This window comes from Pangasianodon hypophthalmus, chromosome 4, assembly GCF_027358585.1.
Source record: "Pangasianodon hypophthalmus isolate fPanHyp1 chromosome 4, fPanHyp1.pri, whole genome shotgun sequence".
In the NCBI taxonomy this organism is placed as follows: Eukaryota; Metazoa; Chordata; class Actinopteri; order Siluriformes; family Pangasiidae; genus Pangasianodon; species Pangasianodon hypophthalmus.
This window is the reverse complement of record NC_069713.1, coordinates 7206065-7278153: the sequence shown is the minus strand read 5'-3', so window position 1 is coordinate 7278153 and position 72089 is coordinate 7206065. Positions and strand designations below refer to the sequence as shown.

At 38.6% G+C, this 72089-nt stretch overlaps 3 protein-coding genes across 3 annotated transcripts; all 3 read right to left on the bottom strand.

The window, feature by feature from the left end:
• Positions 1–30074: 30074 nt before the first annotated feature.
• Positions 30075–41427, bottom strand: sharpin (SHANK-associated RH domain interacting protein). The gene is made up of 8 exons (XM_026947458.3): positions 41009–41427; positions 39701–39875; positions 37902–37991; positions 37529–37670; positions 36706–36796; positions 36271–36562; positions 33210–33307; positions 30075–32409 (listed from the first exon to the last, which is right to left on the bottom strand). Exons 1-8 carry the CDS (start codon positions 41267–41269, stop codon positions 32281–32283), a joined length of 1278 nt encoding a protein of 425 aa, XP_026803259.3. The 5' UTR covers positions 41270–41427; the 3' UTR covers positions 30075–32280.
• A 3605-nt stretch (positions 41428–45032) lies between these two features.
• Positions 45033–60149, bottom strand: gpaa1 (glycosylphosphatidylinositol anchor attachment 1). The gene is made up of 13 exons (XM_026947533.3): positions 60037–60149; positions 58391–58495; positions 57970–58149; positions 57724–57835; positions 56628–56775; positions 55236–55337; positions 54123–54319; positions 53088–53284; positions 52234–52387; positions 51581–51652; positions 50417–50613; positions 48109–48279; positions 45033–45947 (listed from the first exon to the last, which is right to left on the bottom strand). The coding sequence occupies exons 2-13, from the start codon at positions 58462–58464 to the stop codon at positions 45704–45706; spliced, it is 1848 nt and encodes a 615-aa protein (XP_026803334.1). The 5' UTR covers positions 58465–58495; positions 60037–60149; the 3' UTR covers positions 45033–45703.
• Positions 60150–62949: 2800 nt separating this feature from the next.
• LOC113547276 (lactose-binding lectin l-2-like) lies at positions 62950–67172 on the bottom strand. The gene is made up of 7 exons (XM_053233626.1): positions 67085–67172; positions 66874–66897; positions 66766–66792; positions 66529–66683; positions 64933–65061; positions 63827–63935; positions 62950–63738 (listed from the first exon to the last, which is right to left on the bottom strand). The coding sequence occupies exons 1-7, from the start codon at positions 67143–67145 to the stop codon at positions 63668–63670; spliced, it is 576 nt and encodes a 191-aa protein (XP_053089601.1). The 5' UTR covers positions 67146–67172; the 3' UTR covers positions 62950–63667.
• Positions 67173–72089: the final 4917 nt, after the last annotated feature.

Genomic DNA, 72089 nt, shown 5'->3' with positions numbered 1-72089 from the left:
AGTAAAAACTATACAGCTCCATGTTGACATCAGAAAACTGTGAGAACTATAGGTATTTAAAGACAGATTGTTGTAGGCTCAGATCCAGTATTTAAAAATACTATGGAATTTGACTGCTAGTTACTGTGAATACAAACAGCATCTGTTTACTCCTCAGCAGCTCAGAAACTCCAAAAGAGACTCTGCAAAATGTCTTTCTGAAACTATTAGCGGGGGCCATGCCAGGGCAACTCTCTAAAACAAACAAGAAGACCTCGACTAGCCACAATGAGAAAAGTGCAGAAAGGAAGCAGGTAAGTGTGAAGCCAGCCTCCAAACTCCCAGGGAAAAAATGCATACAGGGCAAAGAGGCCGGTGTGAAGATAAATTTACCAAGCTCGATGAGGATCTCTGCTATGACGGAGGAAAGGAAGAAGACAACACAGTATGGGCAGGAAAAAAAGCCTACAGAAAGGACGGAGACGACCTCAAATAGGCTTAATATGAAAAAAGCAGAAATGAAGCAGGTCAGTGTGAGGCCGACCTCAAATCTCCCAGGGACGAAACGCTTAGAGGTCAAAGAGGCCCATGTGAGGACCACTGCGATGAGGAAAGAAAAGGAGGAAAAGAGGACGACAACCCTGCATGGCCAAGAAAAGAAGACTGCAGAAAGGAAGGAGACGACCTCAAATAGGCCTAATATGAAAACATCCGAAACAAAGCCGGTCATTGTGAGTCCTATCTCAAAACACCCATGGACAAAACGCGTAGAGGTCAAAGAGGCCCATGTGAGGACAAATTTACAAAGCTCAGCGGGGACCACTGCAATGAGGAAAGAAAAGGAGGAAAGGAAGGAGATGACCCTGCGTGGCCAAGACAGGAAGGAGGAAAAGAAAGAAATGATCCTATTCAAGTCGGAGGATGAAATGGCAAAGTTGATGGAGGTACTGATGGAGTTGGCCTTTTCTTCTTACATGGAATACAAGAAAAGGGTGAGAGATCCACATGCATTCAGGTGAGAGACAGATGAGTAAAACAGAGCAAAGAAAAGCTTATTTACATTCTTTTATACAGTGGAAAGTACAAATTTACTCCTTCATATCCAGACCTGCCAACGCACAGACACAAATAGTTCACTATAAACTCTATGCCTCACTGTTTCAGTTCCAAAAAGATGATCCCTGAGGGAAACATAAACGGCACGACTCTGTCTGAGGGAAACGTAAAGAGCCCGATTCCAACTCCGTCTGAGGGAAACGTAAAGAGCCCGATTCCAACTCCGTCTGAGGGAAACGTAAAGAGCCCGATTCCGACTTCGTCTGAGGGAAACATGAAGAGCCCGATTCTGACTCCGTCTGAGGGAAACATAAACAGCACGACTCTGACTCTGCCCCCCATCACAGACAAGCAAGAGCACACTGGCGGGTATGACACATTGATGTGTGTTTGTCTCTCATTTTTAATTTAAAAAGAATATTCAGATTGGAATTAGTTTAAGCATAATTAGTTATGCTTACTAATATTTGGTAAGAGAATGCATTAGAATATTAATGAGCCTATAAATTTATAGGAACATTAGCAGTAGCGCTGTGCTACATGTACGTATGTTTACACAGCCCGAGTGTGCTTTTGTAAATCACAATGTGTGTCTAACAGGTGGATCTGTTGCAGGTTGCCTAATTTTGGAAACAACTGCTACGTTAACGCAAGTCTGCAGTGTCTGTTCACGGCTGAGTCTTTTTGCGGAGCGCTCTCCTACCTGATGGACAATTCTGTCCACAAACTAGAGGACACATTCCTCAGGTACTAAGACTATACATTACTGTACATTTATAAGTTATAATGATACGCTACTTTTATACAGCATTTTTTAAGAACATAGGCATACTCCTTACAATACCTAAAGGAGCAGATAACATTAAAACTGTTAACTAGCAAAGGGACTACATTAGGAGACAAATTTAGGATAATAAAAAATGAATTAACAAGAATTAATGAAAAGGTAAAAGGATCAAATTAAGGTTTGAGAAAGCAGATAGATAATCAGATCAATATTATAGATGGAGTTATTGTGAGACTGTTTGTTCCAGAGGTGAGGTGCTACAACAGAAAAGACTCACTCAGGACTACAACTGTTATACATTGAGCATAGCAGTAGACAGGAATCTAATGGTGTTTTCACACTTAGTCCAAGTACTTGAATCAATGGCTGCAATGACTAATTGACCAAATCAATAATAAAACGTATGACGAACCAGCAGTAAAATGTACAGAATGTCGACACGTGGCGTCAGTGCTCACAAGTGTGAAAATGACCTAAGAGTGTGAGATCAGAACGATAGCAGGGAGTGAGTGTATTCAGGCCGTTATAAAACAGACATAGGATTTTGATCCTTTTTGTTCTTTGACGCAGAGACAGTAAAGATTTTAGAGTGTAGATTTTGCACAAGTAAAATAGTCTCAGGTGCTGGTAAAAAGCTGCGCGGCTGCACTCTGGACTTATCTTAAACTTATTGACTGATCTAAATCTTTGCAAGGAGGAAAGGTGGAAGAATATGTGAGATAAGAGCTGAGCTGAGGAATATTACTGAAGGTAGAATTTCAGAGGAAGTTTTTCCTGGATCCTTTGCAGATGTTTTGTGGAGTTGTCGAGGTTGAGAAAGAGCTCTGAAGTTCAAGGTGACATCAGCAAGGATTCTCTCCTCCTGGCCCTGATTGAATCAGCTACAGACATCAATCCAGAATTCACCATCAGTCAACAGAACGTGAGCTCAGAAAACACACACACACACACACACACACAAACATGCAGAAAGAAAATGCTTTGGATATGATTTAATTTTTACTGCTGTGTGTGTGTGTGTGTGTGTGTGTGTATAGGACGCCCATGAATTCCTCTGCCACTGTCTGACCCAAATGGAGGAGTCTGGGCGATGGCTGGGTTGGCAAGAGGATGTGGACCCTAGATGCCCAGTCAGGGCCAATTTCAAGTTCAAGATGAGGAACATTATAACATGCTCCAGGTATGACAAGTAACGTAAAAAGTTTGGAGTTTGTATGTGATTCAGATGTTGATTAGATGTTGATGCATGTTGTGTGTTGCAGCTGTGGATCCCAGCAGAACAACAAAGTGGAAGTGTTTAATCACATCTCTCTGCCCCTGGTGCACAACTCAGTGGACCAGTGCCTCTATGACATAGTTAATGTGAGTAACTCTCAGCCTGCTTCTGTTTCTTTTTCATATCTGTCACATCATATTATCACGGACATCTCTGTGTATGAATAATGTGTATACTGTAGAACCCCACAGAGTTAGAGAGCAAATGCAAGGTGTGTGTAGGAGAAGTTGCCAACTCCAGGTGGACGTTCCACACTCTGCCCAGGTAAGGCTACCACACGCACACACACTAGGAGTGTTATATAAGGGTATTTTCACATATGCAGTGTTTTGGTTTGGTGTATTTTCCCTAATGGTAACGTTCGCATAGTCACATTAGTCACACATTTTCTGGTTAAGCTTTTTTTACTTTTCCATCACAGACAAGAACCTGGTCAGTCAGTCATGCATCAATCGCAAGTGCTGTAAGTGTGCCACCAGTGACTGTGGCTCTTTGGCTCGAAGGTCACTTTTAATTTCTTTTCTCTCCAGGTTTCTGATTCTGCAGCTGAACAGGTTCAAAGTGACTGAATATTACACAGTCGTCAAGCTGCATATGCCAGTGGAGATCAAACCTGAGCTGCAGATAAACTGCCATCCTCAATCAGATACGCCCGAAATAGGTACGTCGCAAGCAAATAACTAGTGCGAGCCTCAAATCCAAGAGAGTCAGCTAATGTTTACAGCCAGTATAAATCACATCCATATTAGTTAAAGAAGAGCTAATCTTTCCTTTGTGCCTTCCTTCCTCATGTAGAGAACAGCAAAGCTGAGGCCAGAGAGACAGACAGAAATGAACTGGTGAGAGAGAGACAGAGAGACACAATGTAGATGAAGTGAGAAAGATAGGAAAGAGAGCTGGGAAGGATGCAATAGGATGTAGTGTGTAGACTCACGTTTTGTATCTTTATGTGATCTGTATTGTGATGTGTGTTGTTTTTAGGGTGGATCAGCTGCCACGTATCGACTGATCAGTGTCCTCAGCCATGTTGGAAGCACAACATTATGTGGTAAGATATAAGCACACATACACACACTTATAACTACAGCCTGCATATTTATTAATTAATTAGGAAAACACATTTTATAGTGATCCACATTTTTCATTCATAGCAAAAACACTTTATAGTGATCCATATGTACTACTGCTGATCATGTCCCTTTCCCAGGACATTATCTGAGTGATTGTTCCAGTTCCAGTCACCAGTGGATGACCTACAATGACCAGCGGGTCACTCTGACCACCGAGACGGACGTGTTAAAGATGAGGTCGACTAGCGCCTATGTGCTCCTCTATGAGAGAGTCAGCACTGGCTGAAGCCCTTCCTCTTCTCTAGAAGGATGCAAGAAGATGCGGTGGGAAAGATGTCGGGGCAAGCGACAGCGTGGATGACTTGGGGGCACACAGGGGTGATGCAGATGGAAGATGGAGACTACGCAGCATTTTGCTAAGTATCTCGTGCAACGGCGCTTTTGGACTAGTGGAATTCTCATTGTGAGTTAAGTATGGAGGCGGATCATGTTAACGACGCTCCACCGGTGTAGCAGGTGTCTGTCGCAGCCAGACGACCTGCACCTGTGGGTTCGGCCCCTCGAACCGGTGAGCAGCTCAATAACTGCAAAGTAACAGTCCAGGATGTGATCCTGAACCCTAGAGCTCCTTGTATGCAGGCCGTGTATGGTCTATATGGGCATAGAGCATACATGTGGGTATGTATGCATTTTGTGGGCACTGCTGTATAGTGGCAAATCGCCATCTATGCTGAACGTATATGTGGCAGCCATTTTGGCCAACCACATCACAGTGGATAACATCTTGTTGGCAGCACATGGGCTCATAGCAGTGTTGTGAGCTAAGGAGGTAAACACCTCCATTTGCCAAACTCCCCCAAGAGCCAAACTGTTGGTGATAAATTCGCCCTGCGTGCTTTACTGGCCAGATGATTCTGGAGTGACCTTGTGGCTGAACCCAGGGTTCCTGCCTAAGGTTGTTTCTTGGACACTGTAGAATCGTACCTAAACACTTCTGCTGTAATCATAAACACCCTGATGTTCATAAAGAACATCTTTTCAACACCCTCAGGACTGTCTATATAGTATATGATTGAGGAAGAGTAATGATTTATAATCTCACTATCTGGTGTCACCCAGAAGAGGATGGGTTCCCTTTTGAGCCTGGTTCCTCTCAAGGTTTCTTCCTCACGTCATCTGAGGGAGTTTTTCCTTGCCACTGTCGCCTCTGGCTTGCTCATTAGGGATTTAAATACATCCAGATTTTTGGGACGGAATGTGTGCACAGTCCCGCTATCTGGATGTTAAGCACCACCCTTGGCGGTTATGAGATGCTCATAGTAAGCGATCTACCGCCAATTGATTCCTTAAGTTGGACAATGTCTGTCGGAAAATGTGTTGTCTCCAGCTTGAAGATCAGCAAAAATAAATTGGATCTTACAGTACATGTTTTCTTTGGGTCTGTTTTTAGTCCTATATGATCCTTAATAGTTTTTGATGTCTGACTTTGAAGCAGGCGCATTACGCAGGTAATGATGGTATATTGCACACGAGCTAATAATCCTAGTTTGGTCTGTAACTAGCATTCGCAGCTTTCATCCAGCTAAAAGCTCTACTATACTGTACAATACATAAGACAAAATATTTCTACACTTATTGGCCACTTTATTAGGAACAACTGTACACATGCACATTCATTCAATCAGCCAATCATGTGACAGTAGCGCAGTGTATAAATTCCTGCAGGTCATGAGCTTTAATTAATGTTCACATCAATTTAGATAATGTTGACGTCAGTGATCAAAATGGGAGGAAAAAACGGGCTGGTTTGAATATTTCAGAAACTTGTAATCTCCTGGGATTTTCATGCACAACAGTCTCTAGAGTTTACACAGAATGGTGCGAAAAACAAACAAGGCAAAAACAGCGAGCAGCAGTTATGTGAGGAGAATCTTCATCTGTCCAGTTGTGGGGAGCCGGACACAGAATGGTGAGAAAGACAAAAAAAATGTCAAGTTTTCTGTCAGTGGCTGTCTTCAGCGAGCATCTCAGTGTTAAACACAGCAGGAATGTTTATATTTCAATAATTGTTTTCTTGATTTATATGGTTGTATTTTATTTGTGTAGGTAGGTACAACTTATCTATCCATCTAATCAACTCCACAATTATTGGCACACTATCTCTGTCTCTTTCTTAAAACTGCACATTACCCTCAGATGTCAATGACGGAAATGTATTTTAATTATTGTTAGTGTAATTTATATATATATATATATATATATATATATATATATATATGTTACACACACACACACACTATTTGTGGGTCGTGTTCGTCTTCTGTTATCGTTTAAGCGAACCTCATTTTGTTATCATGCCAGCTAGCATTCAGGCTAACTAGATGGCTGCCCCGGCATGCTAGCTAATAACCTACTTGGGCTAACTAGTTATCTAGCAAGTTTGTGTAAGGCTTGGCCAGTTTTAACGATATAACAATTTAACTATCGCTAACGTTAGTTGTATTTAACAAGTAGCTGTATTCTTGGCAGCACGTATTGAAAGGTTTCTTTAGGTTAATAAGTGTTTTTGTGGTGGATGCGGTGCCATATTCTGCATCAACGCCGAGAAGAGCAGCCTCCTTTTCAGGCGCGCTTTTTTTCTTCTTTCTTTTTTTTTTTTTTTTTTTTTTTTTTATAAACAAAAGACATAAGGTGCAATGACAGTCAGGCATTTCTCTGTAGGGATGGGCGATACCACTTATTTTCTTTTCGATCCGATACCAAGTACTTTCAAGACAAGTAGCGCCGATATTCATACCGATACCTCTATGAAATATTTTTATCTAAGTGATTTTATAGTGTCTTTTGAGCCATCATTATTAATATTAAATAAACTGCAATAGACATGAGTTCTTTTTTGATACATTTATTAAAAAATACTGAACACTATTAATCAAATAGCAACTTGTATAACAAATAACACAAGAGCAATAAATCCTCTGTCTTCTACAACTGAGATTGGCTGGAGGTCCCTTACATCTCTCCTATGCTTCTTGTAATTTCTGATGCTCTCTGTGAGTCATCTATAAAATATAATACATATGTTATGTTCTTAAAGCTGTGTTACAGGCATTAACAACTTGTAATGATAGTAAATCCCTCCCAGGTATTACTTGACACTTCAACTATGTAATTTATTTAATAAACATGTTTTGAAATTCTATAAATATATAAATGATTTCATTAAGAATATCCACCAGATATCAGGTAACAGAAATAGATATAGGCTGATGAAAAAATGTATAAAAGGTTTTAATAAAAATCCTACTGTTTAAAACAAAATATCCAGTTTAAATACTTATATGCAGTGTAATATTCTGCTCCACATGAAATACTGTAATATCTTCATATCTGAAACAATTTGTATTGTACAGAGTATAGCTATGATACATATGACTCGACTTTTTGTATTCAAATAATCTAATCACCACTTGGTACCTGGATAATGTCCACCTCTCTGAAAGGATTCTGCTAAAGAGTTCTGCCTCAAGCCAGAAGATGGGGGTCGTGTCTGTGTTACCTCCTCTGCTCGCCTCAGCTCTACTTCGTCGTGCTCTGTAGTGCGTTTTGCTTTTAAATGCTTTGTCATATTTGTGGTATTGCCACAGTGGCGTATTGTATTTTGACAAATGTCACATGAAGACACTAATTAAGGTTAAACAATTAGTTTGAAACATGATTAGAATGCAATGATTTGTAATCTTTTTTAGGGGTACCAAGAAATCTGTCCAGGCAGTTTTAAAAATAAAACTTGGAAAAATAAACAATGAATCATTTCTCTTCACGATTTTATTGGTTTAATCTATCACATACTATATGGGCAGGCAGGTATATATGAAACCATTGCTTTTGGTTTAATCACTTTTCAGGAGCAATGAATCATTGTTTCAAAGAACTGTAAGGGTACCAAAAAATTTGTCCACATCTGTATGTGCTTATTTGTGCATTTCCTGCATGCATGAACCTACACCGAAATGTAAGAAAGAGAACAGAACGGTGAGAACAGTGAGAATGGTGTTTGTTGAAGCCATTTTTTGTTGTAGTTATATATTTGTCCATTGGGTGGCACTCTGGTAGAATACCCATGGTACATCAGGGCAAGTGGATAATGAGACAACAGGTGTGCAGATGACGGGGGCACTCTGGAAAAGGGGAAGGAATATTTTATATGGTAATAGGAAGATGCAAGAAGCAATTAGAAAGGTAGAAGAAGGGGCATATGATTGGGGATTTAAATTCTCAGTGGAGAAAACTAAGACCGTAATTTTTTCTAGGAAGAGGGTTGTCCCAGAAGTGAGTTTGAAGATGTATGAGAGATCGTTGGAGAGGGTGAAGAGTTTTAAATTTTTAGGTGTTTATTTTGATATGAAACGTACATGGGCTGAACATATAAACAAAATGGTTGAGAAATGTCAGAAGGTTAAATGTCATGAGATGTCTAAGTGGAGTGGAATGGGGGGAAAGTTTTTCTTCATTAAAAACTATTTATGTAGCACTGATCCGGTCTGTATTTGATTATGGTAGTGTGGTATATGATTCAGCATCAAAAAACTTGTTGGAAAAACTCAATAAAATACAAGCTCAAGCTATGAGACAGTGTTGTGGAGCAGTAAAGACGACACCCATTCCAGCTTTACAAGTCTTGTTAGGAGAGATGCCACTAGAAATTAGAAGGAAACAATTAATGATCAACTACTGGGCTAAACTCCAGGGGCATAAAGAAGAACATCCTACGAAAATGGTCTTACAGAAGTGCTGGGAACAAAACAAAAGGTGTAGAATAAGTTTTGGGTGGAGGAGTAAAATATATGTAGAAGAAATGCAGGTAAATAGTTAGAAATAGCTTAGAAAGTTTTACTCCTCTTGAAGAGAATGATTTAATCTCGCTCATCTCTTCTGCTAAATCATCAACCTGTCTATTAGATCCGGTACCAACACGTCTTCTTAAGCAAATAGTTGGAACCGTAACTGAACCCCTGCTTAAAATAGTTAACTCCTCACTGAGCAATGGGTACGTTCCAAAATCACTTAAATTAGCTGTTATTAAACCACTAGTGAAGAAACCAGACCTTGACCCTAACGACTTAACTAACTATAGGCCGATTTCAAACCTTCCCTTTCTATCTAAAATACTAGAGAAAGTAGTAGCGCAGCAGCTAATTTCATATCTACAAAGTAATAATATCTATCAACTTTATCAGTCAGGTTTCAGGCCCCACCACAGCACAGAGACAGCATTAGTTAAAGTAGTCAATGACTTGCTATTAGCCTCTGATCGGGGTTGCATTAGTCTATTAATTTTACTCGACCTTAGTGCAGCGTTCGACACTATCGACCATAATATCCTTCTTCACAGACTGGAAAAGGTCGTAGGAATTAAGGGCTCAGCCCTCGACTGGTTTAGATCTTATTTAACTGATCGTTATCAGTTTGTAGATGTAAACGGTGACCACTCAGCACGTTATCGAGTAGAATATGGCGTTCCGCAGGGTTCAGTCTTAGGCCCACTGCTTTTCACGTTATACATGCTCCCTTTAGGTAACATAATCCGTAAACATAATATTAGCTTCCATTGTTATGCTGATGACACACAGTTATACGTCTCAGCTAGGCCAGATGAGAATAGCCAGTTAAAGAAAGTTGAGGCATGTGCGATAGACATAAGAGACTGGATGCTAAGCAACTTTCTCCTGCTAAACCCAGAAAAAACAGAGGTTCTGGTACTGGGACCACAAGCTGCTAGAAGTAAGTTTAGAGATCACACTGTTACTTTAGATGGTCTCTCTGTTTCAAGTAGTCTAACAGTAAAAGATCTCGGTGTGATTATAGACTCTAATCTCTCATTTCAGGCGCATGTAGATAATGTAAGCAGGTTAGCATTTTTCCACCTCAGAAATATCGCTAAGATTAGAAATATAGTGATGCTGGAAAACTAGTCCATGCATTTATCACGTCCAGATTAGATTACTGTAATGCTTTACTATCTGGATGTTCGTCTAGATGCATAAATAAGCTTCAGATAGTTCAGAACGCAGCAGCGAGGGTCCTTACTAGGACTAGGAGGTATGAGCATATCACGCCAGTCTTATCTACATTACACTGGCTCCCAGTAAGATTCCGCATCGATTTTAAAATATTACTCCTAACCTATAAAGCATTAAACGGTCTCGCTCCGCAGTATTTAAGCGATATGTTAGTACCTTACGTTCCGCCGCGCCTACTTCGCTCTAAGGATGCAGGCTGTCTATCAGTACCACGCGTTGCCAAAACCACAGCAGGGGGCAGAGCTTTCTCTTACCAAGCCCCAAAATTATGGAATAGCCTCCCAGTTAATGTACGTGAAGCAGACACGGTCTCAGTGTTTAAGTCGAGGTTGAAGACTTATTTATTTAACCTAGCATTTAGCGACTAGTGTTTTTATCAAAGGAGTAGATCTGGGGGACTCGTGGATGTTGAGTTTTATCTCCACACGGTGACTGTGAGTGTACCTAACCACTTTCCTTCTCTTTCTGCCGAGCTACACTCCTGAGCTGCCGGTGATCCAGACCCCCCTACGCTCTGGACCAGATGAGCATCACTCCTGAGCTGCTGGTAATCCAGACCTCCCCCCCCTTCACTCTGGACCTGTCCACCGGCAATGCTTCATACTGCCACGAAAACGCTTCAGCTGTTTTCCATGGACTACACCAACACACATTGTACTCACACACAAGCACACTACAGTGTAAACCCATATGAGGATGGGTTCTCTGTTGAGCCTGGTTCCTCTCAAGGTTTCTTCCTATCACCATCTCAGGGAGTTTTTCCTTGCCACCGTCGCCCTGCTTGCTCATCAGAGACGTCTCACACACACACACTTCACTTTACTTTTGTTTGTGTAAAGCTGCTTTGAGACAATGACCTTTGTAAAAAAGCGCTATACAAATAAAAATGAATTGAATTGAATTGAATAAATAGTATCAAGATATGCCCAACAGTTTTAATTCCGGAATATGAACCATGGATTTATGTGACACCTCATATAGATTTGTATATGTAGGAAGTCAAAAAAAGCAGAAAGAGAAGTAGACCTGTCATGATGATAAGATGTATGAAGTGTGTTTATTATTGTAGCCACCTGCTAACACTGTGTGTATTACTCCTCATTCATGACGGGCTAGTTAGCCTTAACAACACCGAGTTTTCTAGCATGACGCAGCGGAAATGTATTTTAATTATTGTTATATATATATATATATATATATATATATATATATATATATATATTACACACACACACTATTTGTGGGTCATGTTCGTCTTCTGTTATCGTTCATGCGAACCTCATTTTGTTATCATGCCAGCTAGCATTCAGGCTAACTAGATGGCTGCCCCGGCATGCTAGCTAATAACCTACTTGGGCTAACTAGTTATCTAGCAAGTTTGTGTAAGGCTTGGCCAGTTTTAACGATATAACGATTTAACTATCGCTAACGTTAGTTGTATTTAACAAGTAGCTGTTTTCTTGGCAGCACGTATTGAAAGGTTTCTTTAGGTTAAGAAGTGTTTTTGTGGTGGATGCGGTGCCATATTCTGCATCAACGCCGAGAAGAGCAGCCCCCTTTTCAGGCGCGCGCGCTTTTGTTAAAAAAAAAAAAGAAAAGAAAAGAAAAAAAGCCATAATTAAGGTTAAACAATTAGTTTGAAACATGATTAGAATGCAATGATTTCTAATCTTTTTAGGGGTACCAAGAAATCTGTCCAGGCTGTTTTAGATTATCTTGGTAAAAATAAACAATGAGTCATTTCTCTTCACAATTTTATTGGTTTAATCTTTCACATACTATATGGGCAGGCAGGTATATATGAGACTATTGCTTTTGGTTTAATCACTTTTCAGGAGCAATGAATCATTGTTTCAAAGAACTATAAGGGTCCCAAAAAATTTGTCCACATCTGTTTGTGCTTATTTGTGCATTTCCTGCATGCATGAACCTACACCGAAATGTAAGAAAGAGAGAACAGAACGGTGAGAACAGTGAGAATGGTGTTTGTTGAAGCCATTTTTTGTTGTAGTTATATATTTGTCCATTGGGTGGCACTCTGGTAGAATACCCATGGTACATCAGGGCAAGTGGATAATGAGACAATAGGTGTGCAGATGACGGGGGCACTCTGGAAAAGGGGAAGGAATATTTTATATGGTAATAGGAAGATGCAAGAAGCAATTAGAAAGGTAGAAGAATGGGCATATGATTGGGGATTTAAATTCTGAGTGGAGAAAACTAAGACCGTAATTTTTTCTAGGAAGAGGGTTGTCCCAGAAGTGAGTTTGAAGATGTATGAGAGATCGTTGGAGAGGGTGAAGAGTTTTAAATTTTTAGGTGTTTATTTTGATATGAAACGTACATGGGCTGAACATATAAACAAAATGGTTGAGAAATGTCAGAAGGTGTTAAATGTCATGAGATGTCTAAGTGGAGTGGAATGGGGGGAAAGTTTTTCTTCATTAAAAACTATTTATGTAGCACTGATCCGGTCTGTATTTGATTATGGTAGTGTGGTATATGATTCAGCATCAAAAAACTTGTTGGAAAAACTCAATAAAAAACAGGCTATGAGACAGTGTTGTGGAGCAGTAAAGATGACACCCATTCCAGCTTTACAAGTCTTGTTAGGAGAGATGCCACTAGAAATTAGAAGGAAACAATTAATGATCAACTACTGGGGTAACCTCCAGGGGCATAAAGAAGAACATCCTACGAAAATGGTCTTACAGAAGTGCTGGGAACAAAATAAAAGGTGTAGAATAAGTTTTGGGTGGAGGAGTAAAATATATGTAGAAGAAATGCAGGTAAATAGTATCAAGATATGCCCAACAGTTTTAATTCTGGAATATGAACCATGGGTTTATGTGATACCTCAAATAGATTTGTATATGTTGGAAGTCAAAAAAGCAGAAAGAGAAGTAGACCTGTCATCTGCATTTTCAGTATATGTTAGAAACCAGTATACCCAGTATATACAAATATATACAGATGGATCAAAAGACCCAGAGCGTCAAACAACTGGGGCTGCTTTTTTAGTTCCAGGCAGTGGAATCAAGGGAATAAAGCGAACTTCAAATCATTTGACAGTCTATACTGCAGAAATGGTAGCAATTCTTTTGGCATTGCAGTGGGTAGAGGAACATAAACCTGGGAATGTTTTAATTTGTTCTGACTCCGTATCAGTCTTAAAGAGTTTGAGATCTTTTAAATCTAGCCATCAAGATATTCTCTTTAGTATTTTACAAATACACTCAAGAATTGTTCAAAATAATATTTCAGTCAGTTTTATATGGGTTCCTGCACACATAGGAATAAAGGGAAATGAAGAAGTGGATAAATTAGCGAAACAAGCATTAGGGAGAGAAATCATAGAGATTCAAGTTCTGTTAAGAAAGTCAGAGATTAAGGTTTTAATTTGGAGTAAAGTGATTGAAGAATGGCAAGTAAAGTGGAATAATGGGAAAAAGGGAAGATTTTTTTACAGCTTAATTAATAAAGTAGGTCAGAAGATAAAATGTATAGGTAAATCAAGGAAAGAAGAGGTTATTTATAATAGAATAATGTTAGGTCATTCAAATTTAAATAGCACGATTAAAATTATAGGGAAACATCCAAACAGATTATGTGAACAATGTCATGTTGAAGAAACAATACCTCATGTGATTCTTGAACGTATTAAGTATGAACAAGAAAGGAACAATATGATAGAAGAAATAAAGAAAAATGGAATTCAAAAACTAAATTTTAAGGTTTTAATAAAATGGTCAAGTGAAATTAATAGTAAAGCTTTCTTTGATTTTATTAGGGAGACGGGGCTGATAAATAGAATATAAATCTCTGTCTGTTCCACTGATTGAAGCAATGTTTATTCATTGAAACACAGTAAAGAAAGAGACTATTTGGATCTTACATGTGTTTGCATAGACTCTAATTTTTACGCGTCATCTACTTTTTTTAATGCAGTTTAATGGAAAGCTGCTACATAAAGTCAAAAACTGTGTGCTTCCCCACTACCAATACACACACCTGTTGTCTCATTATCCAATTGCCCTGATGTACCATGGGTATTCTACCAGAGTGCCACCCAATGGACAAATATATAACTACAACAAAAAATGGCTTCAACACACCGGCCCCTTAATTGCTTATGGCAGGAAGACATAACGATTACAAACTCAATAATAATAATAATAATAATAATAATAATAAAAATGAAGCCATAACTAACACTGCATCTTTGGACAGGAATCAGTAAATTTAATTTCTAAATACCCCAACTTAGTCTGCTTCTAACAGAAGACAAAGCTTATTAATTGGACGTTCTACGACACTACTTTTGGTTTGTACCTTTACTGAACGTAGTAAACCTTTGTTGTCTGAGTGAGTCTCCAAAACTCTTCCAAGTATCCATGAGCCTCGTGGTGCTGAAGGATCAACAATGACTACAATGTCTCCAGAAGTGAAGTTTCTACGTTCTTTGTTCCACTTTTGTCAATTTTGCAACAAGGGTAATTATTCTCGTACCCATCTTTTCCAAAAAAGATCAGAAATGTATTGCACTTGTTTCCATCTCCTTTTGGCATACAGGTCAGATCTTTCACATAAACCAGGTGGCAATGCAGGATTCCCTCTCATAAGCAGGATGTGATTTGGAGTGAGAGCTTCTAGATCACTAGGGTCACTGGATAGTTTGGAAATAGGACGGTCATTCAAAATGGCTTCTGCTTCGCAAAAGATTGTTTGCAATGCTTCATCGTCCAGTGTTTGTTGTCGAAGAACTGAACAAAGAATTTGTCTTACCATTCGAATTATACGCTCCCATATCCCTCCATAATGGGAGCCTGTGGGGGGATTGAAGCACCATTGAACTTCCTTATGAAGTAAGGCTCTCTGAATCTTCTTGTTGTCCAATGCTGAGAGAGCATCCTTTAACTCCCGCTCAGCACCAATAAAATTAGTCCCATTATCCGACCTCATAAAATAAATTTGTCCACGACGACAAACAAACCTGCGCAAGGCATTTATGCATGAGTCCGTATCTAATGAATACGCCATTTCCAAATGGACTGCTCTGCTTGCGAAACAAGTAAATATCACTCCATAGCGTTTTACTTTACTCCTGGCTCTTTTTACTTCAATGGGCCCAAAAAAAGTCCACTCCTACATTGGTAAAAGGAGGTAGGTCAGGGGTGATCCCTTCCAATGGAAGGTCTGCCATTTTTTGTTCACCCAATTTTCCTTTATAACATCTACAGATGACACACTTGGAGATAATTTTTCTTGCCACAGAATTAGCATTTGTAATCCAGTACTTGTACCCGGATTTTGGAAAGCATTTGGTTTCTGCCACAGTGACCTAACTGCTCATGGATGTCTCGAAGTATGAGATATGAAACATGCTGATCCTTAGACAACAAGATGGGATGCTTAGTTTCAATGTGCCTTGCTGATTTACCAAGTCTTCCTCCCACCAATAACAATCCATTATGTAATACAGGATCCAAACTGTATACAGTACCATTTATCTTTATTCTAACACTTCCATCCTTGAGCTCTGCAATTTCGTTCTGAAATTGTTCCTGTTGACTAAAACGAAGGATACCAATCTCAGCCTTGGGTAGAAACTTGACTTCTGGAGGCATTGTAGTCATTGTTGATCCTTCAGCACCACGAGGCTCATGGATACTTGGAAGAGTTTTGGAGACCTACTCAGACAACAAAGGTTTACTACGTTCAGTAAAGATAGAAACCAAAAGTTTTGTCTTCTGTTAGAAGCAGACTAAGTTGGGGTATTTAGAAATTAAATTTACTGCTTCCTGTCCAAAGATGCAGTGTTAGTTATGGCTTCATTTTTATTATTATTATTATTTTTGAGTTTGTAATCGTTGTCTTCCTGCCATAAGCAATTAAGGGGCCGGTGTGTTGAAGCCATTTTTTGTTGTAGTTATATATTTGTCCATTGGGTGGCACTCTGGTAGAATACCCATGGTACATCAGGGCAATTGGATAATGAGACAACAGGTGTGTGTATTGTTAGTGGGGAAGCACACAGTTTTTGACCGTTTTAGGTCGTGCTTCATTATGTTAAAGGCTTTTTGGACTATGTGTTGGACCGTGTTGAACAGTATGCTGTATCTACAAGGTATGGAGTTTTGTGTGGACTTTTTGTGAACAAAACAAAATGACACCACAGGAAGCTAATTGAAGCAATGTTTATTCATTGAAGCACAATAAAGAAAGACACTGTTTGCATCTTACATGTGTTTGCATAGATTCTAGTTTTTACGCGTCATCTACTTGCTCACTCCTATTACCAATACCAGCAGTTTAATGGAAAGCTGCTACAGTGTTCTTTCATTGTGAAATAAAAAGAAAAATAGGGAAGCAAGGGGAAAAAAATATTTTATTTTGTTGTTTTTCTTGGCACACATTAAAATAAGAAATTAATTATTTTTTCACTTTAAGAAAAGAGGAAATAAAATTTAAAATTGTTTCGACTTTTTAAAATTGTTTCAACTTGTTTCATCACACAAGGTCTAAAACTCAAATAGTCATATATCCAATTATGGGGAAAAAAAATAAAAAAGCTCAATAGGGGCAGAAACACCTTCTTGATGAGAGAGGGCAGAGGAGAATGGACAGACTGGTTTGAGCCAGGGGTGTTGCAAGGGTTGGAAAAGATAAGACCCTTGAGAACAAGACCACCACCCCCTCGCCCCCTGCTTCCCTGACTCAGGGATTCATTTTCAAAACCGTAAAATGAATTTATGAATGATTGGCGGAAAGCACGCCAATAACAATATACAACCGTGGTGAGTAAAAATGCTGAACCTTGACTTGGATGGGCTACAACAGCAGAAGACCGCAGTGAATCCCTTCCTGTCGGACGATAACAGGAATCTGAGGCTACAGTGGGCACTGGCTCACTGAATCTGGACAACTGAAGTTAGAAATAAGAACAGAGGATTTTTTTCCCATCTTCAGCTGTCCAGTAACCTTCTTGACAGCTTGAATCAGTCTGGCCATTCTCCTCTGACCTCACTCATCATTTACCCCCCTAGAACTGCATTTACACAACATTCTTGTTAAACCCTTTTTGGTTAAGTGTGAAAATCCCAGGAAATCAGCAGTTTCTGAAATACTCAAACCAACCTTGTACCAACAACCTTGCCACGGTTAAAGTCACAGAGATTACACGTTTCCCCCATTATGATGTTTGATGTGAACATTACCTGAAGTTCTTGACCTGTATCTGCATTAATGAACAGGGGTACAGATGTTCCTATTAAAGTGGCTGGTGAGTGAATATTAGCCGTACATCAGGGACTAACGCCAATCTTCATTGTTCTATTTTTTTCTCTTCTGTCATTGGGCTGTGTATTTTTTGTGTTTTTTGGTTGTATAGCGACCTTGGGTATGACAAATATAAATTAATATGTACACTCACCTGTCACTTTAATAGGAACACCTGTACAGCTCATTTATGCAGTTATCCAATCAGCCAATCATGTGTGAGCAGCGGTGCAGTGCATAAAATCATCCAGCTACAGGTCAAGAGCTTCAGTTCATGCTCAAATCAAACATCAGATTTGGGGGGAAAAAATGTGATCTCAGTGACTTTCAACTTCTGTGAGCCAAGAACATGAATCTGAGGCTGTCACGGGCAAAGACTCACTTAAACTGGACAGTGGAAGACTGGAAAAAGACCATTCGTGATTTTTTTTTTTTCCCTAAGCTTCAACTTTCCAGTTTGGGTGAGTCTGTGCCCATGAAAGCCTCAGACTCCTGTTATTGGCTGACAGGAGTGAAACCCAACGTGGTCTTCTGCTCTTGTAACGCATCCATCTCAAGGTTCAATGTTTTGTGCATGCTGAGATGCTTTTCTGTTCGCCACGGTTGTAAAGAGTGATTATTTGAGTTTTTACATCCTTCCTGGCAGCTCAAACCAATCTGGTCATTTTCCTCTGACCTCTCTTATCGACAAGGTGTTTCCACCCACAGAACTGTCGCTCAATCAGTGATTTTAGTTTTTTTTTTTTTTTTGGCACCATTCTGTGTAAACTCTTGAGACTGTTGTGTGTGAAATTCCCTGGAGATCAGCAGTTTCTGAAATACTCAAATCAGCCCTTCTGGTACCAACAACCAGGCCATGGTTCACGTCACAGAGATCACATTTTTTGATGTGACCATTGACTGAAGCTCTTGACCTGCATCTGCTTAATTTTTTTTGCATTGCGCTGTTGCCACATGACTGGCTGATTAGATAACTGCACGAATGTGCAAGTGTACAGGTGTTCCTAATAAAGTGGACAGTGAGTGTACATATACAGTAGAGGCTTATAAAGTCATGACATTTTGTCCCCCCATTCTGATGTTTGATGTGAACATTAACTGAAGCTCTTGTATCTGCATGATTGTCTGCGTTGTGCTGCTGCCACATGAGCATCAGGTGTGCAGGTGTTCCTATTAAAGTGACCGCTGAGTGTATATGGCTATATGGCTGTCTTTAATCTGCAATCTTTTGGCTTTGCGCTGCCCACTAATTTCAGATACACTTCCAAAACTAAGAAAAAGCCAAAGAGCATTTTCACACAAAGGCTATATATATATATATATATATACTCTCATGTTGAAAGGAAACACTAATGAACTCGCGTTGCGCTTAAAAACTGGGCTCGCGCTAACTGAGCGGCGTGGGTGAAGTCACCGCTATTGTGACGTCACAACGGCTGGCACATGAGCGCGCGCGTTCTATAGAACACCTGGACGATATTTTTACCTCAGTGCAGAAAAAGGAAACAGGAGCAAAGAGACATTTTTCACATTTAGACTTTGTTTCTTCAGATAAATCATTTTCTTTTATTGTGAAGGAGTTCAGTGAAAATTCAGAATGCTCTGCTGCCCCTGTTTTTGGTCGCGGGTAAGAAATTCTTTAATCCACAAACTTTCACACGTCACATTTACTGTTCGTTATTGAAAGTGAAATGTCTCAGTATCTCAAAAACACGTCTTCTAATCTACATGAAAGGGGGTGAATTTTATGTTCAGTACAAAAATTATGGCATTAAACATTCAAACAGGCTGAAGAGCCATGCACTTTATTTTCAGATTTGTGTAAAGCTGCTTTGTGACAATGTTTATAGTAAATAATCTATATTTAGACATAAATGTAGATATAAATCTTTTTGAATTGATCTCAGCTTTGGGCTCCATCAGCTATTAATTCTGTAGTGATGATTATAGTCATTATTAGGACTGTGGAATTGCTTTAATACTGCAGTGAAATGTGAACTGCTGGAAATAAATGAAACACTGAGCTGCATTCTGATATGGACGAGACTGATTAACCCAGTACACCTCCACAGACAAACAGAAATCTCATGTGGAGGCAACAGCATCATTTTATCCTAGACTTTAATGTTTTAAATGGTTTACTTAGCCAGAGAAATGTTTTCTTGTTGCTGATATTTATGACAGCTTTACATTATCTTCAGCTCGTGCACGAGAGGAAAAGTTCACACACACTGAGGTCGCATCCCAAATGTCTTACTATTTACCTCATATGTTCACTACGTAGGGTGCAACATAAAGGTGTTATAGACACTACTTAGTGCACTAAACACTCAATAAAATGCTAATTGAGATTGACTTCAATATGTGCCTGTTGTAAATTAAATACTTATATGTAATTTCACTTTTAGGACACATAGCTCTCTTTTCTTATCTAAATACTAACATTAATACATCATTTTAAAGGAAGCCATAATACAGATCTTTTTTCAGAGGTGAAAAAAAGAAAACTATCAAAGATTGGAAGAAAACTAACTGTAGCATGTTGAAAAAAAAATAGTATTTTTATAAGCATCACTCTTGTGCCTGTGTGTTTCCTTTTGTTATCCGTAGAAGAGCAAGGTGCATCCTTCAGTACCTGTGACACCTACAGAAAGGTAAGCTACATTACAGACATGTGCATCTCCTTAATGAGATCAAGGTCAAACAGAGAGAATTCAGACAGAGATTGTGTAGGCTCAGGGCCCAGATTTTAAAAATACTATAGAATTTGAATGATAGTTACTCGGAGGACAAACAGCATCTGTTTACTCCTCAGCGGCTCAAAAACACAAACAGAGACACCTGGAACTAGTGAGAAATCTACAGAGAAGAAGAAGGATGGTGCAAGGAGAGCATCAAAATGGTGTTTCTGGAAGGTAAGAACATCTTTTATCCAAAATATTCACATATAAACATCACATTTGCCTTTTTGGTGGTGGTGGAAGGAGGGGTAGGGTTGGGGGAAAAAACTACCGAAGAATGGAAGAAAATTAACTGTAGCATGTTGAAAACAAGAGTATTTTTATAAGCATCACTCTTGTGCCTGTGTGTTTCCTTTTATTATCTGTAGAAGAACAAGGTGCATCCTTCAGTACCTGTGACCCCTACAGAAAGGTAAGCTACATTACAGACATGTGCATGTCCTTAATGAGATCAAGCTCAAACAAAACCTCAGGTATTATGGGTAATGAATTCAGACAAAACCTGTGATAGTTACTGGGATGACAAACAGCATCTGTTTACTCCTCAGCGGCTCAAAAAGACCAACAGAGACGCCTGGATCTAGTGAGAAATCCACAGAGAAGAAAAAGGATGGTGCAAGGAGAACATCAAAATGGTGTTTCTGGAGGGTAAGAACATCTTCTGTCCAAAATATTCACACACAAACATCACATTTACTATTTGTTACTGAAAAATCACACGAAATATCAGACTTGTAAAGTACATGAATTTTCTGAATGCTTCTTTGATTAACCTTGTTGACTTTCAGTGTAGTGCCAAAGTTTTCATCCCTTTTGTTTTATGGGTGAAAAGGAGCAGGGAATCATGGGAATCACTTCAGTAATTCTGAAGGAAAATGCACTCTGGCAAAATTAGGAAGTAGAACTACCAGAGTGTGCAAGTAAAAATAACTAACCTGAAATGTAGCACAAGGATTTTGTGTTTCTGTTGTGTTTTCATAAGCATCCTTCTGATGTCTGTGTGTTTCTTCTTGTGTAGAAGAAGAACAAGGTGCAACCTGCATCATTTACAGAAGGGTAAGTTACAGCAAAAACTATACAGCTCCATGTTGACATCAGAAAACTGTGAGAACTATAGGTATTTAGAGACAGATTGTTGTAGGCTCAGATCCAGTATTTAAAAATACTATGGAATTTGACTGCTAGTTACTATGAATACAAACAGCATCTCTTTACTCCTCAGCAGCTCAGAAACTCCAAAAGAGACTCCGCAAAATGTCTTTGTGAAACTATTAGCGGGGGCCATGCCAGGGCAACTCTCAAAAACAAAGAAGACGACCTCGACTAGCCACAATGAGAAAAGTGCAGAAAGGAAGCAGGTAAGTGTGAAGCCAGCCTCCAAACTCCCAGGGAAAAAATGCATACAGGGCAAAGAGGCCGGTGTGAAGATAAATTTACCAAGCTCGATGAGGATCACTGCGACGAAGGAGGAAAGGAAGAAGACAACACAGTATGGGCAAGAAAAGAAGCCTACAGAAAGGAAGGAGATGACCTCAAATAGGCTTAATATGAAAAAAGCAGAAACGAAGCAGGCCAGTGTGAGGCCGACCTCAAAACTCCCAGGGACGAAACGCTTAGAGGTCAAAGAGGCCCATGTGAGGACCACTGCGATGAGGAAAGAAAAGGAGGAAAAGAGGACAACAACCCTGTATGGCCAAGAAAAGAAGACTGCAGAAAGGAAGGAGACGACCTCAAATAGGCCTAATATGAAAACATCCGAAACAAAGCCGGTCATTGTCAGTCCTATCTCAAAACACCCATGGACGAAACGCATAGAGGTCAAAGAGGCCCATGTGAGGACAAATTTACAAAGCTCAGCGGGGACCACTGCAATGAGGAAAGAAAAGGAGGAAAGGAAGGAGATGACCCTGCGTGGCCAAGACAGGAAGGAGGAAAAGAAAGAAATGATCCTATTCAAGTCGGAGGATGAAATGGAAAAGTTGATGGAGGTACTGATGGAGTTGGCCTTTTCTTCTTACATGGAATACAAGAAAAGGGTGAGAGATCCACATGCATTCAGGTGAGAGACAGACGAGTAAAACAGAGCAAAGAAAAGCTTATTTACATTCTTTTATACAGTGGTACAAATTTACTCTTTAATATCCAGACCTGCCAACGCACAGACACAAATAGTTCACTATAAACTCTATGCCTCACTGTTTCAGTTCCAAAAAGATGATCCCTGAGGGAAACAGAAACGGCACGACTCTGACTCCGTCTGAGGGAAACATGAAGAGCCCGATTCCGACTCCTTCTGAGGGAAAGGTAAAGAGCCCGATTCCGACTCCGTCTGAGGGAAACATGAAGAGCCCGATTCTGACTCCGTCTGAGGGAAACATAAACGGCACGACTCTGACTCCGTCTGAGGGAAACGTAAAGAGCCCGATTCCAACTCCGTCTGAGGGAAACGTAAAGAGCCCGATTCTGACTCCGTCTGAGGGAAACGTAAAGAGCCCGATTCCGACTCCGTCTGAGGGAAACATGAAGAGCCCGATTCCGACTCCGTCTGAGGGAAACATAAACAGCACGACTCTGACTCTGACTCTGCCCCCCATCACAGACAAGCAAGAGCTCACTGGCGGGTATGACACATTGATGTGTGTTTGTCTCTCATTTTTAATTTAAAAAGAATATTCAGATTGGAATTAGTTTAAATATAATTAGTTATGCTTACTAATATTTGGTGCCGGAATGCATTAGAATATTAATGAGCCTATAAATTTATACAGAAACAAGGGAATATTAGCAGTAGCGCTGTGCTACGTGTTTGTGTGTTTACACAGCCCTAGTATGCTTTTGTGAATCAGAATCTGTGTCTAACAGGTGGATCTGTTGCAGGTTGCCTAATTTTGGAAACAACTGCTACGTTAACGCAAGTCTGCAGTGTCTGTTCACAGCTGAGTCTTTTTGCGGAGAGCTCTCCTACCTGCTGGACAATTCTGTCCACAAACTAGAGGACACATTCCTCAGGTACTAAGACTATACATTACTGTACATTTATAAATTATAATGATACGCTACTTTTATACAGCATTTTTTAAGAACATAGGCATACTCTTTACAATACCTAAAGGAGCAGATAACATTAAAACTGTTAACTAGCAAAGGGACTCCATTAGGAGACAAATTTAGGATAATAAAAAATGAATTAACAAGAATTAATGAAAAGGTAAAAGGATCAAATTAAGGTTTGAGAAAGCAGATAGATAATCAGATGGAGTTTTTGTGAGACTGTTTGCTCCAGAGGTGAGGTGCTACAACAGAAAAGACTCACTCAGGACTACAACTGTTATACTTTCAGCATAGCAGTAGACAGGAATCTAATGGTGTTTTCACACTTAGTCCAAGTACTTGAGTCAATGGCTGCAATGACTAATTGACCAAATCAATAATAAAACGTATGACGAACCAGCAGTAAAATGTACAGAATGTCGACACCTGGCGTCAGTGTTGACAAGTGTGAAAATGACCTAAGAGTGTGAGATCAGAACGATAGCAGGGAGTGAGTGTATTCAGGCCGTTATAAAACAGACATAGGATTTTCATCCTTTTTGTTCTTTGACACAGAGACAGCAAATATTTTAGAGTGTAGATTTTGCACAAGTAAAATAGTCTCAGGTGCTGGTAAAAAGCTGCGCGGCTGCACTCTGGACTTATCTTAAACTTATTGACTGATCTAAATCTTTGCAAGGAGGAAAGGTGGAAGAATATGTGAGATAAGAGCTGAGCTGAGGAATATTACTGAAGGTAGAATTTCAGAGGAAGTTTTTCCTGGATCCTTTGCAGATGTTTTGTGGAGTTGTCGAGGTTGAGAAAGAGCTCTGAAGTTCAAGGTGACATCAGCAAGGATTCTCTCCTCCTGGCCCTGATTGAATCAGCTACAGACATCAATCCAGAATTCACCATCAGTCAACAGAACGTGAGCTCAGAAAACACACACACACAAACATGCAGAAAGAAAATGCTTTGGATATGATTTAATTTTTACTGCTGTGTGTGTGTGTGTGTGTGTGTGTGTGTGTGTGTATAGGACGCCCATGAATTCCTCTGCCACTGTCTGACCCAAATGGAGGAGTCTGGGCGATGGCTGGGTTGGCAAGAGGATGTGGACCCTAGATGCCCAGTCAGGGCCAATTTCAAGTTCAAGATGAGGAACATTATAACATGCTCCAGGTATGACAAGTAACGTAAAAAGTTTGGAGTTTGTATGTGATTCAGATGTTGATTAGATGTTGATGCATGTTGTGTGTTGCAGCTGTGGATCCCAGCACAACAACAAAGTGGAAGTGTTTAATCACATCTCTCTGCCCCTGGTGCACAACTCAGTGGACCAGTGCCTCTATGACATAGTTAATGTGAGTAAATCTCAGCCTGCTTCTCTTTCTTTTTCATATCTGTCACATTATCACGGACATCTCTGTGTATGAATAATGTGTATACTGTAGAACCCCACAGAGTTAGAGAGCAAATGCAAGGTGTGTGGAGGAGAATGTGCCAAGTCCAGGTGGATGTTCCACACTCTGCCCAGGTAAGGCTACCACACACACACACACACACACACACACACACACTCTAGGAGTGTTATATAAGGGTATTTTCACATATGCAGTGTTTTGGTTTGGTGCATTTTCCCTCATGGTAACGTTCACATAGTCACAGTAGTCACACTCGGGGCTAAGAGCATCTGAGCGAGAAAAGGATTTGACTCTAAATCAAGGCACATTTTCTGGTTAAGCTTTTTTGACTTTTCCATCACAGGCAAGAACCTGGTCAGTCAATTGCAAGTGCTGTAAGTGTGCCACCAGTGACTGTGGCTCTTTGGCTCGAAGGTCACTTTTAATTTCTTTTCTCTCCAGGTTTCTGATTCTGCAGCTGAACAGGTTCAAAGTGACTGAATATTACACAGTCGTCAAGCTGCATATGCCAGTGGAGATCAAACCTGAGCTGCAGATAAACTGCCATCCTGAATCAGATTCGCCCAGAATAGGTACGTCGCAAGCAAATAACTAGTGCAAGCCTAAAATCCAAGAGAGTCCAAGAGAGTCAGCTAATGTTTACAGCCAGTATAAATCACATCCATATTAATTAAAGAAGAGCTAATCTTTCCTTTGTGCCTTCCTTCTTCATGTAGAGAACAGCAAAGCTGAGGCCAGAGAGACAGACAGAAATGAACTGGTGAGAGAGAGACAGAGAGACACAATGCAGTGAGAAAGTTAGGAAAGAGAGCTGGGAAGGATGCAATAGGATGTAGTGTGTAGACTCAAGTTTTGTATCTGTATGTGATCTGTATTGTGATGTGTGTTGTTTTTAGGGTGGATCAGCTGCCACGTATCGACTGATCAGTGTCCTCAGCCATGTTGGAAGCACAACATTATGTGGTAAGATATAAGCACACATACACACACACAACTACAGCCTGCATATTTATTAATTAATTCGGAAAACACATTTTATAGTGATCCACATTTTTTTTTCATTCATAGCAAAAACACTTTATAGTGATCCATATGTACTTCTGCTGATCATGTCCCTTTCCCAGGACATTATCTGAGTGATTGTTCCAGTTCCAGTCACCAGTGGATGACCTACAATGACCAGCGGGTCACTCTGACCACCGAGACGGACGTGTTAAAGATGAGGTCGACTAGCGCCTATGTGCTCCTCTATGAGAGAGTTAGCACTGGCTGAAGCCCTTCCTCTTCTCTAGAAAGATGCAAGAAGATGCGGTGGGAAAGATGTCGGGGCAAGCGACAGCGTGGATGGCTTGGGGCCACGCAGGGGTGATGCAGATGGAAGATGGAAACTACGCGGGATTTTGCTAAGTATCTTTTGCGACGACGCTTTTGGCCTAGTGGAATTCTCATTGTGAGTTAAGTATGAGGCGTGTTAACGACGCTCATGTTAACGACGCTCCACCGGTGTAGCAGGTGTCTGTCGCAGCCAGACGACCTGCACCTGTGGGTTCGGCCCCTAAAACCGGTGAGCAGCTCGATAACTGCAAAGTAACAGTCCAGGAAGTGATCCTGAACTCTAGAGCTCCTAGTACGCAGGCCATGTATGGTCTATATGGGCATAGAGCATACATGTGGGTATGTATGCATTTTGTGGGCACTGCTGTATAGTGGCAAATCGCCATCTATGCCGAACGTGTATGTGGCAGCCATTTTGGCTAACCACATCACAGTGGATAACATCTTGTTGGCAGCACATGGGCTCATAGCAGTGTTGTGAGCTAAGGAGGTAAACACCTCCATTTGCCAAACTCCCCCAAGAGCCAAATTGTTGGTGATAAATTCGCCCTGCGTGCTTTACTGGCCAGATGATTCTGGAGTGACCTTGTGGCTGAACCCAGGGTTCCTGCCTAAGGTTGTTTCTTGGACACTGTAGAATTGTACCTAAACACTTCTGCTGTAATCATAAACACCCTGATGTTCATAAAGAACATCTTTTCAACACCCTCAGGACTGTCTATATAGTATATGATTGAGGAAGAGTAATGATTTATAAGCTCACTATCTGGTGTCACCCAGAAGAGGATGGGTTCCCTTTTGAGCCTGGTTCCTCTCAAGGTTTCTTCCACATGTGTCATCTGAGGGAGTTTTTCCTTGCCACTGTCGCCTCTGGCTTGCTCATTAGGGATTTAAATACATCCAGATTTTTGGGACGGAATGCGTCCACAGTCCCGCTATCTGGATGTTAAGCACCACCCTTGGCAGTTTTGAGATGCTCATAGTAAGTGATCTACTGCCAATTGATTCCTTAAGTTGGACAATGTCCAGCTTGAAGATCAGCAAAAATAAATTGGATCTTACAGTATGTGTTTTCTTTGGGTCTGTTTTTAGTCCTATATGATCCTTAATAGTTTTTTCCAGTCTGACTTTGGAGCAGGCGCATTACGCAGGTAATGATGGTATATTGCACACGAACTCATAATCCTAGTTTGGTCTGTAACTAGCATTCGCAGCTTTCATCCAGCTAAAAGCTCTACTATACTGTACAATACAAAAGACAAAATATTTCTACACTTATTGGCCACTTTATTAGGAACAACTGTACACATGCACGTTCATTCAATCAGCCAATCATGTGACAGTAGCGCAGTGTATAATTTCCTGCAGGTCAATTAATGTTCACATCAATTTAGATAATGTTGACGTCAGTGATCAAAATGGGAGGAAAAAACGGGCTGGTTTGAATATTTCAGAAACTTGTAATCTCCTGGGATTTTCATGCACAACAGTCTCTAGAGTTTACACAGAATGGTGCGAAAAACAAACAAGGCAAAAACAGCGAGCAGCAGTTATGTGAGGAGAATCTTCATCTGTCCAGTTGTGGGGAGCCGGACACAGAATGGTGAGAAAGACAAAAAAAATGTCAAGTTTTCTGTCAGTGGCTGTCTTCAGCGAGCATCTCAGTGTTAAACACAGCAGGAATGTTTATATGTCAATAATTGTTTTCTTGATTTATATGGTTGTATTTTATTTGTGTAGGTAGGTACAACTTACAGATGAGATGGTACAACTCTATCTATCTATCTAATCAACTCCACAATTATTGGCACCCTATCTCTCTGTCTCTTTCTTAAAACTGCACATTACCCTCAGATGTCAAACTGACAACTATTTTAAACTTTAAGACTGGCTTTGTCAAGCCAACATCAACATAAGATGTATGAAGTGTGTTTATTATTGTAGCCACCTGCTAACACTGTGTGTATTACTCCTCATTCATGACGGGCTAGTTAGCCTTAACAACACCGAGTTTTCTAGCATGACGCAGCGGAAATGTATGTTATTTATTGTTTACATATCATTATATATATATATATATATATATATATATATATATATATATTTATATATACACACACACACACACATGCTATTTGTGGGTCGTGTTCGTCTTCTGTTATCGTTTAAGCGAACCTCATTTTGTTATCATGCCAGCTAGCATTCAGGCTAACTAGATGGCTGCCCCGGCATGCTAGCTAATAACCTACTTGGGCTAACTAGTTATCTAGCAAGTTTGTGTAAGGCTTGGCCAGTTTTAACGACATAACGATTTAACTATCGCTAACGTTAGTTGTATTTAACAAGTAGATGTATTCTTAGCAGCACATATTGAAAGGTTTCTTTAGGTTAATTAGTGTTTTGGTGGTGGATGCGGTGCCATATTCTGCATCAACGCTGAGAAGAGCAGCCCCCTTTTCAGGCGCGCGCTTTTGTTTAAACAAACAAAAATTATAAATAAATAAATAAATAAATAAAGTTTTAAAAAGCGATCAGCGGAAATCCCCTAATTCATACAGGCTCTGATGACTGGACTCTGTCCACCCTAACCCTGTCCGCCCAGCATCCAAAATATATTATGTATATACATCAATCAGCCATAACATTAAAGGTGAAGTGAAGTGATAATCATTGATTATGGGCACCCAAGGTTCACTGATGCGCATGGGGAGCGAAGGCTAGCCCATCTGGTCCAATCCCACAGAACAGCTACTGTAGCACAAACTGCTGAAAAAGTTAATGCTGTTTATGATAGAAAGGTGTCAGAACACACCTGGTCAATTAACTTCTTGTCAGTCAATTGTCCAAACACCTTTGAGCCCCTGAAAATGGAGGTACTTTGTTGAAAATGGTTGTAATTCCTAAATGGTAAATGCCATATTTTTGTGGAACCTCTTAAAATAAAGCTGAAAGTCTACACTTCCATCACATCTTGATTGTTTTATTTCAAATCCATTGTGGTGGTGTATAAAGGCAAAATCACAAAAACTCCAAATACTTCCAGACCTAACTGTATATATATACACACACACACACACACACACACACACATGAATGAATGAAAGAAAATACAGTACCAGGGAAGCTTTGCCTTTATAACATCATATACACAATTATGCATAGCAACTGCAGTTAATAAACATGCAATAAAGCCAAAGCTCTTTTTATTTATTATTTTGGTGTCATTTTGGAATACACTCTGTCTATTCGTGTAGAACCTTAAAGGGCTTTTCAGTTTGTCTCTTTGGAGGATCTCTTGCATTTTCTATGTTTAATCACAACAAATGGTTTTCCCTTCAGGAAAGGTTTCAAGTATATTCCTTTAGAACGCTAGAGCCTTTAACCATCCAAAGAACCCATAAGGCAGAGGTTCTCAAAGTGGGGTCCGGGAACACCCAGGGGTCAGTGAAGCATAATATTTAAAGTCAGATTGTGTTCATAAAAAACCTGCACTGAAGTGTTCATGAACTTTATTTTATAGTTAAAACCAAACAAGATAAGGAACAAAAAATATCTAGGGCTATATTTGCAGGCGTGTCTAACTTATGACATGCACTGATGTGCTAGTTACAGCTCTATAAAAATGTTAACATGGCTAACAGTAAATGACAGCTAGCAGGAAATTAGCTTTCCATCATCTCATTCTTAGTTAGCAATAAACATGCAAAATACTGACACATCAAATAATTTCATGGTCGCCGTATGATAAGGTTCTGTCTTAGTTAAGACTGATGATTCAAAATGGTTCGTAATGCTTAGAAAAAGAGCATGAAGCATGCTAAAGAATGAAATTTGGGTGATTTATATGCTGTATTTATAGCTATATTATATATAATATATAATATATGTGTGTGTGTATATATATATATATATATATATATATATATATATATATATATATATATATATATATATATATATATATATAATAATATATACACACACACACACAGTATATAAAAGAAAACCACGTTAGTTTTTGTCTCATAATTTTATTGTCCATAAAATGAACACCAAATATAATTTACTTAATTATAATAATAAATGCAATCATTTACAATCATGAGCTTGTGGCACAAGTAAAATGCTGATGCTGTATCTTCTTAGACAGGTTTTGGTTTTGTGAGAATCATATCTTCAGCAGGTTTTAAATTTTTTTTTTATGCTATTTAAGGCTGGTGAAGAGCATTTTACTGAGATGCTACATCAGACTCCTTATCTTTACTATAATCATTTTAACAAGAGAGGCCAGACTGAGGTCCAGTAACTATCTGCAATAATAGTTTTATGGAAGAGAAAACAGTACAAAACAGTACAAAACAAACAAAAAAAAAAACAAGCACAATCCAAGTCAGTAATTAAGAGTTTCGTAGGATTTCTGTCTCACCAAAATTCACTTAGGGAACTGCAACAATCTTGCAAACACGGTCATTTCTAATTTTGCAAATATGCATTAATGAGCTTTAATGAAATTGTTATACAAGGTGTAGCTTGCATCAACAGTGAATCCAGAGTTTTTTTTTTTTTTTAAATCCTACTACAGTCTTAATTAGTGTAAAACATTAAATAAAACTGAAACTGAATTCATTCACACACACAAAAAAAAAAAAATAAAAAAAAAATAAATCACTTGAATAAGTATTCGACTCCAGTCTGTGGTGAGGACGAGGTGTTTGCAGAAATTATGCCTGATATATTTACAAGTGAAAAGATGACTTTTTTTTTTTTCCCTGTGCCTCTTATTTAAAGTGTCCCTGAACAGGTGATATTACAATGTACAGAATTACAAATGATTCAAAACTACTAAAAAAAAAATGGTCTAGAACCATCTCTACACATGCAAGGATCTATGCATGAATACGCAAATTAGGTACGCCCCTTCCCCCATGTCAGTACTACTAATCTTCAGATTTTTGTGAACATGCTGCAGTTCAGGTTTAATATTGTCCATGAAAACTATCACAAAGAGTAGTATTTTCTAATTGAATTTATTCTTGTTCCTCTACCATCAGCTAAGTGGGATTTCAGTATCTGAGTCTCGATTTGTCCGAGTATCATATTCTCCTCAATTACGTTAGAATAATCATTTGGATATCGGATGTGAAATCTTCAATCTATCAATCTAATTGGGCTTATTTTGTGACAGAGCTATTGAATTCTCAATTCTGATAGGTCAGAAGGTATGTCTGACAGTTCTAATAAATTGCTGCTTCTATAGTAACAACTTGCACATGGACTTGAATAATAGACGTTCAGTCCATTAACTCATAATGAACAGATTAAAAACGTGTTACTTGACAAAGACGTATAAACTGCTGATAGAAAGAAGTTTTCCAGAAGGAGACTTCTAACATTTATGGAAGGAGCTATGTTACAGTCAGTAAGGAGTTTACACTTTGAGGTTTCTCGGTAACATGACAAGCTGCGTTTTAGTAACTTCAAGAAAGATGGAAAGAGAGGCTGCTGAGGGAACAAGTGTTAATAGCTGCTGTAACGTAAGTGATAACAGGAACTTGTTTTGCAGACGTTCCACAATGTTAACTGTAACTCTAAATGGACAAATCTATGATGTTTCGCTCTTTAAACATTGCTGGCAAATTGCTGTAATATAAGAGGAATAGAACACTTCGGGATGTGGTGATACTGGAAAACAATCCTTCATGGTGGAAACAGTAACGCCGCTTCATCACGCCACCCTGTCATTGATTATTTTCTTGCGTTATGTGTTTTATTGCTTACTAAAAGAAAAAGAAAAAAATCACGTGTTTGAATTCAGGGGTACTTTAAAGAAAAGCTAAAACTGCTGGTTATTTGTAGAGACACTGCACTTTAAGGACCATAAAGGAGCTGATGTTTGATGATCTACACTGTGAATGTTCATCCTCTTCATCATCCTCCTCCTCATCATCATTCGCTCGTCATCAGCTGCTCTCGGCTCAGCTGCGACTGAAACGTCTTTGAGCAATAGTGGCTTGAATAAAAGAACATGGCATATGGCACGCACTAGAGATTCGTAGATAGGTCAGGGAGTTCCTAGAGTTCAGGGACGCTTTTTCTCACCTCGGTTCACTCAGCACATGGAATCCTGTGCCAGATGAATGTGTGTGCATGGATATGTCTTGTCCATGTCTATACTGGCCTCCTTGTGGCTGAAAAAGTTCACAGTGTGGATTGGAGAACTCTTATAGGAGAAGAGCCGCCTCCTCAGATGCGCTGAGCTCCGGCCGAGTGGGTCTTTCTGTACTGCAGATTTCACAGCCGGGCCTCGTCGACTTATTTATGAAAGTACATGAAGGACACGACCAACCCAGCTAGAGCGGAGGAGAACAAAAAATATTGATTAGCATCTGCTCAAACTAGCGGATGTACTGGCATGCTTTCGCACATTAGTGTGTTTGCAGAGTCCAAATTAGAATGAATCTGATACTGTCGGTTCATTTGCTATTGTGATAATACCATTCTGTTTTTCTTGTGACGGCTGGTGGTTTAAAAAAAAAATCTTCCTTAAAACTTTTTTAATCACAAATAAGATAATGTGGATGTCCAAAATGAAACCTTATTCTGATTTTTCTTTTACCTTTAAAAGACAGTGGAAGGCTTCTCTAGTCCCTATAGTCCCTGCAAATAATTAAAAATGCTTTGTGTATCACATATACTGTTTATTTTCTCTTTTTGTTAGTCGTTAGTAGCATTTCTGCAATGCTACATGTTGTGTGACTGAAAGTTACTGTACTTTTGAAAATTTAATGCTTCTTAATTGTTTCTACACATAAATCGTTTTCATTTTATGAAAAATGACTAGTTTTAGTCATGCGTAATTTGGTGAAAAAATGTGATCTTTCTGTCTGATTAGTTACGACACAATGACAAAACTAAGAAGCACTTGAGCAGGTCGTGGCTAGGTTTCAGCCTTTATTTACAACATCACTATCACCTGGGTAGGAGTAAAAAGTCATCTCAATTAACAATTACAGTTTTTACACTATTAATGTTTGTGATATTTTCATTAATAATATGAACCCTGGAATGCAGTATGTTCACAAAACTATAGCTAGTGTGATCAGTGTGTGTGTGTGTGTGTGTGTGTGTGTGTGTGTGTGTGTGTGTGTACCTGTGTGTTTGTTGGTCTCACCCCGGGTCCACCCAGCTGCAATCTCTCCAGGTTGATGTCATTGATGCTGTGCTTCCCAGCTCCGCCCCCACTGCTTCCTGTTCATTCAAAACAGTCACACATTCACATACACTGGGCAACATGCGACCCCACTGAGCCGAGACAGAACTGAACAGAACGAGAGCAGTGTAAAGAGCCTAATCAACCTTACGAAAAAAAAAAACAGTTACTACAGTAGAGTTAGTGACATCATCAGTGGACATAGTAAATGATACTTTTCAGGAATATAACTAGTGACATTAAATACGGAAGCTGGTCAGATGAAGATGAAAAGGAAGAAGGGACGCCAATTTTACTGGAAGCACCTTTAACGGGAATGTATAAATCAACGTGAGCTAGCTAGCCAGCTAGCCAACGTGCTATAAAGTGAGTGTGGCTTCTTCGGGATCTATTTCCACTAGTTGAGCAAAAATAAACATAACATTTGGCTATATTGTGTTTGAAGTATCACTTACTCAATATTAAGTTCTTGTTTATAGAACTGTTGTATAATATAACAATATTATATTATATAACAATATCACACTCACAATCGTGTGGGTATACTGAATATCTGCACGGCTGTGATTACCTATGGCACTTGCCCTGTGGCTTTGTTCCTACGGCCTACTCACAGCAATGCCAATATTCAGTATAACCAGACTCTTGCAAAATAAAAAATATTCCTTAAAAAATATTGCTTAATGATCTAATGTTACCTAAGGCTAACAAACACTGATAAATTTTATTTCAAACTAATGAACTTATTAATGAACACATTATTTGGCAGCCTTAACAGAAAACGAAGGCAATGCATCAGTGCAACTTTTGAGCTGGAAAATCAAATTGAGATGAGAGCACTGGCAGGCTTCCAGGGAGGGCGGGCTAACAGGGCACGTCAGGAGTCTGTACTGGCGTTTGACTTTTTATCACTTTATAACTTGAATTTTTGTGCTACTAGCTCCAGAAAAAACGTTGTTGTAGTCTTTAGAGTCTTGGCTTGTGGATGCTCTCCTTTAAAAATAATATAATTGTTATTCAAATTGAAATGATATTCAAATACGCAAATTCCAACAAGCGAAAGTGACTAAATTACTTCACTTGAGGTAGAGTTTAAAAACCTACACAATTGTCAGTCATTCCAGATTCATATATCATTGGCTGATCATCCTTTTTTATAAGGGAAAAAAGAAGACTGCTCTTTTGAGCGTATTTTTGAGAGATAACTCATAAAATGTAAAAATGCGTGTGTGTGTGTGTGTGTGTGTGTGTGAGAAATATGTGAAGTTTGGCAGGTCTGCAGTATAGTAAATATCACATTCAGTAGTGGTGGAATAAATAAAGCAAGACCACCTCGATCATCACGCATGCTTGTACGGTACAGTGAAGTGCTGTTCTGCGCATATCCTAGCTAATCAGAGTCAGAGCATTGTGGATTGTTTTTCTTGTTTATTAGATTATGTTTATTTTAGTTTTACCCAAATCAGTATGATCATGGTGACTTGCATATCATAGCTCTGCGACTGTCAGCTATGATACAGCAACCCTTGGAGCAGAGAGAGGGTTTAGAGTCTTGCTCAAAGGCGGTGCTGGGATTTGAACTCATGACCTTCTGAATAGCAGCCCAGAACCTGAACCACTGAGCCATCACCGCCCCAAAAACCACACCACTTGTGTGTCTGACAGAACACAAAGAGGTTTCACTTCATCATTTCACTTCATTCCTATGTACCATTTTTTCCACCACACATTTCCCTGCACTGAGAAAAGAACAGAAAACCTATTTACTCCAAACTCACTAATAATAGAAATCTGGGAGCAGGTAAATATTGTCAATAATAATCAATATTATTCTGTCAGTAATAATATTTATGGGAAATATATTTGTGTAGAACGCTTTTTCAGTGAATTCTTCAATGAAATCGATTTGTAAAATGTATAAGTCTGTAAAATTCCTCCTTTTATGCTTTACCAGTATAGTTGTGTGTCTCCAAAAATCCTTCAGAAAAGCATTAATAACCAGAACAACTTTTTACTGTATCACTCCAGAATGGCTTTGGTAAGGCTTTTTCATGTCTCCCATCCTCACACCTTTATGATCATAGTCAGGTTTGTTCATGTGGACTGGCAGGACGCTTTATGTCCCAGTGTGCCCTCATCCATATTTTACCTTCTGGTTCTTCATTTTAGTTCCAGATAGACCTGCCATTGCACCCAATCCCAGTTTATACCCTTTTAAACATCTGTATGCTAAAAGCATACCTAATAATCTGGCCTGATGTTCTACATGTATCTTAAACCTGATTCTCTTCTTTTGCACTTGTAGATTCACTTCTTGCTTCTATGAATGGTCCCACATGGATACTCTAATGATTTGCACATCCCAAAAATCTCAACTCTAAATCCAGTGTCAGTGGATAATATCACTTGGATATTATAGATTTGTATTATAATACTATAATTTGTATTATAGATAAAATTATAGATTTGCTGCTGCAATCATAAAGACTGTCCTGTGCTCATCCCAGGACTCTTATTCACAACCTGTGAACACACTCCGTACTGTTTGTCTTTACTCTTCTACACCTGTATACTGTAATAATTTAATAACTCACTATCTGGTGTCACCCAGAAGAGTGTGGGTTTCCTTTGCAGTCAAGGTTTCTTCCGCATGATGTCTCAGGAAGTTTTTCCTCACCACTCTCTCCTTTGGTTTCTTCATTAGAAATCCAAGTATAAATCTATGTATAGATTTCTGTAAAGCTGCTTTGTGACAATGTCTGTTAAAAGCGCTATACAAATAATTGAATAGTATTAAATTTACGTAAAAAAGCTGTGCATTTAAATTGTTTACCGATTGAAAAAATCAACAAATGCCCCTAGACATCCATTATAAGTGAGTTTGAAGTAAATTCTTGCCCATGGTACTGACACTGTTGGATGCAGCAGATAGAGATTATGTTTAAAAACACTGGACTATTGCTTTAAGCTGGCTGTGGTGTGATGGAGAGTAAAGCTACACCTGGGTTGGAGTGATGGAGTCGGGGTGGCAGCGTGCTGTATCCTCTCCAGTCGTGACTAGCTGGTGCCGGGGTTGGTGCCGGTTTGGGCGCGGGTGCGAGGAGGGCGCTCTCCTGGTCCTGCTGGCACTGCAGTCGGCTGAGGCGGGCGTGGCGAGCTGAGAGGAGGTAGAGAAACGCTGTGTCTCCATCTCGACACACGCCGTACGACACCAGTGTGCGCTGCTCAGAGCACAAACACTGACCTATGACCCAGCGCTGCACTCGCGGGTGGAAACCGTATTCCGCAAACATCTGGGACAGAGACAGAGGTTAGGAAACGTATGTGAGAGGAGTGATTAAGCATCATAGGACACCAAACTAGCACTCTGTGTGAGCTCAGATACGTCACACAACTCCAGTATACACATCCACTAGCATTTTGCTTTCTCACTTACCTGCTGCTTGAGAGACGCCACAGTCATGTGTGGGATGACTTTTACTGTGACGCAACAGGATGACGTGGCATCTTCAACTGCAACTGCTAAGCTGCAAACACGTGACAGAGTGTTCAATTCATACATATATAGTTTACTGATCCTGAGATATTACAGTAGAAGGAACATAATCCAGTGCACGACACAATATGTATATTAAAGCTTTAAGACATAACATTTAAATAAATAAATAAATAAATAAATAAATAGTGTATATTTTTTTTGTTTCATTCACATTTGACCAAACCGAAGTCTCTCAAGTGGTTTGTAGCGTTCTCAACTCTACAATGTTCTCTACAACTCTACAATGTTCTCTACAACTCTACAATGTTCTCTACAACTCTACAATGTTCTCTACAACGTTCTCTACAACTCTACAACGTTCTCTACAACTCTACAATGTTCTCTACAACTCTACAATGTTCTCTACAACTCTGTACATTACTATTACTAAAACTTTCTCAAATATTTGAAAACATGAACTAATTCCTAATATGAGGTTTAGCGTGATCAAAAACAGAAAAAAATAATGACAAAAGTAAAGATTGTTGGCATCTGGAAAAACAAATTTATAAGGCATGTTAATATTGAATATTGAGATAATAAGTGGCATATAATGTTTCACAGCACAAACACTGTTTTTGTGTCTACGGTGCAATATTCTTGTATACACAAGTGGCTAAGTAAGCACAGGAAAGCAGCAGTGCAACACAACAGGACTCCAGGTTAAACCTGAATGTCCCATTGTGGAAGGTATAACTGCTTGTAAATAAAATAAACTCACCTGATCTCGCCGTCTTCAGAGTCCTTTCGAGCTGGCTGGATGGTGAGCGCCATCTGCTGGTGCGCCAGTGACGTAGCGTGCTGCACTGCCGCCTGAGTGTCTCCGGCCTCGATGGCTCTGGCCAGCTCAGCACACAGCTCCTCTACAGAAGTGACACCATTCATGAAAACAACGAACAACAACAATTCAAATTACACAATTTAAATACAATATTCTACAAAACATGTGTCTTAAATTCCCCAACTTCAGCTAATGAAAAAAAACCCACTCCAATCACTAACAGAACTTCTGAATATGACCCTCTGGTCGGATGTGGTGTGAAGAGCGGTGTATCATGATGCTAACCACAGAGCAGGTTCCTCATCTCACTCACCTTTAGCTGATAATGACAAGGCTGCGCTCTGCTCGATAGGTTTCAGATAGTGTACCGAGTCATCAGTGGGATGAGTGGCGATGCCTGCGACTGAAAAACAGAAAGACTTTTAAATACATCAAGAGACAAGAACTGCAGCTCAGCTTTTACTATACACCGTGTGTGTTCATTGTTTTCCAGCTTTCATCAGGGTCAGATGCCTGCGTGCCTCTGTGCGGGTCTGTATGTTTCTGTCAGCATGTCATGTGTCTGCGCATCTGTGCTTGTTTACATGTGTCTGTCTGTGCATCTGCATGTGTCCACGTGTCTGTCTGCATGTAATTGTGCATCTGTGTGTGTCCATGTGTGTGTCTGTGCACCTGCATGTGTCTGTCTGCATGTGACTGTGCACCTGCACTTGTTTACATGTGTCTGTCTGTGCATCTCCATGCATCTGTCTGCATGTAACTGTGCATCTGTGCTTGTTTACATGTGTCTGTCTGTGCATCTCCATGCATCTGTCTGCATGTAACTGTGCATCTGCACTTGTTTACATGCGTCTGTGCATCTGCATGCATCTGTCTGCATGTGTCTGTGCATCTGCGCTTGTTATATGTGTCTGTCTGTGCATCTTCGTGCGTCCACGTGTCTGTCTGCATGTAATTGTGCATCTGCTTGTGATTGTGTGTGTCTGTGTGCGCACCTAACTGCCTGTGCATGCCTGTCTGGATGTCTCTGTGTTTTGCACATGACTGTGCATCTGTGCTTGTTTACATGCGTCTGTCTGTGCACCTGCGTGTGTCTGTCTGCATGTAACTGTGATTCTGTGCTTGTTTACATGCATCTGTGCATCTGCATGCATCGATCTGCATGTAACTGTGCATCTGCACTTGTTTACATGTGTCTGTCTGTGCATCTGCGTGTGTCCACGTGTCTGTCTGCATGTAATTGTGCATCTGTGTGTGTCTATGTGTCTGTCTCTGAGTTTGCGTGTGTCTGTCTGCATGTAATTGTGCATCTGCATGTGACTGTGTATTTGCACGTGTCCGTGTGTGTCTGTGTGCGCACCTAACTGCCTGTGCATGCCTGTCTGGATGTCTCTGTGTTTTGGACATGACTGTGCATCTGCGCTTGTTTACATGTGTCTGTCTGTGCATCTGCGTGTGTCCACGTGTCTGTCTGCATGTAACTGTGCATCTGTGTGTGTACATGTGTCTGTCTGTGAGTCTGCGTGTGTCTGTCTGCATGTGTGTCTGTGCATCTGCATGTGACTGTGTATTTGCACATGTCAGTGTGTCTGTGTGTGTCTGTGTGCGCACCTAACTGCCTGTGCATGCCTGTCTGGATGTCTCTGTGTTTTGCACATGACTGTGTATCTGTGCTTCATCTGTGTGTGTGTGTATATCTGTTTGCGTGTGCATCTCCTGTCTGTCTTTCTCTCCCTACATCACTTGCAGTAAAGATGGGAAACAGGAACGCACTTTCCATGGTGAATGTATGTAAAATAATTATTTCAAAGTATTTTATTGGTCTGAGTTGCACGTATAAACCGCTTTGTCTGCTTTTTTTTTTAGATTGGAATGACATCCGGTCGAGACAAGACTACACTTATGCCGACGGAATGCCTCACCTCGGCTAGTACAGGAAAGGAAACAGCTCTTAAGGTGGTGTCAGGGGGAAATGAGGGCAAGTCAGTGAGGGTGTTACAAGCACTATTGAAATGGGGCAAAATTAATAAATCAGGAAGAGGAGAAATATTCGGATGTAATAAACTGGACGGGAAACTGCACACTTCTGAAAGCGGAAACGTGAACTCTGACCTCTGTGGGCTTCCCTCAGTGATGATATCATGACAGTGGCCCACTCCTGGGCCTCCTGCTCGCTGCGGAAGGTGAAGGTCAGCGTGTCGTGCGGCGGCTTGATGACACACAGCTCGTGGCAGCGAGGCGACTTGATCTCGTACCTCACTGCACGCAGCTCAAACTCTGCCAGAGACTGAGGGAAAGAACAGACAGCAGGTTACAGGCTGTGTGTAAAATATCATGTTCATATGGTTCATAAATCCTGGGGAACTGTCCTTCACATGTGGATTCCTGAGACCATCTGACATTTTTTTTTAGTGCTGATGAAATACTGTAGTAGCCAAAATTTATAGCTAGCAGCTAATTAGTCAAACAAAAATTAAATAATACAGTAATCAGTGTGAAAATAGTTGTTTATAGAAGTTATGTTATGTGCACAGCTTCGTTGGGAGATTAGCAAAACAGGCTAACTGTACTAGCTATGTACACTCACCAGAGGCATGGACGAGCTCTGCTACTTCCTTCCAGGCTTTATTTATTTATTTAGTTCATAATGTCTCATAGATTTGATGAGAGTTTGCACTATTTGCAGGTAGGAATTAAGTTGTGAGTGAGGACCTGAATAAATGTCGGACCAAAATGATTGGCCCGAGAAGTCGTTGAAGCTGATTGTTTGGATTGTCGCTTTACTGCGTCACGACTAATTTTCACAGATCTCAAATCTAATTTCATTAGTCACACTGTCGCATCATCACTTGCTGCTGTCATCAAGCTTGTGTATAAACTGTGTGCACAGTGTAAACTTCCCTATAAGGAAAAGGGGCGGGGCTGGGAAGCTCTGTTCCAGCATATTTTCGGGCCAGAAAAATATAAACAGAAGCCTGAATCAGAGAAATTAGCAAGATTCACTGGATGGCAAAAATTTGTAAATGATATTCGTTAACCATATCTTTGGACTTATACAACAGTTACAGGTCGAGACACTTTTCTGAAGATTACAGACCGCACCTTTAATTTGCTGTAAAGAGAAGATAGATAGAAGACAATATTTGTAAATAAAGCGATTTATAATAAGCGACTTCGCATGTTGGTTCTAAAAGTTATGCAAATCATACTAATCATAACTAGTGATCTTCACTGCTTTTGGTTTCAGTATTGGCAGTTCTGAAGTCACTGACGTTTTTTTAATAGAGTTTGATCTTTAGGAACTAATATAGCTGATTTTAAAAAGTTAAGGCACAAAATAAATGGTGTTATGTAACGTTTCTTATATATATAAACACTTTTCTGTAAGTTAGTTCTCTCCTTTAAGGCCAGGAGTCTTACCATGATCCTGCCGTTACTGCCGGAGTCTCTGAGGGTGAGGCGGAAGTCTCCGGGCCGGTTCGGGTCCATGCTGAGCTGCAGGCGGAGAGCCGCGTCATCCTCGACGGCACCGGGAGAGCGGAGCGGCCGCAGAGCTCGCAGCGTCGCCCGCGACACCGACACGCGCACCGACATCAGCACCGTGCCGCAGCCCGAGCCCGAGCCCTGCTGGAGCGCCGGAGACGGAAAAACCGGAGCCCAAACCCCCGAACTCAGAGCCATGACGACCTCCGACTGCTTTATATTTAACACCCGGGATGAGAAAGAGAGAAAGAAAGATGAAGTTATGTAGAGAGAAACGCGCACAGCGCTGTCATCATCTTTCCTTTTGACCCAGGAGGGAAATAAATCAAAACAGGAAGTGGGTCCGTCTGATATTTAATTCCTCTGGAAACCCTGGCGGCGGAAATGTGTGTCCGTGTTCCCTCTCACAACCGCTAATAATCCTGTTTTTATAAAAACAAACAAACAAACAAATAAGTAAGTAAGTAAATAAATAATTAAATAAATAAATAAGTTTTGTTGGGAACAAAAATATTAGGTTATTACTAAAAATTGTATGTAAATTCTTATTTTTTTCGTATATGTAATTTATTGAAAAGTTATTGACCTGTCTGTCCATGTACTCTCTCAGAAAAGAAACTGTACTAAACTGTAGCTTTCCTTGTCACAGAGTACACCTTTTGTACACTAAATGACCAAAAGTATTTGGACACCTGACCATCACACCCACGGTCCTTTCCGAAAGTATTGGAACAGCAAGGCCACTTCTATTGTTTTTGCTATACAATTAAGACATTTGGGTTTGAGATCAGAAGATGAATATGACACGATGGATCAGAATTTCAACTTTCATTTCCTCATATTTACATCTAGATGTGTTAAACAACTTACAATATGACACTTTTTGTTTGAACCAACCCATTTTTCAAGTTATCAGAAATACTGGAGCATGTGTCTGACAGGTGTTTCTTGTTGCCCAGGTGTGCCCTACATTGATTGTTTAAACAATTAATAGCACTGAATGTCTACTCTTGGTTTGACCCCTGGGTTTCGCCTGTGAAGACTTTGTTGTTAAAAAGGATAAACCAACATGGAGACCAGAGAGCTGTCTATGGGAGAAAAAGCAAGCCATTTTGAAGGTGTGAGAAGAGGGAAAACTGATCAGAGCCATTGCACAAGCATTGGGCCAATACAACAATTTGGAACAGGTTGGCTAAGGAAAACAACAGCAGTTGATGACAAACATTGTGAGAGCTGTGAAGAAAAAACAGAAGAAAAAAAAAACAAGTCAGTGACATCACCAACAACCTCCACAGGGCAGATAGATAGATAGATAGATAGATAGATAGATAGATACAAACCACTCATCAGCAGTAAGAATCGGAAAGCTGGATTGGAATTTGCAAAGAAATACAGAGATGAGCCACAAAAGTTCAGAAACCAAGATTAACCAAGATTAGTGTCATGGCTTAGGCTTGCATGGCTGCTTCATTGCTCGCTTATCTCTACTGATGATGTAACATGATGATGTAACATGATGGTAGCAGCAGAATGAATTCAGAAGTCTACAGAAACATTCTACCAATTTACAGAGAAATGCATCCAATCTAATTGGGAAGAACTTCATCATACAGCAAGACGATGAACCTAAAACACACTGTCAATACAACAAAAGACTTCATCAGGGAAAAAAGTGGAAGGATTAGACTGGCCAAGTCAATCACTGGACATTAATCCAATTGAGCAGCATTTCACCTCCTGAAGAAGAGACTGAAAGAAGCTGCAGTACAAGTCTGGCATAGCATCACAAAAGAAGAATGCAACAGTTTGGTGATGTCAGTGGGTCGTCAGTTTGATGCAGTTATTGCAAGCAAAAGATATGCAACTAAATATTAAGTGTTATTTACTTTAAGCCTATCTGTTCCAATATTTTTGCTCACCTAAAAAGTATGGTCTGCCATACTCTAATGTTCTAAGTTGTTCTATCATTGTTCTATCGTCTCATATTCATCTTCTGATCTCTGACCCATATATCTTCAGTGTATAGCAAAAAAACAAAATTGACCCTCCCATTCCAATAGTTTGTATAAACTATATATGTGGTTCTTCTCTAAACTGCTGCCACAAAGTTGGAAGCACACAACTGTATAGTATGTCTTTATATGCTGTAGCTTTACAATTTCCCTTCACTGTAACTAAGAGGCTCAAACCTGTTCCAGCATGACAATGCCTCTGTGCACAAAGCGAGCCCCATGATGACATGGTTTGGCAAGGCTGGAGTGGTAGAATTACAGGAGCTTTGACCTCAACACCACTGAACACCTTTGTGATGAACTGGGACACCGACTGCACCCCAGGCCTCCTCACCCAACATCAGCGCCTGACCTCACTAATGCTCTTGTAGCTGAATGAACACAAATCCCCACAGCCACACTCCAAAATCTAGTGGAAAGCTTCCCAGAAGAGTGGAGCTTATTATAACAGCAAAGGGGGAATAAATCTGGAATGGGATTTTCAACAAGCACATATGGGTGTGATGGTCAGGTGTCCACATACTTTTGGCCATATAGTGCACCTTTAATGTGTATCATGAATATATATATTCATGTACCTTTTTAAAGGTACATGAATATAATGTACCTTTAAAAATGATTGAAGGTACATAATTGACAATTTTAATTCAAATTGGATCTATGGGTGGAAGCTTCAGAAATAATAATAATAATTAAAGCTGCAAGCAGCATTTTCGGGGGCCAAGCACCCAGACTCGGTGAGCCACACATTCACAGACACGCTACAATTTTTGCCTAAGCAATTACAGGAAAGCAGAGCCATAACTTTAGGTAAGGACATTCAAGAGTGATTTGTAGTTTCACTCATGATGTGTATGATGTGAATTCTCTGACTGTAGGAAGAAAGGTCTAGATGAACAAAGGGGCAGCAGGGTGGCATTGCTGCAGCATTGTTTAGACAGGTGTCAAGATAATGTGAGCCAAATGTGGTGAAGATGAGACAAAATTTGGAGGAGGAGTAGCAAAAATGGCAGCTGGATATAAGCATTTTTAGCATGTTATTGTAACTTATGACCAGCAGGTGGCACTATCACACAATATGTTGCATAGCCTCAGCTCATGGTCCTGTAAACACTTACCAAGTTTTGTGTCAGTGTGCAAAGTTGCTGCTGAGATACAGCAGCATACCTCTTTTCCTGTTTGGTAGGAGGAGTAGCGAAGTTTTTTTTTTTTGACAAAATCCAAGATGGCAGAAAATCTAATTAGGTGGAAATTGACATCATAGGGTGCATTGAACTCGTCTTGACCCAGGGAATCCTGGCTTTTAAATTTTGGACACATGGTTCAAAAGGTATGACCATAAATGCCAGAAGAAGAAGAAAACAGAATAACAGTAGGCTTGGCCCCTAATAATAATAATAATAATAATAATAATAATCATCTGTGGCTCAAATACATGGCCAAAATATTAATGTACATATTTAAATAAAAGAAATCTATAAGGGGTGATTTTTTTTTTAACAGTTAAGAACCCTGAATTTATGCTACGTATAATTTTTTTTTTTTTAATTACACAGCTAGGATTCTGACAAGGAAGTAAACAAAATCAAAAGTCTATATCTTTTAGATTTGAATAAACACTTTTTGTTCAAATACATTTAATTATTCATTTTAATTTGTAAGACTCTTTTCTTCTCATATTTACAGCTTAAATGAGAAATGAAATGAGAAATGTCTTGAGAAATCCGAGAGACATTTTGAAAAAGAAACCATTTCTACACAGTCTATAATATGTTAGAGTATAAAAGAAGTTATTGCATCACCCGTAAGTTACTCAGAATGACAGATTATGAAATAAATGGCATTTTACCTAGTAATGTAGATGTAGTGTTTATTTGTTTTCAAGGAAATGCTGGCAAATCCTTATTTAGAGTGTGAAGGTATTGCAAGGACAGCATTCATTCACAGACTTTCAGTTTTTAGGCATTTTATTAACAAAAAAGTACATTTCAAATCAAGTATGAAAAAAAAAATGTTCAACTCAGAACAGATTTGCCAAGAAAGAAAACCAAAACTGCAGGTTGGGTTAGTGTGCTGTATGCTTGCCTTCATGATGTTGTGCCTCATTTACTTTGTTCAGAACAGCTCGTCACATTAATAAGAGAAAAGTACCCCGTTTATCAGCTACCTGCTGCCAGTAAGGCTTAAATGTGAACTTGTTCTCTTTGTAGCTGCATTTTCACACAGTGTAATGTGCCATTAGTATCAACACTCAGTGATTCCTGCTAGCTGTTCTGAAGCATCGGGTACCCAGACAAACACTGATGCGTACTTTTCAAAAAATCATATTTACGTTTCCTTCCAGTGTTAAACAAATAACTTTCCTGTGTAGTCTCCTAAAACAAATACAAACAACATACAAAGAAATAGCTTGCAGGAGAAAATGTCCTCCGTAATTTTTATCTTCTTATGTCTTATGTTTCAGTAGCTCCTCCCATATTCTTGACCACTCCCTTCATGGACATTCGTTAATCCATGCCTCGTTTCCCCCAAATTGCCTCTCAGGTGCACCCCAAGGCAGGCTGAGTGCTCTGATCTGTTTCCCTGACAGACACATTACAGGCTCAGTTTGTTCATCTCGTTATTTCCAGAACAGGACGTTCCAGAGAAGCAGCCAGCACGGATACACAAACAGCGCCAACAGCGGGTAGACCAGCGAACCGTAGAGGGCGTGGTCTAGGATGCCCTGAGAGATGACGGACAGGAAGAGCACACAACACTCAGGCAGCGTGACCGGCGCTTCCTGGAGGTCCTGGAAGAGGAAGATGCAGTAGAGGATTGTGCAGCCTGGACTGAGCAGCACCATCGCCAAGGCACCTAAAGACCTGAGGGGAAGAAAAAAAAAAAAAAGACAGGTCAGTCATCAGGGGCTATGTTTACATGCAAAGATTTTCAAAAATCCAAACGCAGATTCCTAATGAACTGTTGATAATATGTGTATGCTAAACTGGACAGGCTGTAAAGTTATGCACATGCATGGAGTGAGGTTTACTACCCGTGTTACCCTAACAATGTCCAGTGAGTCCAAGTCGTTAATGAGTTTCTCTGATCCAAGTGTAATTACGAAAGGTGCAATAGTCGTTTTTTTTTTTTTTTTTTTTTTTTTTAAATTTCTTACTTGGTAAGGAATTTTCTTTTATTCCTGACAAATAACCATAGAAGATATGTAGAACATGCTAAAAAATAAAATAATAATAATGCATTAAGTCAACAAAAGTGTAACAAAAGCCTCCATGGGTTTTGCTGAGGAAACCCATTTGGAAAACGGACTTCTGATCCAGAACGCTTGTTTGTGTTTGGATGCGCATCCTGTCAGTCATTTTATAGACGCTATACAGGCTACTGTAGATCCCGGGGTGGAGCTTTGTGAATATGGGCAGGAATCATTCAAATGTCAAACCCACATACCATTAGAGACCTAATCCTGAAAGACCTAATCTTAAAGTTGCTCAGTATTTGATATTTGCCTGACATTCAGGAGGAAGGATGACCTGGTTGTTGAAAATAACAAAATGCAAACATTAAAAAGTTAACAATAACAAATTAAAGAGTACTAACTGAGAATAACTCAAGAAATTTATAGCATTTATAGCAAGAATAGCATTGTTTGGAAATAACACAAGAAGTGCCCATCTATCCTCACAATCATTTCATCTGTAACATGAAGTTTTTCACGTTTTCTTACACAACTGTTTTATTGTACAAGGAGTTCATAATGACTCACACACACATGCACACAACACACGTGCTGATTCCAATAGCAAAAGTAATCAGACGCAAATATTTACATGGATATTACTCATCTATTTGGGTGGATGGATTATTAAAAGGATTACCGACCTCACACTACTGGATAGGATTGGCCTCAGTCGGATTATTCTGATTTTAGTGTATAGAGTTAGCTAACGAGGAAAAACAAGGTGGAAATAAACTGGGAACTTCCAGGTGCGCAGTAACAGCAGAGATTCCTTATTTAGTGTTTGATCACAGCTGCATGATAAAATCTAATGATGTAAATGATAACTGATAAAAAAAAAAGACAATCATGATTTTCTCCCTTAATGTTGATTTATTATTGTTTATCATAAAACGTTCAAGCAATTTAGGAGCAAATTTGTGTTGTTGCCCTTTTTATTGCAATTTTAAAATCAACACAACATGGCCTTTTCATTCAGCTTATATACTGTACATCAGGGGTTTTCAAACTTTTTGCAGCAAGAGACCCATTTACCTGTAAAATAACTTCCACAGAGCCCCTTCAGTGCAGATTTCTGTCATGAAAAATGTAATTTTAAATTCATAAAGGAATATTTAGTCTATTTATTAGAGCCATAGAACTTTCTATTCCTTAGAACACATTAGGTCTTAGTTGACTTTAGTGCTTGGACCCCTAAATATAATAAAAAGTCTGTTTGTAAAAAAGTGTTACGTACATGTTGGTTACTTTCTGATGCTTCCACAATTCTTTACAACGAGGTGGATAGAGCAGAGCTGCAGGACGTCTGCTAAATGGTATAAATGTTTTTATCACTTAAAGAGACAGGTAAGGCAATGCTTTGGATGAACCAACCTCATAGACATGTATGCACTGCTAGCTAACTCTAGTCCAGCTAATGATGCTAACACTGGAGCTCAAAAGCTCATTAGAGCTCATTACAAATACAAACAGGGCAGCGAAGGCTCTTGATCATTCTCATATATCCGTATAAGCCGTGTTTATAGTCTTATAACTTGGCTTTCGAGCAGATTGAAAGTGATGTCATGACAGTCCTTATTAATGCTAATGCTATTTGATCGACTGTAGTTTCTAGGGGCAGAACTTTGTGTACATGGGCAGGAAAGGGGAGGTGGGCTCAAGGATTAAAAAAAAAGAATCATTCTAATGTTGCTGAAATTTACTTACGTAATGACTAAGAGACTGTGGTGACAATGTTAATAAGACGAGCCATTGTGTTTAGTGTAGATGTGTGTGTGTGTTTTACGTACTTGGGCATGTGTGGCGTGACGCAGGCAGCAGCAGGCACCAGCGTGACGGCCAGGAGGAAGCCCAGGGAGAAGTTGATGAGAGCCGTGCAGCCGAGCAGCACAGCTAGGTAAAGTAGAGCTGCCAGTTTCAGCACCCGCCAACCCTGCTCTGTGCCCTCGCCTGAGATCAACCTGACACACACACACACACAGGTTATTTTAATATTGCATTTTATTAATTAAACATTAGGGAAGAGATACAAGGAAGAGGTTCAGCATTTGGTTACATGGTGTGCAAATAACAACTTTGACCTTAACACCCAGAAAACCAAAGAACTGATTGTGAACTACTTGAGGTCCTTAAGTCCTTGAGGATCCAAAAACACACCTCTATCCTTGTTAATGGGACTGAGGTAGAGCGGGTCTCTAGCTTCAAGTTTCTGGGTGTCCACATCTCTGCTGACCTTTCCTGGAATCTCAACACCTCCTCTCTTCTCGACAAGGCACAACACCACCTACTTTCTGAGGAGACTGAAGAAAGCTCACCTTGCGCCTCAAATCATGGTGAACTTCTACCGCTGTGCCACTGACATGGCATGACACTGGCATCCTTACAAACTGAATCACAGTGTGGTACAACGACTGCACAGTGTGTGACAGAAGGCACTAGAGCAGGTAGTGAAAACTGCCCAACACATCACTGGAACACAGCTGCCCAACATTACAGACATTTACCAAAAGCATTGCTTGCAGAAAGTGAGAGGTATTATCAAGAGCACCTCCCATCCTCACCATGGACTGTTTGTGCGTCTCCCATCAGGAAAACGCTACACAAGTCTGTGTTGTCGCACAAACTGTACTAATGCTGAGCTCGGCTTCTAAGTGTTAACTGCCAGCCTCCACCTAATATCTAAACATTAGCATTAGACACTACTGTTATCTGCAATTATTTGCAAGTACGTGCACCTTGCTGCATTAGCTGTGATTATTACTATTACTTATATCAGACTGTTATTGCACATTATTGCTATTTGCTCATCTGCATTTTATCCACTGAATGTATCCACTGCATCATATTGCATGCATCATGCTGCTTATCACTACCTGAATACTGTTTATCTCAACTTACTGCACCATAACACTTATTTATTCCATTTAACTTAATTACCATTTGCATTACTGCTATGCATCATATTGTTTACCTTTACCTGTACACTGTTAACTTATTGCACCTCATTTTAACTTATTTGCTATTTGCACTACGGGCTGGATGCTAACTGCATTTCGTTGTCTCTGTACTCATACTCTGACAATGACAATAAAGTTGAACCTAACCTAACCTAACCTAACCTTACCTTACCTTCGGTATTATTGGTAAGCTAAGCTAGTTGGACAACTGGCTAAAGTTAGAGATCTGTATTTATACTTAGCATTAAAAAGATACATTATTGATTAATTTGCTATAACAGCAGCCTTGACAGTAGTTCCAGTTGCAAAACAAATCACAGATTTATATTAATGTACTCGTTCTAAAAGGTTATTGTTTGTATTGTTCAATACAAATTCCCTGTGAATGAGTAACAGCTCATTCACAGGGAATTTGTATTGCTGCGGATGCGCTACATGCTAATAAACTGAATTATCGTACTGTTCACAAAGATACGCGTATAATTGTTCATATGGTGAAGTTTTCTGTAAGGAGACATTTATGGAAGGAGTCTCCAGTGTATCCAGTTTGTAACAGAGGTTGTAACTTTAGGTTTTAGACATTTTCAGGACAGAGTTTATGCTTTTTTGACATGCTGCATTTTTTGACTTATTAAAGCTCAAAAAAGAAAAAGAGAGGCTGGTGAGGAAACGAGTGTTTACAGATGCTATAACATAAAAGATAACAGGAAGTATTTTGTTTCGTGGACGTTCCTCAACATTAAGCCATGTCTTTTTTAACAAATAAAAATTGTAATCTTGGACAGACTGCTGTTATAGGAAAGAATAAAACTTTGTGATATGCTGTTATAGGAAAATAATTAACTTCAGGGTGGGAACAGTAACTCTGCTTCATGTTGGGCTGCATCACTCCACACCATCATTGATTATTTTTCTTTAACAGCATACACCAAAGAGTCTGATTAGCTTGGTCATTATCATAAAATTCGACTGTGATTCATATACATAATGGTTTTCTCAATAGAATAAATGTGCAGTAGAATATTTCAGTCAATGAAGCCTTCTATTAAAGCATTAAAAGTTAAGGGACCTGCCTGTGCTGTATGCATGTGTGCACCTGACACTACTGTGTGTGTGCGTGGGTGTAGGGTGTGTATAATACCTGTGTGTGTTGTGGGGCAGTGCCAAGCCTGCAGTGTAGATGGCGACGGCGGTGAGAACCACGGCCTCGGTCTCGGACACGGGGAAGTGCTCTACTGCCATGTCCTGAGACAGGATGGGGAGGGTGTACAGAGCCACGCCCGTCAGGTGACTGATCACTATCGGAGTCAGCACGGACAAGACACCCGGACTAGACGGCTGGAGGAAGGGAGAGTGTTGGGAAAAAGATTCTAGTCATACAGGATTCAACACCACATATTAAGAAAATAACATGAAGGATCTGTAATTACACAAAATGGCCACCAAAGGCCCTAAAGCCAATGAGCTACATTTAATCTTAATTATAATGCAGAATCATATGTGGAATTTCACACATGTCTGACTCAAAACTGTGATCTACACATAAATCATAGAAATGTTAGTTAATGAAACAATCAAAATATTTATGCTAGGCTAAATATGACATATCTTAAAGAGCCTGTATGTATGTTCTCATATTTGCTTTTGAAGCAGGAAGTCATGGAACATACAGTATTTCCACAGCTGCTAAATCAATTGAAAGAGCAGGGACTCAAATATATAAGTGATCATTTAAATGAAAACATTTGATATGCATCTCCAAGTGCAGGACGAGTCATTACTTAATGTAAAATTAAAATAAGAGTATATGTCAAAGTGTTTTTTTTTCCCGCTTTTTATTTTATATATACTGCATTTAGCTGTGTACAATGCCAAGACACATGTACTAAAATATAATGTAATTCCTATTTGATAACACTTATTATCCTCCCTCCTCACTTTCTCCCTAATTTCATCTTGCAAATTCTCACCCACAAAAACACAACCAGGCAGGGTGTGGCAAACGTGCTGCCTCTGAGACACAAAGCCAGCCAAATGCTGCTCATGCTGCGTCAGAGCAGAATAACTCATGCAAAAGAAACCGCTATCCGCCCTTTTCCGCATACATGAGCTCACAGATGTGTCCGAATGGCTAGCATCGCTGTGAGTGACAGGGTACAGGCAGTATGCCATCCCTCCACTTTGAACTCACGATTCTCAGGGCAAACACTTTTCCGTTGCGCCACATGGGAGCCTGCTTTTGAGCTTTTGAAAATTTTTATAACTTAAACCGAGTGGCTGCTGTAAATGAGCTCTCCATACTTACCGGTTCTACTTCACCGACTCCATCTTGGGTTACTGGAGCTGGACTCCCAATCTGGACCCACAGATCCAACGCCTGCAGTGAAGTCAAGGATCCTGAAGACATTTTCGCTAAAACCTCCAATTATAATTAATATAGTCACTTCAGGATGTGATGTAGTTTAAAAGAGCACACATGAGCAAAGTCTATCCTGCCACAATAAAATAAAAAAAGCAGAAGAATACACTACTCATCACTAGTAGGAAAGCGCTATCTACTGTCTTTCGCATACATGAGCTCACAGATGCCCATGATTGGCTAGTGTTGCGGTGACTGACAGGAGAAAGTGAGTATGCCATCCCTTCCACCCAGAGAGAACGGCCAATTTTACTCTCTTGGCTACAGATACACATTTCCATTGCACCAAATTTATGAATTTAGCATGAGAAATTGAACACACAATGCACTCACTTTTCAAGTGGCTGAAGGTGTGATAATGCCTGCTGCTAGTCAGTGTACACGCGAAAAGTCACAGTGATGTTAGAAACCAAGCAAAGCCATTATGATGGATATCATATGTTCGGATATCGGTGCTGTCAGAATATTCTGACTTCTTAAGCCCTGAATTACTAAAAACAAACACAAACTGTTGGGGTCATAAATAGCCGAGAGGATACTCGCAGCAGCAAGATGGCAGCCAACAGGCCAAACGCAGGCATGTAGTATCCAATAGAGACAAAGCGAGACAGCGAAGGCATCAGGTAGAAGAAGTAGGACTGGTGAAGTCGCTCCAGGAGATTATTCAATTTCCTGAACATTCCCTCCAACAACCTGGGAAATGTTAAGAGTGAAAGACAGAAGAGAGTTTCTAGGTTTTATTCACAAATCATTTGTAACCCATTTTTTTTTTAACTTCACATTTATACTGAGCTCTAATTTTTACTTATTGCCTCTTTAATGGCACTGATCTCTTGAAAAGGCAGAAAAGAAATATTTGGAGCTACAGTGAACATCAGCATCGCGCTTCTGATCTCAGATCAGGATCTAACAATGCAAGACAGCCCAAGTCCAGAACAATTTGTTAATTTATTTGCTTAAAGATGTTGGATTTGACCCACTAATTTACTACCGGGTTCATTAGGTGTGTTAGAGCAAGAAAAAAAAAAAAAAGAAAACACCAAACTGTCCTGGAGTCAGGAGTAGAACTGTGCATCCTTCATTTATCAATGGCGAAAGATTGGGTAATATTTGCACTTACATACCATATATGGTTAATTGTGGGCATGTGAGCAGCTACATGCGCACATACACACAGAATGAATATAATCTATTGCTATTTATTAAGTTTTATTACTTATATTTGTGTGTGTGAGAGTGTGTGAGAACTGCATACAGAATGTACCTTCAGAACTCATTTTTGTGCATATGTTCATTCTAAACTTTATGAGTAAAGAAAAAAAAAAATTCTATGCAATGTTGATAAAAACGAGACCCCTGGTGTCTGACAGACAGCAATAAAAACATGGCAGACCTGCCGAGAGTGGTGGCGTCAGTCTTGTAGTGTCTGAAGCTGTTGATGCCGCGGACAGTCGCAGCCTCGATGTGGTAGCGCAGGAAGAGACCGTGGTCACCCCAGGGCCGACCACTCGCCTGCTTCAGCACCATCAGCATCATGGTCTGTGCAGCGTGAGTGTAACCCTCTGTACTGTCCCAGTCGTTCCTCTGAAGCTGAGAGAGGATGCAAGCATCTCAATCAAAAAAGACTGTAAATACTACACATTTAACACAGAGTGCAGCAGGAACATGCAGGACAGCCCAATGTACAATTCTGACATACAATCAGTGAACTTCCTGAATGATTTCACTCATGTCTACTCCACTCCTGTGACTCCAGTGAACTTGTTCTCTAGCCGCTAGCTAGCTGGTTAGATATTTGGGATGGCAGAAGGACAAATTACATAATCACGCATGTTTACAGATGTGGACATTTTTAATGAGACTGAAAATGTGAAGATGTTCCTAGGACATTTTTAATCATATTTTTGGGCATTAAATATATTTTAAACCATTTACTATACTATGTAGATTATTACTAAATAAATAAATAAATAAAACATTTTTACTAATTTTTAGGGCATATATGATGAAAATAGATGAAAATAACTAAGTAAGTAAATAAATATATAATCAAATTTTCTCATGTTTCATTAATCTTCCCAGTGAATATTAAGTATAACAAAAGGTAATATTTTAGGTTTTTTTTTTTTTTTTAAATAAAAAAAAAAAAAAAAAAAAAAAATCAAATAAATCAGCACATTATTTGTCAGCAAGAAAAATCTGCAAATATATATAAAAAAAACTTCCTCAAAACAATGAATTCTAACAGATATAGCCTTATTAAATGTCTCCAGGTATTTTTGTATATAAATATATATCAGATATATTTCTATATTAAATGTACAACACTCAGGTATAAAATAAACACTTACATTATAAATAGCTTTTATAGTATTTGTTCATAGTTTCCATACACAGTGTGCATCACGATGATTTAACACTAACTTACCTTCCCCTGAATGGTGCAGAGGACGCTGAGCTTCTGGCAGAAGGCGTGGAAGAGGTTGGCCAGGTCCAGGTTGGGAAGCTGCCCATTTAGTCCCTCCAGTACTAGGTCCAGACTGGTGATGACGTCACTGCTGAGCTCCAGTGAGAGCGCGGCCTGGATGGAGCCGGCTCGGCCCTGTAGTGGCGTGAAGCTCATCCCTGATCAACCAGCATGATTGATCCGTTTCGACATAGTGTCGGATTTACAGCAAAAGATAAAGAGAAACAATTTAGATTTTTGTGTCTTTCATGCATAGTGTCCATGACAGTCAATATAAGGCTTTTTTTATATTTTAGGAAAATATGAATTGGAAATCACCTCCAAATAACTTGAGAGCATTACTGTAAATTAACGTAAACTTCTGGAGCTCTCGTTCTCAATCTCTACTTTCTACATAAAAAAACGTAAATAATGTTTTTGTGCCAGACTCCACTGAATGCCTTAGATTTTTAAAAACTACTTTTTTTCTACCTCTTTGAGTCCTAAACTGTGTAAATTGTGTATGTTCAGAAATGATATTTTCTAAAATGTTTACCCTCAACATTACATATTTTAGACCTGAATCTTTTGGACATTAGAAAACTTCTTCTTCTTATTATTATTATTATTATTATTATTACAGGTATACTGTTTTAGCCCTTTTTTACCCATGAACAATTCATTTACTTTTTAATATCTGATATTTAGACAGAATCAAAAAAGGAAATCTCAACAATCTGGATAGACATATAAATAATTTATGCCTGAAAGGGTTAATTAAGATGTATACATGGTATTTACATTATGCAATACAATGGAATAGTTGCGTTCGGTTTGTGAATCAACTCAAATCTTCGGTAGTTTGACAGCAAGACAAGAACAGGCTGATCCAAACACTCTGAATCTTGCAGTCTTTCATGAAATTAAATTCATTAAATTAATTTTTCATATTAAAATGTTTGTCCAGGCAGTCCTATCAGCATGCTCTGTTGGATTTTGGCTGTTCAGCTGACATCAGTTTAAATGTGCAAATAAAAAAAAACAAAAAAAAAAAACACAACAACTCTTCCTTCTGAGAGGAGACGTGCAACTCACCAGTGATGTTGGTGTGATGGTAGCCCTCTAACCAAGCCTGCATGCCAATGAGATCATGCTCATTCACCAGGAATATGATGTCTTTAGCCCAGTAAATCTGACCTGAGATTACAACATTAGAAACATTACACTTGTGTTACGTAGAAGTACCGTGAGCAAACCAGGTGGGTAACAACAACACAACATAAAACCAATAAAATGTTGCTTGTTCAGTCTTTTAATAAGCTGCCTGGAGAAACAGCTGTGTCACATGTGGCATTTCTTTCCTGGTATTGATTACACCTCCTCTGGTGTTAATAACATCAGGTGAGAATTCCACCAGTGTCTTGAGAGAGTTTCTGTCATTTTCAGTTCACTCTTCCACTGACCGCGTGCAATTTATTTTTGACAATTTTTTGTAGGAACTCCACATTTTAACATCGCAGTACTCTGCTACGAGCTGTCACCCAAAAATATCCAATCGATATATGAATCTGGAAAGACTGACAAAGTTGCAAAGTTTTTTTTTTTAAAAACTCTCCAATATTAACTGACACCCTGGAAGCCCCGCCCCCTTTCTCTCATCTCACATTAGTCTCTCTTAGCTAATGTTAGAAAAGTATATTTTTAACTATATTAAAGATGCCACCAAAAAGAAGAAAAAAAAAGATAAAACCAGAAAAAAGATAAAACACACCTAAAAGAAGTGCCAAATCTAACATATGTAAATAATTTTAATGATAATGATAATTAGACAGTCATTAAAATCGCTGCTTGCTCTGCTGTTTTTGTTAAGACTGTTTTAGTTAAGATGTACACACTGTAAAAGTTCACGTGCACATTTTCTTATTATTAAATCTTTTAAGAAAGAAAGAAAGTAAAAATACAGGCTACAACTAAAACGAATGAGCTTTTTCCTTTTTTTTCATCCCGCCAAGCACCTGATGGCTACTCTACAATCCTGTATATCCAGAAGTGATTTGTGAAAATGTCCAGTACACGTGTTAAGTGTTTCACCTGCTGTTCTGCAGGTTATTATGGGATAGATTATCTGATGAATTTGCATGCCAAAGTGTTTCAATATGTAGGAGCGTCAGTCTTGCTTGGATATGAAGTACAAATGGCGGTCTCAGAGTCTCACCAACAAGCTGACCACCTGCTGTAGATGTTTAACCTACCAATATTGTATAATAAGACACTGTTATTATGTTAGTAATACTGTGACTCATTTTTTTGTCCATGGAACTTGAGTTAGCCTACAATATCTATTTGTACTTTGCACTAAAAAGCACAGCAGAAATTTAAATGTGAATGCACGCACTAAAATTGCACCCCATAGAACTCCTGGGTGCATCTTGAACCATGAAGTGTGTGCACTGTGGATGTATAAATCGAGTTTATAAAGCCTCTCACTTCTGAAATACTGGGCGAGACCCAGCAGAAGGCCCACTGCCTGGTTGTTGCTGTTGCCAGGACTGCAGGGGGCGCTGAGAACCAGGGCTTCTGTTCGTGGAGCTCGAGGTGCTCGCAAGATCCCATACACATTGGTGCCTCGAACCATCTGTGAGAGAGAGAGAGAGAGAGAGAGAGAGAGAGAGAGAGAGAGAGAATGATTTTATACACATTTAACTGCATGATTAATATCTTATTTGAGCTTTCACTTATGCAAGACCTTTTTATCAAAAAAAAAAAAAAAATTATTCAAGACTGAACCTTTCCAGGCCCAAGCACTGTTCCCAAAGATATTTTCGCTGTGTATTCATTATTAAGATAATAATACAGGTTATGTATTATGTCAATATATACTGTCCTAATACATATGACAAAATAATATATATACATATCTATGGTACACTACTCTGCAAAGGTCTTAGGTAACTAACTAATTTCTTTATACTAATTTATGCCAGATAAATACTAATTTATATTAATTTTGTTTTGTACTTTTGTATGTTTTATGATTTCTGGATGTTTGACATTTGAGACAAAAGACCTGATATTATCCGGGATGACTCCGCCCCATCCGCATGGCACGAGTGCTCACTAAATGAGTTGATGAGGATGAAAATGATGTAAATCATATGTTACGAGCTTCATAGCTACCAGATCTCAATCAAATAGAACAGCTATGGGAGATTTTTAGAGCAGTGAGGTAGATAGCATCATCATCATCGAAAACACTAACTGAGGGAAAATCTTTTGGAAGAATGGCATTCATCGCTCCAGGACAGGTCCAGAGACTTGTAGAATATGTGCCAAAGGACACTGAAGCTGTTCAGGTAGCTTGTGGTGGCTCAATACTTCCCTAAGTCACTTTATTTTGTTATTACTTCTGTTAAATTGTCACCTGCCTGTGTGTTATTTTATATCCTTTAGTCATTGCATAATGTTCTTTTCCCTAAACAAAGTTTCCTGATCCTTCTGCAATATTGTATAATACATTGTCATGCCAATAAAGCAAGTTTGAAACTGAATTTGTTTGTGTGTGTATGTCAATGTACAAACGCACAAATCTCTCCTTGCTCTCGTCAGGGAAAGGCAGAGTACGTGAGAAGCTCTGAGTGAAAACCTCCAGCCCTCTGGCCTGCATCGTCTTCACCAGCCAGTCCACCGGCATGCCCCTTCAGTGACCGAGAGTAAGACAAGAATTAATAAAGAGACAATCATATGTAGACAATTTCATCTCAAAACGTACAAAACAGTCCTATAGAGTCCTTGGTTTTCATTTCACTTTATGAAAGTCTGTTCTACTTACCCAACCTTTTTCTTATGAGCTGCAAACTCCCGTGCAGTAGCCAAGGCTCTTTCTCCTGAGGGGAACCGCTCCTCCACCATAGTGGAACCCATTGCGTTCTCCGACATGTACGTCCGCAGAGTGAACGGCTCAAATGCCAGGCCCATGAACCAGGCAATGCCCGCCAGGTAGCACAGCACACTGTGGGTCCAAACAGAGCATTAAGAAAATTTTACACTGAAGTTTTTAACACTGAATCTGAAATTTTGTGTTGTACATAGTGATATTATTGGATTATTGGATTATGAAAAGATTAAGAATAGCCTGAAAAGCCTAACATCTTAGACCTTAAATTCAAATTTAATTTTATTTATTTATTTTTTTAAATTGGCTTCCCAGCTTCACACACACACTGCACTAAGCCTGATGTGTGACTGCTCACCATATGGGAGTGTTGAGGCGGGTGAGGAGACTGGTCAGCGCCTTCCTTCGGTTTGGGTCAGATAACAGACCCATGCTGTATCACTTCCACTGGACTCACTGTTACCTGGGAAACAATCATGAAATGCAAAGAGGAATCAGTGATGTTGGTATTTAGCAGAACAAATCTGAACTAATACAGCCAGGAATGCAACAATAACAGATTTTTCCACTTTCCATATAATAAAAAATATTCGAGCTCTGAGTATCAGCCAACACTTGAATAATTAGGACATTCTCACAGTAACTGATCTGCATACTCCTGTTTATGCTAAAACACCTGAATGCTAGTGAAGAGGTGGAACTTTCTGCAACATGACTGACAGGTGAGTGCTGATTGGGTGGATGCTGGTGGGGCACCACAGAACAGTGTTGGCAACTTGACAGACCCCTTTTGCTACTTTATTTAAAAAAAAACAGCCAAGCAACAAATCTAGTTATTTTTTGAGCAGATGTTAGAGACTGTCCTGCATTCTATATGGCTCTCCAGCTAACATCACAACTGCTGGTTGCTTGTTCCCAACGACCAATCACTGACCATCATTGTTCCCAACGACCAATCGCTTACGACCATTGTTCCCAACGACCAATCGCTGACCACCATTGTTCCCGACGACCAATCGCTGACCACCACTGTTCCCGACGACCAATCGCTGACCACCATTGTTCCTAATGACCAATCGCTAATCACGATTGTTTTCCAATCACCAATCGGTCCACCAGCACACTTCTTGCGCACCAACCAATCATGTGGCAACAACACAATGCAAAAAATCTTGCAGATACAGGTAAAGGGCTCCAGTTAATGTTCACATCAAACATCAGCATGTGGAAAAAGTGTGATCTCTGTGACTTTGACAGTGGCATGGTTGCTGGTGCCAGAAGGGCTGGTTTGAGTATTTCAGAAACTGCTGATCTAAAAAAAAAAAGAAAAAAAAAAAAAAAGAAAGAAAAATCCAGTGAGCAGCAGTTCTGTGGGCAGAAACACCTTGGTGATGAGAGAGATCAGAGGAGAATGACCAGACTGGTTCGAGCTGACAGGAAGGCTGCAGTAACTCAGATAAACACTCTTTACAACCGCAGTGAGCAGAAAAGCATCTCAGAATACACAACACGTTGAATGTTGAGGCGGATGGGCTACAATAGCAGAAGACCACATCCGGTTCCACTCCTGTCAGTGAAGAACAGTAATCAGAGGCTACAATTATGTCAGTGAACGAAATAAAGTCACTACTATCAAAGCATTTGGGCAAATTAGATAAATAGAGCATGATGGGCGCGCGACTGAATGAGACCTGATGGCCAGGTATCCCTTAACTAACATTAATTAAACGTGTAAACATTTCTTCCACATCGCAGACTGCCTTCTTTAAATACACGACATTAAACAAGCTTTAAAAATTATAATACAGGAATAAAGGCGCTGTTCCTGATTCCTTCCTTCTGATGACTGCTAACTGGTTTAGCACCTAGCTAGCTGCACGAGAGCTGTCAAACCGCCTGCACTCCACCACTGTGTCAGCTGCCATTTCGTAACCTCAACAAAATAAACGTATTATTTATATAATTTATATTTAAATGATTGGGTCTGAGTTTTCCAATTCGTACCTTGAAAAAAAAATTAGTTAAAATCCAAAAGACCGCAAAAACACATTCATTTTCTCTGCCTTTCATCGGAAGTGAAAGAACACCGGAATTTCCGGTAAACCATCAGATCTACAAATAATTCTAAAAACATACTTCCGGAAATTTATGCGTTGAAGATCAGCGACTCTGTGCGGCACGTCGTGAAATCCGACCCCAGAAATCGAAGAGAATCTCAAATGGTTCCTACTCCCACTTTAAACTAGATGGCGTTACTTACATTCTTGTGCTTTCTGAATTATTAGTGTTCTGTGTATTTAAAAAATATTATTTTTAAACTACACAAAAAATAAATTCTAGGAAACATTTCACACAATCTGCTTATGTCAGTGTGTTAAATTAGGAGAATTTACTCTTTCATTACACACACGCGCACACACACACACACACACACACACACACGTATATATATATATATATATATATATATATATATATATATATATATATATATACATATATATGATTAATGATAATGCATTCTAGAACATTTAAAAAATGTATTGTTAACTTACTCTTTCACTATATATATATTTACTCTTTCACTATATATATATATATATATATATATATATATATATATATATATATATATATATATATATATATATATATATATATATATATATGCATTTTAGAACGTTCTACTTTTTTTTATTATGTATAATAATTATCTCTGCTTAATATAGTTACTTTACATATTAAATACTTTACAAATGGGAGCAGTTTTCCTATTTATTTGAATTATGCAGCTTTATAAGCTGGTGTTGTCTTTAATCTGAATCACAAAGATTAAATGTACATGCATACCTGGTTAATAACATTTTAATTTCTGTTTTGACATTAGGAATGGGCTTTTTTTAGTGAGTCTGATCATTTGGCTCAGCTCTACAATAAGAGTCGACTCTTTTGACTCTTTTGCTGTCTATTTTTTTTTTTTAAAACCAGATAAAGTTTGTGATATTTTCACCAGTGATTGTTCTTCTTTGCCTGTGTTTCTGGAAATCTGACTCTAAATTCCTATTAACTAAACAGCATTACTTTAAAAATTATAATTTTTAAATCAGCAGAATGAGCACTGACAACTACAGTAAGCACCCCTGCATTAATGATATTTTGCCAACAAGAATTACATACTGTACTGATATCTTATTACAACGAGTGCATTAATATAAACTTGTGATATTATGTGCTGTTATAGAAAATTAATCAACACCTTCTGACCAATCAGAATTGAGAATTCAACAGCACTGTGGTGTAACTGATTTTAGTGATTAAAAAACAGTTCATGTTATAAATATGTTATGTACATGGCATTAAATATATACAGATTTTAAACACCAAAAGTCTTTAAACATACAAAAATATTATGTAATGCAATAATATGCATCATGAGAATCTCCTGTTTTTTTTTTTTAAACATAATTTAAATACGTTTAACACCACCAGTGGAACAGATCTTTATCTCCACTGCAGTGGTAGAAAAAACCCACAAGCATTTAGTCAAAAAAAAACCAAAAAAAAAAAAAAAACAGTCAGATAGTCATGGGCACTGTGTGTTTTTCTTTGGCATCGCAAATGAAATGTGTGAAATAAACAGGAAAATGCTAAAAGTCATGTGTGTTTCCATAGTAACAACTCACTCACCCTGTTGTACGGCTGATGATCCACATAATTTAAATCTAACACTAAATGAATTTTTAAAAGTATTTTTTAAGCTATTTAACAAAGTAAAATCTTATGATGGAATTTTCTGGAATATTTTTAACATGAATTAATTTTTGCCATTAAAGACGGATATAAACAGATAATTCCAAGGTCTCAATTTGTGTGCTTATACATGCCAAACCTGAAGCGTATTTATAGAAGATTAATATTGTAGTCTAATTGTAAAAGTGCTTTGATTACATGTTAATGTTTTTTAAGGTATTAGACAATATAAAGTGAGACTTCTTTTAGCAGCAGTGTTGTATATGTATATGGTGTTTTTTTTTTTTTTTTAAATTGGAGACTGTTAATACTGAAAACATGAGTACTGGAGTAAACTATTTTAATTTGTAGCTGCAAGAAAAGAGCACAATACTTCCTATAAATTCAATGTTAAATCCCAAATGTTAAACCTAAAATAAAATATTAGAAATATCAGCCGCTGTACCTGTTGTGTTGGTCTCTGTGGTCGTAACTACATCAGCTTTATTGTGAAACAGAGGAAATCAACTTTTTGCAATACAGACATGTATCATATAAAGTCAGATAAAATCACATGAGCTAGGCAGCTTTTGATGCTGTGTGTGTGTTCCACTTAACAAGATGTCTAGATGTTCAGCAAAATTCATAAAAGTGTCTAGTAGATGAAAAATGACAATGACGCAAATGATGACGTATTTATTAAAATTGCTTCATGCAAACTTTGAGTAATTACACCATTAAGTTAAAAAATTGATTTGCTTTGTAAGAAAAAAAATCACGTCGTACTTGCTGAAAATTATAATACAATTAATTTAAATTAATATAATTAAAATTATATCCAAACTGATAAAATAATGGAAAAATAAGGACGTCACTTTTTGCAAATCATTCAAGCAATCATTCAATCTGTTGAATTCTCGATTCTGATTGGTCATAAGGTGTTGATTCATTTTCTATAGCAGCAGCTCTGACAATAGTTTAAAATCACTGGTTTACATTAATGGGCTTGTTCTAACGTGTCATCGTTTCTATAGCTCATTTACAGGGAAGTGTATGGCAGATGTTGCACATAATCCAAGACTAATAATACAGATTTTAAAATGTGTTAAACACAAGTGTGTAATCATTGACATGGTGAGGTTTTCTGTAAGGAGATGTTTATTTAACATTTATGGAAGGAGTCTGCACTGTCAGTGCTTTGTAACAGGAAGTTTTCCGCCATATGAAAGTCTTCAGGATAGAGAGCTTTGCACTTCGGTTTCTTGGTAACTTGACAGTCGGGTTTTTTTTGTTTGTTGGTTTTGTCTTATTCATTAAAAAAAAGAGGCTGGTGAGGGAATGAATGTTTACAGTTGCTATAACCTAAGTGATAACATCCATGCAAAACGTTAGTTCCTGTTAAAATCCATGCCACTAAATGTAACTAGAAATGCATAAAATGTACAATGTTGCTTTTTACTTAATAGAAAATTCTAATCATTGGCAAATAGCTGTATAAGAGAAAGAGGAATGAAACTTCAGGATGTGCTGGTATAGGAAATGAATCAATTTCACAGTAGCAACAGTAACTCCACTTCACATGGGGCCACATCACTCCACCCTGTTGTTTATTTTCCCATAACACCATGCACATAATGTATTATTAACATTATGCCTAAACTGTCACCAGTATAGAAGTACAACTGATTCAAACAACTGTGCAAGTAATATAGCTACAGCACATTTCAAAACAATACCAAATAATACAGTTAAGAAAGAATTCATCCATGTATAAAGGTTTTGTTCATTCTTTATGTGCATTACATTACAGTGCGTTTTTACATTTTGTTTTTACAAATGTGTTTGTGCCTGTTAAGAACAAGGAAGAAAAAGTTCAATGCATTTTGGTAAGGTGAAGCTGTGAGTGTCAGTTAAGCTTCTTGACACACACAAAGGGATATTTGTCAACACATGGGATGTCATTCCAGTTCATAAAGACTGCAGACAAAAAAGATAAGTTTAATTCAATTAAATGACATGTGAATTGATAAAGAAACAACACAGCTACACAAGAGGCTTAACTTACCAGAAAAGTTAATGTGCACACAGCACTCACTATTTTTAAAATTGGGTTCATCTGGATTCCATTTCGTGAAAGTCACTTTGGTGCCATCAGACCAAAGCCAGTTATGTTTCTAAACAGGTGAAAAAAAAGGTCAGTCCATTACAATGCCAGGGCAACATCCTGTAATTCATGAGTCTGACTGTTTCAGTGGAAAAATCATGCATGTTAGTTATGATTTCCTTGCTTTCATATACAGTGCAGTCCAAAAGTCTGAGACCACACTGAAAATCTGAGATTTTTTTTTTTATTTAAAAATGGGAAAAACAGGTTTTAGAATTTTGAAACATTTAAAACAAAGAATGTAAATGTTCAATATTTAATTTTCCAGATCCTGCACTATTTCCTGCACTATAATTTTGTGATATTGACCATGTTAACTACTTTGTACAAAAGGCCTGATTGTCCTCATGTCTAATCTCTCCTATTGAGGCACGTGATTAGACAACACTCTGATGGATTTGATCCAAGCTCAATCACGTCAGCTCGAGTTCATGCAGTCATTACATTCATGGCAGTTGGTAGACACCTGTATCCAGAGCAACGTATATTTCCCTCATTTATACAACTGATCAGTTGAGGGTTAAGGGCCTTGCTCAAGGGTCCAGCAGTTTTAGTTTGACAGTGCTGGGATTTGAACTCAACCATCCAAGCAGCAGTCCAATGTCTTAACCGCTGAGCCACCACTGCCCTTTATTTCATTAAAGCCAAAAGGGGGCATACCAAATACTAAGAAACTCTGAAATTCATGTAAATATTTCAAAGATTCTACTTTTCACTCAAGTTGGTGTCAATAATATAATTTGTAATGAAAATTATTATTAAATTTGAAAAAAATGCAATAGAAGCATTTTCACTTTGTGCTCTCAGACTTTTGGACCCCACTGAATTTGACTAAGCTTACAGGGCAAAAAACCTAGATCACTTCTTTGAATTTGAGACGTCTTTTTCCATGAATCCTAAAAATTCCATGAATCCTCAAAATATCACATTTTGAGAACTCACTGTAGTTGGCATTTACTTTTGTTTTATCCTGGCCAGTGCTGAAAATCTGTTTGCTGTTCTTTTACCTTCATACAGTTATTTAAGCCGATCCATGTTGGATTCTCGTTGGGGTCGTGAGCACGGATAAGGGCCTTGACCACCTGATATTCATCTTCACTGTGTATCGAGACCAAGTTGGCACCAAGATCCAGACAGTGTTTTTTGAAAGCAAAGACATTTGTGCATTTTTAAAATTATTTCATGCAGTTACTGTTCACTAGAAACAGAGCAAGAAGGGTTAGTATTATTCTAACATTTTAAAGGAATACAAAAAAATTTTATTCTAATATTTTAAAGGAATAAACAAATACCTTCCTGATTCCAAACAGATAAATAATGAAATTAAATGTTTCTACATTTAGAAAAATACTATAAACAGAAGTAAACAGTAATAAATGAAACAAACGCAATATTTGGTGTGATGACACTTTGCTTTAAAAAAAAATGTTTTATAAAGAAATGAGCTGTAAGTGTTACTGAGCATCTTGCAGAAGCAGCCACAGTTCTTCTGGAGAATTTGACTGTTGCACTTGCTTCTTATTTTTGCAGCAAAACCCAGCAGCCTTCATTATGTTTTTTTGTCCGAAAAGTGGTCTCATATGTAATATGCTGCTTTCTTCACTGACATACATTTTTCTTTAACATTTTTGTGCTGGAAAACTAGTGTTTGGAAATAATTATATTTGAGTTATATAATGTAATATATAATGATCACAGCTCATACTCTGACAGTTTTTTTTTTTTTTTTTTTTTTTTGCATTTTCTGTCAAACGGTTGTGGTTTTCATGACTACTGAAGTACAGATAAGTATCTGTTCCTCTGGAGGTGTTAAGTACATTTGGTGTTTTTTTAAGGCAAGGCAAATATTTGAATAATTGCACAATTCATACCCAGAGGTCATTGAAATTGCATTACAGAGAGAAAAATAAGAAAAAAGTATAAGACAATTAAATAAACTGAAAGGTGCTTATAAAAGGCAAGAACAGTATCATTAATTAAAAAAAAATTAAATGTTGCGATGCTAAAAAGAGATGAAAAGTGCTGTGCTAAAATAAAGTGCAAACGAAAAGAAATTAGTAATTTGTAAAAAGAAATTAGTTAAGTTGTAAAATATTTCAAAGTTCAATAATAAATATCACTCAGCTCTGAAATTCCCATGTGCATTTGATCTGGGGAGTTTGCTGTAGACAGGGTTAAGACAGAACCCAGTTATAGAAAGCAGAATTAAAGACTTAAAGGAAATAGCTTGCTGCCAGGGAGTGCATTTTATAAGTTATATTTACATCTATAGTAATTTATTTGACAGATATGTTTATCCAAAGTAACTTGTGAGGAAGTGAGGAAGAATATAAGCCAAGCATCTACTGTGGAAGGAACCAACAGTGATACATGTACAGGAAGTTAGTTTTATGAAGCATGAGTAAACATGAGTGTTGAAGTAAATACTGGTGGTAAGTGATGCAATTAATGCAGGAGTGTAATTAATGCAAGATAGCGTAGTATGAGCAACCACAAACATTTCTCAAAGCAGTATATACAGTATACACACCATCATACCAGACGTGCATCAGAGTGGTCTTAGTAGATCTCTAGATATTTTTGATCTGTGACTTGAAGGAAATGTGGTTTACCTCAGCAGAGATCCAGTTCATGTGCTGGGCAACATACATGAAGCAGCGTCTGCCGTAGGTCACCCACCCTGATGGACAATAAGGTGAGCATGAATGTCCCTCTAAAGAAAAATATTCCTTTTCGGGGACTGTGCGTTGCAAGGAATCTAAAAAAAAAAAAATAATAATCAGAATATAATAATAGCCTTTATTTTGCACAATGCTATTAAAATCACAAATCTATTTTACCTTTCACCCATTCATCCCACTTAGATGCTGGAAAATGGACAGAAAAAGAATGTTACTATATTTTTGCATACAGGCCTGTGGGTGCTGAAAGTGTCCGTCTGTGATTACCTGTTACAGATGTCACAACCTGACCTTAGAGAATTAACAAAGAAAAAGAAAAAAAAGTTCATTTTTTCCCAGTCATTGTGCACAATCTCTTTTCTACAGAAAGAATCAGGAAGGTTTTAGGATTCTGTACTGTTGTAAAGATTTAAATACATATCAGTCTAAACAGCATTTCTCAATTAGTAAACTGATACTTCAGGATATAAAAACTTACCAAAGGCTGTTGAAGCCATGCAGGTGACAAAGAGCAAAGAAAGTCTGCTCTGACAAACCATGTTTGCTATTTCTAAGTTAAACCCCAAATGCCAGACCTAGATGATTAGCTCAGATTAAATCTCCGTGGATGTGTCAGCATTACTGTCAAACGGGGAGGCGTGCAAGAGGATTTGTGCTCATCTGTGAAAACACCCACTGTCTAATATAAAAACCTTATAATAAAAACCATTAAATTTAAGGTGGATATTCTACACTAATTGCACTACTATAGCCATCTCAGCCATGAACCATATTAGGTCCTGTTATCACTGATATTATACCAGCTGTAGATGGTCATTCCCACATCAGCCTCTCTTTTTCTCTATATTGAAGTTAGCTTATCACAAAGCACAAAAGTCATCAGTCCTGAAAACGTTTCCGTGTTGGACAGCTTGGGTTCGACCCTGGTCTGTCTGTCTGTCCATCTTTCTGTGTGCTTTGACATGAGCCATGATTACTTAACCAATCACTTTACAGATATTTTTCTCTTGGAAACACACAGAGAACGTAATGATTGTGCAGCTGCAAGTTTTTCTGAGATCTTCAGCATTACAGATTGTAGTCTAGAATAACTGTGTGATGAGCTGAGACACCTTACTGGTTGAGTAGTTCTGCTATCATAATCATTGCAGTTTATTCAGGGAAAAACCAAACCTTTAGTTTGTTCTCTTTGGTCATTAGCATCCACTTAATATGACGTAGTAAGCATATTTGCCTGATACATTCTAATAATTAATCAGAAACTAAGCCTACTGGAGACTGTTCTCCCAACGTTAATGGATGAAATTATTTAAATTTATTAAATTTAAAGGTTATGGATACATCTAAAACTTTGCACTATGACCTGGTTATTTGTACTGAAATGTCTCAAATTACACGTTTATATTTTTCATTAAAGTGAAATGAAAGATAAGTGAACAGCAGCCTACATAGACATAATCACCTATTTAAACATTTAAATAAAATATTGCAGATTTTAGACACTGCAGTAGAATATACTAGTTATTTATACACAAACTACTCACTTAAAAATCCTCCAACTCATTGATGTAACATGCAACTTATTTGCTGATTTGCTGACATTATAGGATACTTCCACCATTATATCATGTTAGCAGTATATTATAAGCAGATAAGTGCATCTCTTAAGACAGACTTAAAGATGCTTATACTAAAATTGATAACCGTATATGAAATAATTCCATAAACATATTTAAGAGTTTATTTACCTATTTACTGTATTTGTACTGCTCAAAATTTTTTTAAGATTCCACAGTGTGTTTATACAAATGTATTTGTGCCAGCTTAGGACAAAGGGAAAAAAATCAACACAATATTACAGACATTTAATGCTCTTGGCACACATAAAGGGAAACATCTGTTCACATGGAATGTCATTCCAGTCCTTCCACCCTGCAGACAGAAAAATTAGCAACAAATTAAATGTGAATTTAATAATTAAATGTAAATCTGAAGTTCTAAGATATATTTTAAAAACAATACAGCTACGTAAGAGGTTTCCTGACACACTTACGATCTCAGTTCATATGCACACAGCACTCTCCATTTTGAAAATTTGGTTCAATTGGGTTCCACTTGGTGAAAGTCAGTTTGGTGCCATCAGACCAAAACCAGTTATTTCTGCGAAAGGTTAAAGAGGCACAGTTTATTAGTATAGAAACACGAATCCGATAACCAGTATCAGGCCGATACCAGCATAAAATGGTGGATTTGTTACCTGAGAAGACATATTGGATATCAGATTCTGTAACATTGGAATTGAATTTGGAAACGATAAATTTTTCTGGACTGTTTACATGGAAAGTGGCTTGACAGTTCATTCTTTTGTAAGAACTGAACTTTATACTTTTAAGTACACTTTATACATGATTATACAGTATTTACAGTGCAAGTGCTTTTGTGTGAAAAACTGTGAAGTGCTTCAGTTAAAAAAATTAAAGCTTAGTAGTTTTTTTTTTTTAAAAAAACAAAAACAATATGACACTCGAGATTTCAGTATCGGTATTGGAAAAAGAAAAAGTGGTATCATGCCATTTTTATCTGTTATTGCACCAAGGCAAAAGACTGTACTGTTTTCTGCTTTCTCTACTTTCACATATTTGATATATCCCATAAATGATTAGATACTTAGGTGACGAGACCAATGGGGACTAAATTAGGACATGCTGGGCATTCATACATCCACAGGTGTTCATTAAAAGGTTATTCAGGATACTTTTAACATATGTTTATGTGTTTGACAGACATAATGAAATAAGACATAAGGAATAAAGGAATGTCAACTTAATATTTCAACCTGTAGTTCTACAGTAGCAGTAGTATATTTTTTTTAAATCACTTAATATGGATACATGAGTAATCATATACTGGCATCTGGAATGGTTAACCAAATAATCAAATCAAACCAAATAATGGTATTTGATTAAATTTGCACATCCCTAATATGCAGGTTTTCATTTATTTACTGTATGTTGTACCCTGTTTGTCTTCCCATTTTGTTAGAGGTCAATGAATCCGTAAAAATATTGCTATTCTTACTGCATTACCTCAAAGCACTGTTTTTTTTTTTCACTCATAAAAAAGATACCATTCACTGTTCTATTACCTTTTCACAGCCAGAGAGGCCAAGCCAAGCCGGGTTCTCCATGGGGTCAAAGCTACGGATAAGAACCTTGGCTAGCTGGTAGTCATTTTCTTTGTGCACTGACAGCAAGTGTGTGTCAAGATTCAGACAGTGTTTCTTGAAACATCATGTTGGCATCACTGCACATTGTCAATATATTTACATATTCCAAGGCAAACATCTGCATGACCCTGTACATTTTTTTTTCATAAATCATTTAATATTGTACTCCCAATAAGATTTGGTTATGAGTTGGGTTACATTTCTAATACTACAGTGAAATATTTTCTCCTGTTTTTCCTTTCTTTTGCAGCCATGTCTAAAACTGTATATAAAATAGGTGTAAATGACCACCACAATGGATTATTTTTAAATAGTAATTTTTTGTGATGAAGTAGATTTGAAGCTTGAAATTATTCAATTTATTAATATTAACTGCATTCATATTAATTTTGTTTTATATTCAAATAAATGCATTGAAATGTGTTATGTATAGCCTTATTATTCATGGTTGGCTTTCCAGAATACACAGTCAGGTAGTACAGAATAACTACTGAGCTGCATTCCCTTATAATTGATGGAATATTTTAAAAAGTGGCCTATTTATTGTAATTTCTATGTACCAGGAACATTAGTTTGTGGTTTAAAAAGCAACCTTTGCTGAATTTCCTGAGACTATTAGAGAATATTCCAGGACTGCAGGAACGATCCCGGAACATTAATTTGTACAAAAAGTAATCCCTATTTGGAAACCCCCTCTTATGAGACCATAAGTTGCAAAAAATATCTACTATAAAAGCAACCTTTGGCACATATTTCCTGTCAGTTAAAAGAATGTTGTGTTGTTGAACATTGAGAACAATGCTGAGTTTATTAACAAAAACAGATTATTCCCTGCTGGTATAAATGGTTTCCAAAAAATAACCAAAGTAGAACCAAATGCTTTAAGATTGAATATCTAATATCTAATATCTAAATAGCACACTGCTGTTCCAGTGAAAGCTTTTTGTCAGACTGTCACGCAGATTCCTGTATAATAACAACATTAAATATAAATATAGTTGAACTGAAATGAATTGAACCTCAGCAGAAGCCCAGTCCATGCTGACGACATGATAACTGTAGCATTGGGCATCAAATTTCACCCAGCCCAATGGACAGCATCCATCGCATGCCCCCTTTCTTTATGGTTTTTGGCATCTGTAAAAAAAAAAAAAAAAAAAAAAAAAAAAAAAAAACAGAGTAGCTTATTTATAACTTTTTTTTTTATTACTTATAAATGTTAGTACTGAGTACCGAGGTACTCTTTAAATCACATTACTGATTTCTGCAAGTTTTTAATTACCTTGTACTCGCCGATGAAAATAATCCTCTAGAAAACAGAAAAAGGCAGAGACCTGTTAGTACTGGTGGCTATAGTGACTCTATTACAGATTATTATCAAGGCTTTAATTTTATCATTAGCTGAAAGAGGTTTCTCTGTTAGGGTTTTGCTGGGAACCGAACCCGGGTCGCCAGCATAGTAATCTAGCAAACCCCCACTAGGCCACCAGGGGAATGACTCAAGTGCAGACGAGTGAGGCGAGAGTAAAGTAAAGGAAACAGTTTATTAATTAAGATCCAAAATCCAAGGCAAAAAATAACAAAAGTATAATCCAAATGCTCAGAAGATACAAGGGGAAAAAAAATAGAAAAAATCCAAAAGTACACAGTCCAAGAAACCAAAAATCAGAAAAAAAGAGGCAAAAATCCAAACGCTCAGAAGATCCAACAACAGCAAGTCCAAAAAGTCCACAAGAAAGCAAAATACAAAAAACACAAAGACATAAGTTAGGAACGCAGAACAGAGGTTACTAGACTTAAACATAACAGCACAAAGACTCCGTGACAAGAGGCCAAACTGAGGGGGTATAAATACACAAACAAATCAAGGGGGCAAACTGAAAACAGGTGTAAGTAATGAGGACTAGGCGGGGCACAAGGCACATGGAAAAACAAAAGCACATGGCTGTCAAAACAAAAACACAAAACAAGGAAGCAATAGCGGCCTCTAGAGGCCAAGATAGTCCAAGTCCTAACAGGACCCCCCCCTCAAGGAGCGTCTCCTGACGTTCCCAGGGCGCTCAGGATGGGCCAAATGGAAGTCCCGACAAAGATCTTTGTCTAAAATGTCCCGGGCGGGGACCCAACAACGCTCCTCGGGGCCATAGCCCTCCCAGTCCACCAGATATTGAAGCCCGCCACGGACCCGGCGGGAGTCCAGCAGGTGGCGCACAGTGAACACGGTCTGACCCTGGAGGATGCGGGGAGCCGGGGGATT

Bases quoted from the DNA above. Each gene is read 5' to 3' on its own strand.
- sharpin (XM_026947458.3), bottom strand. From the start codon at position 41,269: ATGGCTCTGAGTTCGGGGGTTTGGGCTCCGGTTTTTCCGTCTCCGGCG. The intron at 37,992-39,700 runs GTCAGAGTTCAC...TCTGTTTTTCAG, and splicing joins ACTGAGGGAAGCCCACAGAG to TCGCAGGCATCGCCACTCAT. The intron at 33,308-36,270 runs GTGTAGCTTTAC...TTGAATGAACAG, and splicing joins ACTCCATCACTCCAACCCAG to GAAGCAGTGGGGGCGGAGCT.
- gpaa1 (XM_026947533.3), bottom strand. From the start codon at position 58,464: ATGGGTCTGTTATCTGACCCAAACCGAAGGAAGGCGCTGACCAGTCTC. The intron at 56,776-57,723 runs GTGCGTTTGTAC...TCTCTCTCACAG, and splicing joins ACGAGAGCAAGGAGAGATTT to ATGGTTCGAGGCACCAATGT. The intron at 55,338-56,627 runs GTGAGAGGCTTT...TTGTAATCTCAG, and splicing joins TCTCGCCCAGTATTTCAGAA to GTCAGATTTACTGGGCTAAA.
- LOC113547276 (XM_053233626.1), bottom strand. From the start codon at position 67,145: ATGGTTTGTCAGAGCAGACTTTCTTTGCTCTTTGTCACCTGCATGGCT. The intron at 66,793-66,873 runs GTAATCACAGAC...TCCATTTTCCAG, and splicing joins GGTTGTGACATCTGTAACAG to CATCTAAGTGGGATGAATGG. The intron at 63,936-64,932 runs GTAAAAGAACAG...TCACCTGTTTAG, and splicing joins GCTTAAATAACTGTATGAAG to AAACATAACTGGCTTTGGTC.